At 46.6% G+C, this 54,916-nt stretch overlaps 1 protein-coding gene across 1 annotated transcript; it reads left to right on the plus strand.

Annotated features, from left to right (window-relative positions):
• Positions 1 to 8,816: 8,816 nt before the first annotated feature.
• Positions 8,817 to 44,856, plus strand: APPL1 (adaptor protein, phosphotyrosine interacting with PH domain and leucine zipper 1). Its single transcript, XM_073569817.1, has 22 exons — positions 8,817 to 9,025; positions 10,608 to 10,706; positions 12,188 to 12,247; positions 13,059 to 13,130; positions 13,794 to 13,881; positions 13,967 to 14,008; positions 14,510 to 14,568; positions 15,973 to 16,119; positions 16,205 to 16,287; positions 16,793 to 16,951; positions 17,151 to 17,339; positions 26,382 to 26,424; positions 27,466 to 27,522; positions 35,055 to 35,143; positions 36,888 to 37,070; positions 37,250 to 37,296; positions 38,145 to 38,319; positions 38,404 to 38,440; positions 40,153 to 40,299; positions 41,323 to 41,373; positions 41,455 to 41,544; positions 41,793 to 44,856. Exons 1-22 carry the CDS (start codon positions 8,867 to 8,869, stop codon positions 41,940 to 41,942), a joined length of 2,226 nt encoding a protein of 741 aa, XP_073425918.1. The 5' UTR covers positions 8,817 to 8,866; the 3' UTR covers positions 41,943 to 44,856.
• The last annotated feature ends 10,060 nt before the right edge of the window (positions 44,857 to 54,916 follow it).

Raw genomic sequence — 54,916 nt, forward strand, 5'->3', positions numbered from 1 at the left:
AACGATACTTTCCAAGATTTTGTCGATACATTTTTGATTATCTATCTGGATGATATTTTGATCTTCTCCAAGGATTGGGATTCTCATGTGGAACATATTCGGACTGTGTTCCGGATCTTGAGGGAGAATTCCCTGTATGTCAAAGGATCTAAATGCCTTTTTGGAGAACAGAGGATTTCTTTTTTGGGATTTATTTTGTCCCCGTCAACTATTGAAATGGACCCGGCCAAGGTACAGGCCATTTACGATTGGGTTCAGCCAACTTCTTTGAAGGCCCTCCATAAGTTTTTGGGTTTTGCTAATTTTTATCGGAAATTTATAGCAAAATTTTCTAGTATTGCCAAGCCATTGACTGATCTGACTAAGAAGGGTGCTGATGTGTTGAATTGGTCTCCGGAGGCTGTTTCTTCCTTTCAGGAGCTGAAGCGAAGATTCACCTCCGCCCCGGTTTTGCGGCAACCTGATGTCTCACTTCCGTTCCAGGTAGAGGTGGATGCTTCTGAGATTGGTGCAGGAGCTGTTTTGTCCCAAAAGGATCCTGTAACATCTAAAATGAATCCCTTGTGCTTTCTTTTCCCGAAAGTTCTCTCCATCTGAACGTAACTATGATGTGGGGAATCGGGAACTGTTAGCCATGAAATGGGCATTTGAGGAGTGGAGACATTGGTTGGAGGGAGCTAAGCATCAAGTCGTGGTCCTCACTGACCACAAGAATTTGATTTACCTAGAGTCGGCTAAGCGCTTGAACCCTAGACAGGCTAGGTGGGCCTTGTTTTTTACACGTTTTGATTTTGTGGTTTCTTTTCTTCCTGGAACTAAGAATGTCAAGGCTGACGCCCTCCCTAGGAGCTTCTTTGCTGATTCTCCTGTGGTGACCAAGCCTGCTACCATCTTAGGCGAAGGGGTAGTTCTTTCTGCCATCTCGCCCGATTTGAGACGTGCTCTGGAAGAGTTCCAGGAGGACAAACCTGAGCGTTGTCCCAGTGGAAAGTTGTATGTTCCTGACCAGTGGAAGAAGAGAGTGATGTCTGAAGTTCATTGCTCTGCTTTGGCTGGTCATCCAGGTATTTTTGGTACTAGAGATCTGGTGAGTCGGTCTTTTTGGTGGCCCTCCTTGTCTCGTGATGTCAGGAATTTTGTGCAGTCCTGTGGGACGTGCTCCCTCTAAATCGTGTTCTCGCTCTAGTGGGTTGTTGATGCCTTTGCCTGTCCCCAAGAGGCCATGGACCCATATTTCAATGGATTTCATCTCTGATATGCCTGTCTCTCAAAGGATGACTGTTATTTGGGTGATTTGTGATAGGTTCTCTAAGATGGTTCATCTTGTACCACTCCCTAAGTTGCCGTCTTCCTCTGAATTGGTGCCCCTGTTTTTACAACAGGTGGTTCGCTTGCACGGGATTCCTGAGAACATTGTATCTGACAGAGGAGTCCAGTTTGTGTCTAGATTTTGGAGAACTTTCTGTTCCAAGCTGGGAATTCAGTTGTCCTTCTCCTCTGCTTTTCACCCTCAGACCAATGGGCAGACAGAGAGAACAAACCAGACCTTGGAGTCATATTTGAGATGTTTTATTTCTGCTGATCAGGATGATTGGGTTTCATTTTTGCCCTTGGCCGAATTTGCTTTAAATAATAGAGCTAGTTCTGCCACTTTGATGTCACCTTTTTTTTGTAACTTTGGGTTTCATCCTCGATTTTCTTCAGGGCAGGTGGAGCCCTCTGCCTGCCCAGGTGTTGACACTGTGGTGGAGAGAATGCACCAGATCTGGGACCAAGTGGTGGATAAGTTATCTCTCTCCCAGGAAAAGGCCCAGCGGTTTTCCAACCGACATAGGACCATTGGTCCCCAGTTTAAGGTTGGTGATATGGTGTGGTTATCATCAAAAAATATTGCTATTAAGGTGGCTTCTCCTAAGTTTAAGCCTAGATTTATTGGACCTTACAAGATTTTGGAGATTAGTAATCCGGTCTCTTTTCGTTTGGCTCTTCCTGTCACATTTAAAATCCATAATGTGTTCCATAAATCTTTGTTGAAGAGGTTTGTTGAACCTGTTGTTCCGGAGGTTGCACCTCCAGACCCTGTATTGGTTGAAGGTAACATGGAATATGAGGTAGAGAAAGTACTGGATTCCCGTCTGGCTAGACGGAGACTCCAGTATTTGGTTAAGTGGAAGGGTTATGGTCAGGAGGATAATTCCTGGGTCTCTGCCTCTGATATTCATGCCAAAAGATTGGTGCGTGCCTTTCATCGGGCTCACCCTGATCGCCCTGGTGGCGTGGTTGAGGGTTCGGTGACCCCTCCTCAAGGGGGAGGTACTGTTGTGAGTTCATTTTCCCCTTCACTACTGAGGCCCGAGGAACTCCCTCTTCTGGTGAAGAAAGGTAGTGAGCCTGATTGTCAAACACCTGGGGCTGATGATGATGACTGGCTGAGTGGAGTTAATGACTGGATATAAGGCTGCCGACGCCCTTCTGGCCTGCGGGTGATTTCTCTGTGGACTTCTAGGAAACCAGTCTGATTCCTGCTCATCTAAAGCTAAGATTTCTGCTTTGCCTTTTTGCATTAGTGTTTTGTTTTCCTTGCTTTTCTGGATTCTGCCATTCCCTGCTGGGGTGAGCTGAATCTCCTTTTGCCTGTTGCTCTGTCTTCAGAATATTCCTGAGTACTGACATAGCCTTTTTTGAAGCCTAGCGTCTTCAGGGCTTTTTTTACTGTCAGTTTGTTGGCTCTTATTTTCATAGGGTTTTTCACGGATTGCAGACAGCAGCCTTCATGTCCTTTCCTATCTAAGCTAGCGTGGGCCCCATCTTTGCTCAGTCTATCTTTCTGTCTGTGTTTTGTTCTTTCTTCTTGCTTCACCGTCATTATATGTGGGGGGCTGCCTTTTGCTTTGGGGTCTGCTCTGGGGCAGTTTAGATTTCCCTTTCTGTCTTTAGGCTATGTAGTCCTCCGGCTGTGATCGAGGGGCCTAGGGCATCGTAGGAGCCCCCCACGGCTACTGCTAGTTGTGTTGATAGGTTCAGGGGTCTGCAATCCGATAGCTACCAACTTCTCTGGTTTTCTGGACTTAGCTAGCATTTCTATTTTTGCCTCCTACGGTGACTCAATCATAACAGATTTACATAATTGGCAGTTGGCTTTCAAGCCTATACAGCTTGGAGTAGGACAACATGTATAAAAAGGATGATGTGATCAAAATACTCATTTGCCTAATAATTCTGCACACAGTGTATAAGGATTGGTGGCAGCAGTGAGGCTTGCATGGATATGTGTGGGTGCCCTATAAGGATGGGTGGCAGAGGTGAGGCTGGCATGGCTATGTGTGGGTGCCCTATAAGGATGGGTGGCAGAGGTGAGGCTGGCATGGCTATGTGTGGGTGCCCTATAAGGATGGGTGGCAGCAGTGAGACTGGCATGGCTGTGTGGGTGCCCTATAAGGATGGGTGGCAGCAGTGAGGCTGGCATGGCTGTGTGGGTGCCCTATAAGGATGGGTGGCAGCAGTGAGGCTGGCATGGCTATGGGTGCCCTATAAGGATGGTTGGCAGCAGTGAGGCTGGCATGGCTATGGGTGCCCTATAAGGATGGTTGGCAGCAGTGAGGCTGGCATGGCTATGTGTGGGCGCCCTATAAGGATGGGTGGCAGTGTGAGGCTAGCATGGCTGTGTGTGGGTGCCCTATAAGGATGGGTGGCAGCAGTGAGGCTGGCATGGCTGTGTGTGGGTGCCCTATAAGGATGGGTGGCAGCAGTGAGGCTGGCATGGCTATGTGTGGGCGCCCTATAAGGATGGGTGGCAGTGTGAGGCTGGCATGGCTATGGGTGCCCTATAAGGATGGGTGGCAGCAGTGAGGCTGGCATGGCTATGGGTGCCCTATAAGGATGGTTGGCAGCAGTGAGGCTGGCATGGCTGTGTGTGGGTGCCCTATAAGGATGGTTGGCAGCAGTGAGGCTGGCATGGCTGTGTGTGGGTGCCCTATAAGGATGGTTGGCAGCAGTGAGGCTGGCATGGCTGTGTGTGGGTGCCCTATAAGGATGGGTGGCAGCAGTGAAGCTGGCATGGCTATGTGTGGGTGCCCTATAAGGATGAGTGGCAGCAGTGAGGCTGGCATGGCTGTGTGTGGGTGCCCTATAAGGATGGTTGGCAGCAGTGAGGCTGGCATGGCTGTGTGTGGGTGCCCTATAAGGATGGTTGGCAGCAGTGAGGCTGGCATGGCTGTGTGTGGGTGCCCTATAAGGATGGGTGGCAGCAGTGAGGCTGGCATGGCTGTGTGTGGGTGCCCTATAAGGATGGGTGGCAGCAGTGAGGCTGGCATGGCTGTGTGTAGGTGCCCTATAAGGATGGGTGGCAGCAGTGAGGCTGGCATGGCTATGGGTGCCCTATAAGGATGGTTGGCAGCAGTGAGGCTGGCATGGCTGTGTGTGGGTGCCCTATAAGGATGGGTGGCAGCAGTGAGGCTGGCATGGCTATGGGTGGCCTATAAGGATGGGTGGCAGAGGTGAGGCTGGCATGGCTGTGTGTGGGTGCCCTATAAGGATGGTTGGCAGCAGTGAGGCTGGCATGGCTGTGTGTGGGTGCCCTATAAGGATGGTTGGCAGCAGTGAGGCTGGCATGGCTGTGTGTGGGTGCCCTATAAGGATGGGTGGCAGCAGTGAAGCTGGCATGGCTATGTGGGTGCCCTATAAGGATGAGTGGCAGCAGTGAGGCTGGCATGGCTGTGTGTGGGTGCCCTATAAGGATGGTTGGCAGCAGTGAGGCTGGCATGGCTGTGTGTAGGTGCCCTATAAGGATGGGTGGCAGCAGTGAGGCTGGCATGGCTATGTGTGGGTGCCCTATAAGGATGGTTGGCAGCAGTGAGGCTGGCATGGCTGTGTGTGGGTGCCCTATAAGGATGGTTGGCAGCAGTGAGGCTGGCATGGCTGTGTGTGGGTGCCCTATAAGGATGGTTGGCAGCAGTGAGGCTGGCATGGCTGTGTGTGGGTGCCCTATAAGGATGGGTGGCAGCAGTGAGGCTGGCATGGCTATGTGTGGGTGCCCTATAAGGATGGGTGGCAGTGTGAGGCTGGCATGGCTGTGTAGGTGCCCTATAAGGATGGTTGGCAGCAGTGAGGCTGGCATGGCTGTGTGGGCGCCCTTTAAGGATGGGTGTCAGCAGTGAGACTGGCATGGCTGTGTGGGTGCCCTATAAGGATGGGTGGCAGTGTGAGGCTGGCATGGCTGTGTGTGGGTGCCCTATAAGGATGGGTGGCAGTGTGAGGCTGGCATGGCTGGGTGTGGGTGCCCTATAAGGATGGGTGGCAGCAGTGAGGCTGGCATGGCTGTGTAGGTGCCCTATAAGGATGGTTGGCAGCAGTGAGGCTGGCATGGCTATGGGTGCCCTATAAGGATGGGTGGCAGAGGTGAGGCTGGCATGGCTGTGTGTAGGTGCCCTATAAGGATGGGTGGCAGTGTGAGGCTGGCATGGCTGTGTGTGGGTGCCCTATAAGGATGGGTGGCAGCAGTGAGGCTGGCATGGCTGTGTAGGTGCCCTATAAGGATGGGTGGCAGTAGTGAGGCTGGCATGGCTGTGTGTAGGTGCCCTATAAGGATGGGTGGCAGCAGTGAGGCTGGCATGGCTGTGTGTAGGTGCCCTATAAGGATGGGTGGCAGTAGTGAGGCTGGCATGGCTATGTGGGTGCCCTATAAGGATGGGTGGCAGTAGTGAGGCTGGCATGGCTGTGTGTAGGTGCCCTATAAGGATGGGTGGCAGCAGTGAGGCTGGCATGGCTGTGTGTGGGTGCCCTATAAGGATGGGTGGCAGAGGTGAGGCTGGCATGGCTGTGTGTGGGTGCCCTATAAGGATGGGTGGCAGTAGTGAGGCTGGCATGGCTATGTGGGTGCCCTATAAGGATGGGTGGCAGAGGTGAGGCTGGCATGGCTGTGTGTGGGTGCCCTATAAGGATGGGTGGCAGAGGTGAGGCTGGCATGGCTGTGTGTGGGTGCCCTATAAGGATGGGTGGCAGATGTGAGGCTGGCATGGCTGTGTGTGGGTGCCCTATAAGGATGGGTGGCAGAGGTGAGGCTGGCATGGCTGTGTGTGGGTGCCCTATAAGGATGGGTGGCAGTAGTGAGGCTGGCATGGCTGTGTGTGGGTGCCCTATAAGGATGGGTGGCAGCAGTGAGGCTGGCATGGCTGTGTGTGGGTGCCCTATAAGGATGGGTGGCAGCAGTGAGGCTAGCATGGCTGTGTGTAGGTGCCCTGTAAGGATGGGTGGCAGAGGTGAGGCTGGCATGGCTGTGTGTGGGTGCCCTATAATGATGGGTGGCAGAGGTGAGGCTGGCATGGCTGTGTGTGGGTGCCCTATAAGGATGGGTGGCAGTAGTGAGGCTGGCATGGCTGTGTGTGGGTGCCCTATAAGGATGGGTGGCAGAGGTGAGGCTGGCATGGCTGTGTGTGGGTGCCCTATAAGGATGGGTGGCAGAGGTGAGGCTGGCATGGCTGTGTGTGGGTGCCCTATAAGGATGGGTGGCAGAGGTGAGGCTGGCATGGCTGTGTGTGGGTGCCCTATAAGGATGGGTGGCAGAGGTGAGGCTGGCATGGCTGTGTGTGGGTGCCCTATAAGGATGGGTGGCAGAGGTGAGGCTGGCATGGCTGTGTGTGGGTGCCCTATAAGGATGGGTGGCAGCAGTGAGGCTGGCATGGCTGTGTGTGGGTGCCCTATAAGGATGGGTGGCAGTAGTGAGGCTGGCATGGCTGTGTGTGGGTGCCCTATAAGGATGGGTGGCAGCAGTGAGGCTGGCATGGCTGTGTGTGGGTGCCCTATAAGGATGGGTGGCAGCAGTGAGGCTGGCATGGCTGTGTGTGGGTGCCCTATAAGGATGGGTGGCAGAGGTGAGGCTGGCATGGCTGTGTGTGGGTGCCCTATAAGGATGGGTGGCAGTAGTGAGGCTGGCATGGCTGTGTGTGGGTGCCCTATAAGGATGGGTGGCAGTAGTGAGGCTGGCATGGCTGTGTGTGGGTGCCCTATAAGGATGGGTGGCAGCAGTGAGGCTGGCATGGCTGTGTGTGGGTGCCCTATAAGGATGGGTGGCAGCAGTGAGGCTGGCATGGCTGTGTGTGGGTGCCCTATAAGGATGGGTGGCAGCAGTGAGGCTGGCATGGCTGTGTGTGGGTGCCCTATAAGGATGGGTGGCAGCAGTGAGGCTGGCATGGCTGTGTGTAGGTGCCCTATAAGGATGGGTGGCAGTAGTGAGGCTGGCATGGCTGTGTGTGGGTGCCCTATAAGGATGGGTGGCAGCAGTGAGGCTGGCATGGCTGTGTGTGGGTGCCCTATAAGGATGGGTGGCAGAGGTGAGGCTGGCATGGCTGTGTGTGGGTGCCCTATAAGGATGGGTGGCAGTAGTGAGGCTGGCATGGCTGTGTGTGGGTGCCCTATAAGGATGGGTGGCAGTAGTGAGGCTGGCATGGCTGTGTGTGGGTGCCCTAAAAGGATGGGTGGCAGCAGTGAGGCTGGCATGGCTGTGTGTGGTTGCCCTATAAGGATGGGTGGCAGCAGTGAGGCTGGCATGGCTGTGTGTGGGTGCCCTATAAGGATGGGTGGCAGCAGTGAGGCTGGCATGGCTGTGTGTGGGTGCCCTATAAGGATGGGTGGCAGCAGTGAGGCTGGCATGGCTGTGTGTGGGTGCCCTATAAGGATGGGTGGCAGCAGTGAGGCTGGCATGGCTGTGTGTGGGTGCCCTATAAGGATGGGTGGCAGCAGTGAGGCTGGCATGGCTGTGTGTGGGTGCCCTATAAGGATGGGTGGCAGCAGTGAGGCTGGCATGGCTGTGTGTGGGTGCCCTATAAGGATGGGTGGCAGCAGTGAGGCTGGCATGGCTGTGTGTGGGTGCCCTATAAGGATGGGTGGCAGTGTGAGGCTGGCATGGCTGTGTAGGTGCCCTATAAGGATGGGTGGCAGTAGTGAGGCTGGCATGGCTGTGTGTGGGTGCCCTATAAGGATGGGTGGCAGTAGTGAGGCTGGCATGGCTGTGTGTAGGTGCCCTATAAGGATGGGTGGCAGCAGTGAGGCTGGCATGGCTGTGTGTAGGTGCCCTATAAGGATGGGTGGCAGCAGTGAGGCTGGCATGGCTGTGTGTAGGTGCCCTATAAGGATGGGTGGCAGTAGTGAGGCTGGCATGGCTGTGTGTGGGTGCCCTATAAGGATGGGTGGCAGTAGTGAGGCTGGCATGGCTGTGTGTGGGTGCCCTATAAGGATGGGTGGCAGCAGTGAGGCTGGCATGGCTGTGTGTAGGTGCCCTATAAGGATGGGTGGCAGCAGTGAGGCTGGCATGGCTGTGTGTAGGTGCCCTATAAGGATGGGTGGCAGCAGTGAGGCTGGCATGGCTGTGTGTAGGTGCCCTATAAGGATGGGTGGCAGCAGTGAGGCTGGCATGGCTGTGTGTGGGTGCCCTATAAGGATGGGTGGCAGCAGTGAGGCTGGCATGGCTGTGTGTAGGTGCCCTATAAGGATGGGTGGCAGCAGTGAGGCTGGCATGGCTGTGTGTGGGTGCCCTATAAGGATGGTTGGCAGCAGTGAGGCTGGCATGGCTGTGTGTGGGTGCCCTATAAGGATGGGTGGCAGCAGTGAGGCTGGCATGGCTGTGTGTAGGTGCCCTATAAGGATGGGTGGCAGCAGTGAGGCTGGCATGGCTGTGTGTAGGTGCCCTGGTGGGTGGTGGAAGCCTCCGATGTGTTAACGTTCCGTCCTATCACTGTCATTCCTCCTCCCATTCCCGGCCACGGGCATCACGATAACTTCCTATCTTCCCGCCCCCATGGCAACGCAGTGACTGATGCCTCAATAGTCCATTGAAATGAAAGCATTCTTCAGTGACGGCTTCTGCTAGCCAATGAGCTTGTTCGGAGGCGGGACATCCGCTGTGTGCGCTCCTGGATGTAGACCAGCTGCTGTCGCTCCGGTTGTGGTGTCTCGTGTTCTCCGTTCCTCCCTCGCCATGCTCGGTACCGATAAACTTCCCATCGAGGAGACGCTGGAGGACAGTCCTCAGGTCAGGGCTCTGCCTGGAAGAGGGACACTTGCAGTAATCGGGGGGGTATCGTGAATTTGACGTCATGTGATGACGTCAGCTTCTGTCTGCCGCGCTGTGTCAGCAGCACGGGCCGCCTCACCCCCTTTCATGGGCATCAAATGCCGGAATTGTAATTTAGGGGCAACTTTTCTCCTGGAACCGCTCAGAATGATGATTGACAGCTGAGGCAGTGACGGTGGGATGTCTCCGGATCTGTCACCTGCCTCATCAGGGGGAATGCGGCCATGTGACTGCTGCTCCTCTGTTACTCCTCCTGGAAATGCAGAATATGACATCTGGGTGTGACCAGTCTGCTTCCTGTGGAGAGGGTGTGACCCTGTGTGGTGCAGGGACCTGTCCTCAGTACAGTTTTCATACTTTCCTCTTGGATTGTGCTTTGCCCCCCGCTCGCCCCTCTTACCCAGGCTTCAGCTTACGCACACAAGTCTGACACTTTCCCCTAGGATTTAAAAATACTTGATTGAATCAGTCTTGTTCTCCGCACGCTGTAGGTTGTCAGAGCGGGCGTCACTGAGCACCTGGCCGCGCGTCAGGGCAGGCAGCACAGTGGTTAGCACCTGCAGTTTTGCAGTAATGGGGTCCTGGGTTCAAATCCCACCAAGAACAATATCTGCAAAGAGTTTGTATGTTCTCCCCGTGTTTGCGTGGGTTTCCCCCGGGTTCTCCGGTTTCCTCCCACATTCCAAAGACATACTGATAGGGTATTTAGATTGAGAGCCCCAATGGGGACAGCGATGAAAACATGTAAACCGCTATAGAATATGATGGTGCTATATAAGCAAAGCATAATAAATAATAATAGTAGTAATAATAATAGGCTTGGTGGTGCCTATCATCAAGACACCTCCATCTTTCGCTGTTAGCATCATCAATCCCTCACCATCCTTCGCTGTAGGCATCACTGAGCTCCTACAGTTCTTCACTTTTTAGCGAGTCTCATTCTTCCTCCTCCTGACATGCTGCTGACCCTTAGGCCCCAAAAGATCCAGTTTAGTTACATCTCTCCACAAAACAGAATCCCGAATCTCCTGTGGCTTATTTATGACTTGACAGTATATTGCAGGTGACTTTTCTTGCGCTTTAGGGTCATCGGGGGGGGGGGCACATCTCGGAGTTTTGGCACAAAGACCTTTACTAGGAACCTCAGCACCTGCTGCATAGAAATCTAAAGAATGGGGCAAGAATCTTCAGGATCGCTGCCTACGCATTATGTTTGCAGCAGGTTCAAAATAATCGGTGACCTCTGACCCCAATAGGCGCCCCTACTTCCCGAGCAGTCAGAGCAGAGCCTCTGGATCTGACTCCCTCCGTATTTTCCCAGTAGTCGCAGCAGAGCCTCTGGATCTGACTCCCTCCGTATTTTCCCAGTAGTCGCAGCAGAGCCTCTGGATCTGACTCCCTCCGTATTTTCCCAGCAGTCGCGGCTCCCACCGCACTGATCTCGGCCCCTCTTCCTGTAATTGTATGACTTTCGACATGGAATGTCTACCATGATCTAATATTTTCCAACTGCTCACACCGGACCTGTCCTTGTTTTCAGACCCGATCTCTCCTAGGAGTGTTCGAGGAGGATGCCGCCGCCATCTCCAGTTACTGCAGCCAGCTTTATCATGCCATGCGCAGGATTTATGATGCCCAGGTAGTGACAAGTACACAACTTTATGTATTGTTACGAAAGGGAACTTGTACATGAGAAACTGAGCAGGAGGATATCTAGATTTATGGGAAAAGATTCAGTATTACTTCTATTTTTTCAGTGAAATTCCTGGAGTTTCTGGGCTTGGAGTCCAGTGGGCAGAGCTATCAGTGATTGACAGCTCTCCCTGTAAGCACACCTATACTGAGAAGTTTGACAATCATTAGGTAGTAAGTAGGACCGCCCACTGGACTCTTCATCTGTGACATAATCTCAGTGCTTAAATTTTGTTCACCTTTTTAGCCGCTGGGAACAATTGTTTGCTTTCTTCTCTAGTTCTTACTGGCAGAATACCACAATGACTGAAGCCTGGGAGGAACGAAGCATTAACGTCACTGTTTTGAATTATTTTGTCAATTTTTTTTTCAGTTGCTTGTTTTAAAGGGAATCCGTCAGCATTTTTTTTTACTATGGAATCTGAGAGCAGCATAATGTAAGGGCAGAGAGCCTGATTCCGATGTTTCACTTACTGGGCTGCTTGGTGCAGTTTTGATAGAATCCTTGTTTAATCTGATGTAGATGTAGCAGTGCTTTGAATGCTGAGCTGTGTATAACTTCGCCTACACCACTGATTGGTACAGTGCACACAGGAAGCAGCCAATCAGTGGTGAGGGCGGGGTTTCACAGATTAGCCTGACTTGCCTGCACGTGACACCTATATTTGCAGTGATAATCTCCTGCTGATAGATAACACACTGATTGTAGTGAAACTGCAGCACCCAGCCTAATAAGTAACACATCCCTGGAATCCCTACATTATGCTGCTCTCAGATTACATAGCATAAACCTGCTGATGGATTCCCGTTAAATTGCTGAAATATATCAATCATGTATAAATTCATAAGATGGATATTACAGCTGCTTCCATCTCACTGTGTCTAGAAATTGAGGACGTGTGTTTTTTTTTCTTTTTATTGCTGTAATATTCTGAAATCGCAGCGCAGAATGCAACATATGAACACGAGCCTATCCCCTAACCAGGCAAAGCGTTTAGGAAATTAATGGGTATATGATAAGTGAGGGGCTGACCGCTGAAACCCCCACACGGCAAGAGAAAGGGGCTCTGAAAGGTCTGATCAGAAAGGTGTGACGGTCGCACAGGTGCCCCCCACGCTCCGGCCATTCCCTATGGGACTGCATTTAAAGCTCAGCTTTTTCCAGCGGCCCCATAGAGCGTGAACGGAGCGGAAGTGCGCATGCTCGACGCCCGCTACAGTCAGATTGGGCGCTGCAGAGTCCCATGCTTGGGATCGGTGTGAGGGGTGGTCCCCGCAGACGGACCCCCACTAATTACCAATAGGTGATAACTTCTAAATATGGGAATAGCCCTTTAATTACATTATGACGTTTTCTATATCTAGAGGAAAAAATATGATTATTATTATTTTATTTTTAATGATCGCTTTGTTGTTTTGTGTCACCAGAATGAACTTAGTGCCGCCACTCACCTGACATCCAAACTATTGAAAGAGTACGAGAAGCAGGTATGTGGACCGCTGTAATACCATATGTCTGACTTTAGTTGGTTGTCCCAAAGTGAAAATATATCACCTATTCTTTGAATAAGCCTTGGAGCCCCCCGATATCAGGTGAACTGGGGTCCCTGTGTCCCCCTGTATGTGCAGTTCTCTCAGCTTGCACTCCGTCAGATCCCTTCTCACATCTTTAGGGGTTGTCATCTGGATTATTAAGTTTTGATCATTGGTTTCCTCTTGATCCCTTACAGTTTTGGCTGTTCCTCGGGGGCGGGGTTATCAACCTTGTTATCCTATTGCATACCGAGCAGTGGGGGGCAGCTCCTGCTGCAGCTGGTTGCCTTACAGCCAAAAACTGGTCTTATGTGAAGTTTGCAAAAAGAGACTACTGAAACTCCACTGACTGGTGGATTTTTGATGAGTAGCCGACGTCACATATCCTCCACATGTGAACATGGCCATATTGTGCCGTCACTTTCTACAGGAATGCAGACAATCCTTCATATCGCGCCTTGATTGCACTTTTAACCTCTTATGGGTGAAGATAAGCCTAAGTGCGTGCTAGGTGTTATATTGTCAGTGCAAAGTACAGAGCATAGACAGCAGCGTCGTCACTTCTGAACAGTCCCCCCCCCCCCCCCTCCCCCCAAGTGCATTTTGCACAAAAAAATACTGATTAAAATATTTAAAATTAAAAGCATTCATTTTTCCTGTTTCTTTACTGTAAACAAGGGATCACCATGATATGTTATTGGTTGTAGAACTTTCCGCAGCTGCACCTGCCTGCACATTATATACCATGTATGTTTTTTATTGGCAGCGCTTTCCACTAGGGGGCGACGACGAGGTGATGACTTCAACTTTACAGCAGTTTTCAAAAGTCATCGATGAAGTAAGTATCCCCCCGAGCTGTAGAGGTTATTAGTACCATTTTGGGGTACATACAGATCTCGCTGATCGCTTTTTATTGCATTTTTACTGGTAAGTAAAAAAAAAAAAAAAAAAAAAATCCCGTGTTTTTTAATTTTTTTTTGTTCACTCTAAAGTTTAAATAATATTTATAGATCGGACTAGTGGACGTGGCAATATCATATATGTTTTCTTTTAATATTATTTTTTTAAGTGGGGGATTTAAAATTTGTATTTTAGTTTTTTTTAAACTTTTTTTTTTTATCTAGAGGACTTGAATGTGCAATTGTTTGGTCGCTTGTACCATACACACTTCATCAATGCAGGATGTAGTGAAAATCGCTGTCGCCTATTATGGCTTCGCAGGAGTACCTGGATGACCTTGGTTTGCAATGGCAATCCTTTGGAACCCCCTCACTTGTTTCATAGGGAGTGGATATATGCCGGAGCGGGCAGCGTAACGGGATTGTGCAACTTATAATGCTGTTGTCAAAGATTGACTGTGGTATTTAAGTGGTTAAACAGAAGCGATCAGAGCACCTGGTGCCGGCTGTACAGTACAACCGGCACATGCCCTGCGTAGAGCTAGCTCTGCTCCTGGCTACATAATCCAGGAGCGTAACTTTCTCATCTCTTCTGCCCACAGCTGAGCTCGTGCCACGCCGTCTTATCCACGCAGCTGGCGGACGCCATGATGTTTCCCATTAGCCAGTTTAAAGAGAGGGATTTAAAAGGTAAATGCCACCTGTATCCGGAGCCCACCCCGTCCCGCCTGTATTATGCCTTGATTTATGTTTTCTTCTCTGTCTTACATTACAGAAATCCTGACTCTGAAGGAGATTTTCCAGATCTCCAGCAATGGTATGCAGGTGTCATATGTGCATTACTCCCAGATCCCCGGGACTCGGGACGTGTTACATACTCTGCTGGGCGTGTAGTATTTTACATTGCTGGGCGGAATGATGAGGGTTAGACTCCGCAGCTTTCATTCCTTTTTGCAAATGAAGCCTAGATGATCTCATTGGGTGGGGACATTTCTGACAAGTACATGCAATATACGGCGGGCTCGGCTGTCCTCTGAGCATATAGATATATAATCAACAAGTTATGGCTCTTAATAAGGAGAGAATATAAACTATAAAAAGTGCAAAAACTAAAATTCGCCGGGTCATAGCGGGGTTATATGGAGCTTCTGAACATGGTCTTGCAGCTGGCAGGGAATGAAGCACTCAAAGACCCCCTGCCTGCTGAAAACCCCTTTTTCTGTTTTGGGAACAGTCCTGATTTCCATCTATATTAATGTATATTATTTTTCTATATTATAGTCAGTGATGAGTGATCCGTGTATTCTTTTTCTCTTAGATCACGATGTAGCAATCAATAGATACAGCCGGCTGTCTAAAAAGCGAGAGAATGAAAGGGTAATTGTGATATTTTTTTTTTTTTTTCTTCCTTTTTCCTATACTCATTTATTTCTAACATGTACAGGTGATAAAACAAGATCCACCATCCACAACAGCTCACCTCCTTCCCCTACTGTTCAATGACTGATAACCCCTCTATATACAGTAGATAACACAGGATCCACCAATCACAATAGGTGATGTCACAGCTCACCGCCTCCTCCTTTATAATGACTGATAACACCTATATATACAGTAGATAACACAGGATCCACCAATCACAATACGAGATATCACAGCTCATCTCTTCCTCCTGTACAATGACGATATCACCTCTATATACAGTAGATAACACAGGATCTACCATTCACAATAGGTGATGTCACAGCTCACCTCCTCCTCCTGTACAATGACTGATGACACCTCTATATCTAATATATAAAGCTCAGGTGTGTGTATGTATGTGTGTATGTCCGGGATAGGCATCCGCACCGTCGCAGCTACAGCCACAAAATTTGGCACAGGCACACGTCTGGACCCCGAGAGCGTCCTAAGCTATGTTGTGAGGTGAAATTTTAACCCCGCGTGTTCCAATTCACCAAACAATTTTGCCCCAATGTACATAATGGGGAAAAAGTGTGTGTATATCAAGCCCCGCCCCTCATTATGATGTCACAATGGTTGCCATGGCGACACTGATGTCATCATAGGTTGCAAGCCCCGCCGCTCATTAGGATGTCATAATGGTTGACTATGGGATGGAGGATATGTGATGGGTATATGGGCACTGGACTATGGGATGAAGGATGTGTGATGGGTATATGGGCACGGGCTTATGGGATCGTGGATATGTATGATGGGTATATGGGCACTGGACTATGAGATGAAGGATGTGTGATGGGTATATGGGCACGGGACTATGGGATGGAGGATATGTATGATGGGTATATGGGCACGGGACTATGGGATGGAGGATTATTATAATTTCTTATAACTAACCACAGTTAGATACTATGCCCGGGCAGCGCCGGGCTCTTCAGCTAGTACAGTATATAACACAGGATCCACTATTCACAATAGGTGGTCACAGCTCACCTCTTCCTCCTGTACAATGACTGATTACACCTCTATATACAGTATATAACACAGGATTCACAATGTGATGTCACAGCTCACCTCTTCCTCCTGTACAATGACTGATATCATCTCTATATACAGTAGATGACACAGGGTCGACCATTCACAATAGGTGATATCACAGCTTACCTCCTCCTCCTAATTTTGAACTCTTTCGTTATCCAATAAAGTTGAGATTTTTTTTTTTTTTTATAATATGCGGCTGTTATTGTGTTTTGGCATTGTTCACATGAATTTCTTGCCTTGCAGTTATGAAATGAGCCGACATCTGACTTTTATTTGTAGACCAAGTTTGAGGCCACAGAAGACGTGTACACGGCCAGGAAGAAGCAGCACCAGACCATGATGCATTATTTCTGTGCCCTGAACACCATCCAATACAAAAAGAAAATTGCAATCTTAGAGCCGCTTTTAGGCTACATGCAGGCGCAGGTAACATCACCGGAGATTTGGGCCGGTAGAAAAAAAATCCATGTAAATCTATCCGTTCAATTGTTTCATCGTTATTTTTTTCTAGATTAGTTTTTTTAAGATGGGCTCGGAGAACCTCAATGGTCAGCTGGAGGAATTCATGGCCAACATTTCCACAAGCGTGCAGAAGTGAGTTTGAGAAGCGGATCAGTCGCACAAAAGTAGATTATCGGCTAAAATCTGCTTTTTTTTGGCCCAGGTCACTGTCTTTGATGCTGGTTAGCCCACATATTTCCCGGCAGATGATAGCTGTAAATCGGCCATCATGTGCCTTTAACCACTGAAGGTGGAGCAGTGCAGCTGTAAACCTGTTAAATCCCAGAGTCAATCACTGACAGCGGCATTTAACACACGCAGGCCAGAAACGCGTCATTCCAACCGCCCATCAGCGCACTGTGACGTGAGCACAAGGCGCCGATGGGATGTCGTGACAGCCGGTAAAAGGTGATAAAAATATGAAAAAAAAACCCACCTCTTTTGCACCATAAAAAAATACACATATTTGGTATTGACGCGTTCGTTCATTTTGCCCCATTTAAAAAAGAAAAAAAGAATGCACATATTCCATATCATTGCGTTCATAAAAGTCAAAAGAGGTAAAGGAGTTTTCTCATCAGTGGCGTTTCCGTTTTAGTGTACGTAGGGAGATGGACGGTGACGTGGAGACGATGCATCAAACCATCCAAGACATGGAGGTGGCGAGTGAGCCCTTGTACTTACCGGATCCGGATCCAAAGAAGCTTCCCGTCAACCGCAACTTAACCCGGAAAGCCGGCTACCTCAACATACGCAAGTATGAGAAGACGACCGGGTCCTCTGCGTCATTGCTATAAGCCCAACCTATACGTGCCCCATATTGTGGCGGTCTGACTGTACTGTTAGCGGCGCTGTATGTTGCCCATGTGTTTGGTGGCGGAGCCATTAAGCATGCCCGCGTACCTTGACAACTGCTGCCCGCACGGCTAAGTCTCCGGTTCTCTTCCTGTTTGCAGTAAGACAGGGCTGGTGTCCTCCACTTGGGAGCGACAATACTTCTTCACTCAGGGAGGAAATCTGATGAGTCAGGCGAGGGGAGACGTGGCCGGCGGTCTGGTGATGGACATAGACAACTGCTCCGTGATGGCCGTGGACTCAGAAGATCGAAGATATTGCTTCCAAATCACATCCTTCGACGGCAAAAAGTTGGTATCAATATGCGGGTCTCGCACATCTGGGTGGTCTCACTCTGACCATGGTCACAACTCTATCAATGAAGGGGGCTTGTTTTTTTTCCGTGGCACCTTTTTTGGGTTAGGCCTGTTTTACACATCAGTTTTTTTTGGTCAGTCAAAATCCGCTAAAATGGCGGATAACGGATCCGTTCCTGTAGTGACCACAATGTTTGGCACCGGACCGTTATTTTAACGGATCCGTCAAAGGAAGAATTTTAAAGGAACCGCTGGGGTGGGGGGGGGGGGGAGAGAATTTTTCAGCCGCCAGAACAGAGCTTAGGGTTAAATTTGCGGCTGAGTGAAGTCTATCGGGCATGCACAGTGAGAAATGCGGATCTGACCGCCCGAAAAAACGTTGCATGGTCCGTTCGGGCATGCCGGCGGATGTCAAAATTTTGGCGGATCCGCAAAAAGACGGATCCAACGGATGGCCATCCATCAAGATCCGCCGGTAATGCAACTCAATGGGGAAAAAAACGGATCCGCCAAGGAAAATGGCGGATCCGGTTTTTTTGCAAAACCTCGGATTTTGACTGACTGGACACAAATGGATGTGTGAAACAGGCCTAACATATAACTTTTTCATCAGCATAGCTTGGTGTGAGGGCTTATGATTTGCAGGTTGAATTTGTACATTTTTGGGGGCACATATGAGGTTTTGATGGCTTTTTATTCCATTTTTTGGAACGGGGTAAGAACAAAAAACAGCAATTCTACTACTGTAAATTTTCCATTTTATTTTTTTTTTAAGGGGTTGGCTTTCTTTGAGAAGTATAAATGATATGTTAGTATGATTACTGTGATACTGTATTTATTCTTTTTTTATTGATTTTGCTCAATTAAAACACTTAAAAAAATATATATATTTATATATATTTCTACACTCAAAGACCCCTAAAAAATTTTTTGCCTTCAACAGAGTTGTGTGAGAGCGGGACAAGTTGTAGTTTTATTGTCTGCCTTAAGATATATAGGATTTATTTATTATTCCATATTTTTGAGAGGTGAGACACCAAATTCTGCCATTGTGTTTTGTTTTTTTTTTCCCAGAGTTCATCTTGTGGGTTAAGTATTATGGTAATACAGTTGTGGCCAAAAGTATTGACACCCCTGCAATTCTGTCAGATAATACTCAGTTTCTTCCTGAAAATGATTGCAAACACAAATTCTTTGGTATTATTATCTTCATTTAATTTATCTTAAATTAAAAAACACAAAAGAGAATGAAGCAAAAAGCAAAACATTGATCATTTCACACAAAACTCCAAAAATGGGCCAGACAAAAGTATTGGCACCCTCAGCCTAATACTTGGTTGCACAACCTTTAGCCAAAATAACTGCGACCAACCGCTTCCGGTAACCATCAATGAGTTTCTTACAATGCTCTGCTGGAATTTTAGACCATTCTTCTTTGGCAAACTGCTCCAGGTCCCTGATATTTGAAGGGTGCCTTCTCCAAACTGCCAGTTTTAGATCTCTCCACAGGTGTTCTATGGGATTCAGGTCTGGACTCATTGCTGGCCACCTCAGAAGTCTCCAGTGCTTTCTCTCAAACCATTTTCTAGTGCTTTTTGAAGTGTGTTTTGGGTCATTGTCCTGCTGGAAGACCCATGACCTCTGAGGGAGACCCAGCTTTCTCACACTGGGCCCTACATTATGCTGTAAAATTTGTTGGTAGTCTTCAGACTTCATTATACCATGCACACGGTCAAGCAGTCCAGTGCCAGAGGCAGCAAAGCAACCCCAAAATATCAGGGAACCTCCGCCATGTTTGACTGTAGGGACCGTGTTTTTTTTTTCTTTGAATGCCTCTTTTTTTCTCCTGTAAACTCTGTGTTGATGCCTTTGCCCAAAAAGCTCTACTTTTGTCTTATCTGACCAGAGAACATTCTTCCAAAACGTTTTAGGCTTTTTCAGGTAAGTTTTGGCACACTCCAGCCTGGCTTTTTTATGTCTCAGGGTAAGAAGTGGGGTCTTCCTGGGTCTCCTACCATACGGTCCCTTTTCATTCAGATGCTGACAGATAGTACGGGTTGACACTGTTGTACCCTCGGACTGCAGGGCAGCTTGAACTTGTTTGGATGTTAGTCGAGGGTCTTTATCCAACATCCGCACAATCTTGCGTTGAAATCTCTTGTCAATTTTTCTTTTCTGTCCACATCTAGGGAGGTTAGCCACAGTGCCATGGGCTTTAAACTTGATGACACAGGAACATTCAGGTCTTTGGAGATGGACTTGTAGCCTTGAGATTGCTCATGCTTCCTCACAGTTTGGTTTCTCAAGTCCTCAGACCGTTCTTTGGTCTTCTTTCTTTTCTCCATGCTCAATGTGGTACACACAAGGACACAGGACAGAGGTTGAGTCAACTTTAATCCATGTCAACTGGCTGCAGGTGTGATTTAGTTATTGCCAACACCTGTTAGGTGCCACAGGTAAGTTACAGGTGCTGTTAATTACACAAATTAGAGAAGCATCACATCACATGATTTTTCGAACAGTGCCAATACTTTTGTCCACCCTCTTTTTTATGTTTGGTGTGGAATTATATCCAATTTGGCTTTAGGACAATTCTTTTTTTGTTTTTTTCATTTAAGACAAATTAAATGAAGATAATAATACCAAAGAATTTGTGTTTGCAATCATTTTCAGGAAGAAACTTGAGTATTATCTGACAGAATTGCAGGGGTGTCAATACTTTTGGCCACAACTGTAGGTAGAGTTGTTATGAATGCAGAAATACCAATAATGTGCTTTTTTTTTTTTTCTCCTACGCCTCATTGGGGGACACAGACAGTGGGTGTTATGCTGCTGCCACTAGGAGGACACTAGGTAACACAGAAAAAAGTTAACTTCTCCCCTGCAGTATACACCCTCTCGCTGGCTGGGAATTCCCCAGTTCTTGCTTAGTGTTGATAGGAGGCACTTGGGTCTGGCTTCAGACCCCACCGTTTTTATTTTATTTTTGAATTTTCTGTAAATGTTTATTTTTTAATTAACGGAGTGAAGGGGGCGACGGTTCCTTTCAACGGCCCGCTCTCCCCCGAACCAACAACCGGCAAGCACGTGGAGTATACCTCCCTGTACACTTTCCTGAGACGATTGGGGCTGATTCTTCTGGCGATGGATCCTTTACGGTCACGGTACCCCACACGGGTACGAGGGCGAGCGCAGGAACGCATGGAGAAGACTTGAGCAGCGCTTTTGGATGCCCTGAATCATCCCCCTGCCCATAGGGTGGATCGATTGAGCAATACCCCTGTAACAACTCCTCTGGCTCTGCTACATCGCCCGGGAGCTTTTTTAACTCAGGATCTGAGATGGGATGAAACCTGCAGGCTCCTGGACAGCGCAGATGGCGCGAGCACTGGATTGGAGGTACGTGGTCGGGTCCTGGTCCCTGGGAGAAGTGCTGACCGAGTCTCAGCGGCGGTATACCGGCGCCCCGCCCCCCCCTTGACCCGGCGCTCGCCGCGGGTAGGCCCAAAAATGTAGTCTCCGGCTTTTCGGCCTACTTGGCCGCAATTTACATAGTGCCGCCCCCCACGTCTTTTGTCGCCTTTCACTCTGCACGAGAGGCGCCCTGCTAGTCTCAGGGGGCATGTCCTTAACTCCTTCTCTGCCACAGATGGACAACACCTGGTGACGCTACAGGGCCACCGATATTCCTCCCAGGGACAGAGCATCAGGACCACGGGTAAGCTGCATCTGCCTCAGAGCAAAGCTTAACCCCTTCTCTGCACATTTCCTGCAGCCCAGGCTCTGCTTGTAACCCTTTCAGGGGCACTATATTGGGGACTACTTAGTAGCACACTGCGCTCTTTACCGCTTATACCACAAGTCTGCCTTGCCCAGTGCCCAGACTATTATGTTATGCACGGATTGCGACCCGGCTTGCGCTAAAACGCCATTCGCCGCTGCTGCAAGGTGTTTCTGCGTTTAGTTCCCCTGAGTGGGCTGCGTCCTTGTCACGGTCTGTGGAGTCATTGACCAAGGCCATAGACTTCCTCCGGGAGTCTTCTGTAAGTCAGAACGCGTCTTTACCGCCCGAGGAGGGCTTTGGCGACGGCCGGGAACCGTCCACCAGCAGGGGCCTTGCTCGTTCAAGGGATCCTCGGTCTTTAGAAAGCGGGCCCAAGTTGTGTCCCCTAGTCACGCTGCATCGGCAAGTTCTGCCTCTCTCCCTCTCTTAATGTTTCGCAGAGAACATGACTCTACACTGTGTTCCAAATTATTATGCAAAAAATGTTTCCTCCTATTTTCTCTAAATTGCCTATATGAATTGCAGTCATTGTTATTTTCCAGTCATCTAATATTCTAGTATAATTGCAATGTTTTTGAACAAACTGCCTATGAAAACAGTATATTTTTAACAATAAGAAACTCACAATGCATGTTCCAAATTATTATGCACAGCAGAGTTTTCAACCTTTTTATTTTTATTTTGAACAAAAAAATGGTGAATTGTGAAATGATAAGCATTATCAGCTTATTACAAAATGAAATAAATCAAACAGTTTTCAAGTCAAAACTTTATTCTAGGTGATGTTACATTTGCACATAGGACCCCTTGTTGGAAAGAAGCTTCTGAACTCTCTCGTCCATTGTCAGTTTTTGGATGGTTTGTGCTTCAATTGTTTTGCATGTGGACAGAGCTGTTGCTTAGATGTGAACTGCCTCCCGCCATCATAGACGCTCCTTTTGATGATGCTCCAGAGGTTCTCCATGGAGTTGAGGTCAGGGGAAGATGGTGGCCACACCATAAGTTTGTCTTCTTTTATGCCCATAGCAGCCAGAGATGCAGATGTGTTATTTGCAGCATGAGACGGTGCATTATCAGGCATGAAAATGATCTTGCTGCGGAAAGCACGGTTCTTCCTCTTGAACCATGGCAGGAAGTGCTGTTTTAGAAACTCCACATAGATTATGGAGTTCATCTTTACCCCTTCAGGGATCCTAAAGGGGCCGACAATCTCTCTCCCCATGATTCCAGCCCAAAACATTACTCCACCTCCTCCTTGTTGGCACCTTAGCCGTGTTTTCATGGGGTGTCCATCAACCAGCCATCCTCCACTCCATCCATCTGGACCATCGAGCGTTGCACGGCACTCATCGGTGAACAGAACAGTTTGGAAGTCAGTCTTCATGTCTCGTTTGGCCCACTGGAGTCGTTTCTGCTTGTGTGCAGTGGATAGAGGTGGTCGACAGGATGGCTTACGCACAGCTGCAAACCTCTGAAGGACCCTGCATCTTGTTCGTGGGACGTTGGAGGCACCAGCAGCTTCAAAAACTTGTCTGCTGCTATGACAAGGCATTTTTGCAGCTGCTCTTTTAACCTGACGCAATTGCCTGTTGGAAAGAGGCCTCAATTTTTCCTTATCAGCACGCACACGTGTGTGCTGGGAATCGGCTACATACTTCTTGATTGTGCGATGATCACGATGAAGTGTCTTGGCAATGATGATTGTAGTCATGCCTTGACCGAAATACTCCACAATTTGTTGCTTCTCAGCAGCCGACACATCCTTTTTCTTTCCCATTTTGGCAAAAAATGTAGGCTGCTTAATAATGTGGAACAGCCTTCTTAAGTAGTCTTGCCTTTATTTGGACACACCTGCCAAACTAATTTGCACAGGTATCTGCAATTCTGGCTCCTGTACATTCTTCCCCTCTTCCCTTGCTCCCGAGGGCTGTCAAGAAAATTAGAGCAGAGGGAGTACCAGTGATCCTAGTTGCGCCAGGTTTGTCACGTCGGCCATGGTACGCAGAACTAGTACAACTAGTCGCCGACATTCCCTGGCGACTTCCAGATCGCATGGATCTACTCTCACAGGGCCCAATTTACCACCAGAACTCCAGGGTGGCCGTTGAATCCTGGATTTTAGCACAGGCTGTTTTTTCTCCCGATGCGATCTCCACCATGATTCATGTTAGGGTGCCCGTATCCATGCACACTTATCTCCGTACCTGAGAACCTTCTTCTCATGGTGCAAGGACCATGGTCAATCCCCACTGGTGTTTTCTATTCCTTTCATGTTGGAATTCCTACAATCCAGATTAAGGTCAGGCCTCGCGCTTACCTCGCTCAAGGGCCGGATTTCAGCCTTGTCAGTGCTATTCCAACGTTAAATTGCCAGGAAACTTCAGGTGAAGACATTCATTCAGGGAGTCTCCCATGTGGCGCCCTCCTATATTAATAAGGCCCATTGGAATGATGGGTCTTTAACTTGGTTCTCGGAGCCTTACAGAAGGCTCCTTTCGAACCACTGCAGGACGTACCACTAGCTATTCTCTCTTGGAAGGTGGTCTTTCTAGCGGCAATTACGTCAATCAGACAAGTTTCAGAATTGGCAGCCCTGTCCTGCCGTCCTCCGTTCCTGAATTTTCGTCAGGACAAGGCAGTTCTCAGGACGTCCACATCTTTCCTGCCAAAAGTCGTGTCTTCCTTTCATCTCAATGAAATAATTGTTTTGCCTTCCTTTTGTCTGGCACCAGTCCATTGCATGGACAGGGCCCTCAACACCCTGGATGTGGTTAGGGCTCTGACACGGTATTATTATTACCTTTATGCATTATTTGCAGTATACATTTTTTACTTTTTAGTTCAGGATATTTGTGTTTTTTGCTTTTTGTTTTCTCTGGTTAATGGTCATGTGTTGATATGCACTTACATTGTGCATACACATTAACTTACTTTTCTCAGTTCAGATTTGTTTTTTATTCATTTCATTGTGCATTCAGTGCATATATGGGTGTGACCGCCCTCTTTCTGAGCTGGGAAAGCCATCCAGTCTGGCCTACACTGTTACTAGTGGTTCAGCCGCTCGACCCTTGTTCACATTCACGCCACTTGGCAGGTGAAAAGGTTTTAAATACTAGAGTAGGGACTGTCCCACAAGGGTTGCCGTGACGTGGCGGGATGGCTTGTACATTATTTTGATCATAATTATGTTTACTAAATACCCTTATTATTATTATTATTATTATTACCTTTATGCATTATTTGCAGTATACATTTTTTACTTTTTAGTTCAGGATATTTGTGTTTTTTGCTTTTTGTTTTCTCTGAATTTTCGTCAGGACAAGGCAGTTCTCAGGACGTCCACATCTTTCCTGCCAAAAGTCGTGTCTTCCTTTCATCTCAATGAAATAATTGTTTTGCCTTCCTTTTGTCTGGCACCAGTCCATTGCATGGACAGGGCCCTCAACACCCTGGATGTGGTTAGGGCTCTGACACGGTACATCTTGCGTACGGCTCCCTTCCATAAGTCAGATCCCCTGTTCGTACTTCCACAGGGGCATAGGGAGGGTTTAGCCGCTTCAAAAACCACGCTAGCCAGGTGGATTTGCTTGGCTATTAAAGAATCCTACCGTGTCAGGGACACACCTGTCCCAGCAGGGATTAAGGTGCATTCTACCCACTCAATGGGCGCCTCTTCGGCCATTCGGCACCAGGCGTCGGCAGAACAAGTCTGCAACACTGCAACTTAGTCTGGCCTGCATACCTTTACAAGACATTGCTAAATTCATTCTCAGGTGTCAGGAACACCGCACTGCACTTGCTCACTGTGCCAGTGCGGGTGTCCTGAGTACAAAGACAGTACTCACAGATACCTGTGGAGCAGTGCAGCAGCGGTGACGATGCGTGCTTCAGAGTATCAGGACCTGAAGCACATGACTGCTGGGGGCGTGGCCTAAGCTCCACAGATCTAGGAGCTGCAGGGAAACTCCTAGAAAGGTAACTACGGGGCAATGTTACCAAGGGGCATAGACAGAGACAGAAACCAGACGAAGCCAGGGTCAAAGCACCAGATAGCAATACAGTACCACGGGGTTTAGACAGAAAGGATAGTCAGGACGTAGCAATAGGTCAGAAAACCAGAACGGGCAATAGACGGTACAATAGGGACAAACTGTAACGGAGTAACGATAGCCAAGCCAGGAGGTCAGAACCGGAGAAGACAGTAGTACCAAAGCGAGAGACGGAGTACAGAGTGAGGGGACAGGCCGGGTCATACACGGGAAGCAAACAAGCAACGCAGAATACACGCACACCAGGGGTCAGCCACACCAGAACAACAGTATAGCTGACAGAGAACCCTGGTAAAGAGTGAGTATAAATACCCCTCCCAGATCCAGAAAGAGGCCACGAACACTTAACCCTGTGAGTGCAGGGCAAGAACCCTGTTCAAACCATGACATCAGGCCTCTGCGGATGCAGCTCTTGGTTGACGCATCCTGCTATCGGCAGTACCACAGTGTTGAGTCAGTGGTACATGGGGTATTAGCAGTTGTATGCTCCCCACCCAGGGACTGCTTTAGGACGTCCCACTGTCTGTGTCCCCCAATGAGGCGCAGGAGAAATAGGGATTTTTGTGTACTCACCGTAAAATCCTTTTCTCCGAGCCAATCATTGGGGGACACAGCTCCCACCCTGTTTAGCCTCACTGTAGCATTCTTAGGTTTTGACAGAGTTATGGTTATTGTCATTTGTTTAATGCTCCTACTGCTTTTTCACTGAACTGGGGAATTTCCCAGCCAGCGAGAGGGTGTATACTGCAGGGGAGGAGTAAACTTTTTTTCTGTGTTACTTAGTGTCCTCCTAGCGGCAAGCAGCATAACACCCACTGTCTGTGTTCCCCAATGATTGGCTTGGAGAAAAGGATTTTACGGTGAGTACACAAAAATCCCTATTTTTTATATATTGATACTTTTAATGGGAAATTTTTTTAATGTTTTTTTTTTTTAACATTACTTTAGTAACACTAGGACTTAAGCTTCAGTGTTCTCGATTTGCTTACATAATACACTTCAAAACTTTTGTATTACAGTGTACTATGCCTTTCAGAACAATGCTTACAGGCCTTCTATTAGTTTGTGCCTTAAGAAGAGCCTAATAGGAGTAAGATGGCAGACAGGGGGTACAATATTGGGCCTTCTTTCGTTTTTTTTTTTTTAAAGATATTTGAGAATAATATTTGTGCTTTTTTTTTTTTTTTTTTTTTTTTTTTTCAGATCTGTAATTCTACAAGCAGAGAGCAGGAAGGACAGCGAGGAGGTACCGACATCTGCATCCTTGTTTTTTCGGCATTCACATAGAGAATAACCTGAAACATACAGACAGCATTACTGAAACACCTCTTTTAATTTAGTGAATTCCATTTTTAATCTAGTCCAGTAGTGTAACATTCAGCCCCTCACTGACGTCTGCCTTTACTAACGTGCGACACAATGGGTTTTTAAAAAATAAAACAAAAACACATATCAGTGGGAGCTTCATGGCTGAGCTGCTACATGCAGCCTTACATCACCAAGCGCAGTGCTGACCGTCGGATGCAGTGGTGTAAAGCCGCCACCACTGGACTCTGGAGGAAACGTTTTCTGTGCATTGACGGATCACACTTCTCTATCCAGCTTATGGTGTAGACCAGACTGGGTTTGGAGATTCCAGGAGAACATTACCCGCCTGACTGCATTGTGCCCGCTGTACAGTTTGGTGGAGGAGGGGTTATGCTATGAGCTTTATCAGGGGTCGGCATTGGGCCCTTTGTTCCAATGAAGAAAACTTAATACTTCAGCACAAGACATTGTGGGCACCTGTAGCTTCCAGCTTTGTGGGAACAGTTTGGGGAAGACCCTTTTCTGTCCCCCCATGACTGCACCCAGTGCACAAGGTCCATACAGACATGGATGGGTAAATTAGGTGGAAGAACATGACCGGCAGCGTAGAGCCTGGACCTCAGCCCAATCCTACACTGGAGATCCTCCTAACATCAGGGTCTGACCTCACAAATGCGCTTCTGGATGAAGGGGCAAAAATTTTCAAAGACGCCTCCAAAATCTCGCAGAAGAGCGGGAGCCATTACAACTGCAAATGGGAGACCAACTCAATATTAATGTCTATGGATGGAGAATAGGAGGTCAGAGAGGCTCCTGTAGGTGCAATGTGCCGATGTTCCAGTACTTTTGTCTGTATCCGGCATCTTGCTGGGGGTGATGTTGAGCTTTTATTGTAATCGAAAAGCTTTAATGTGTATGTACAGTATATGCCATGCTGCTTCTCCATGACTGTGACCCCATGTTCCTTCTTATGTTGCAGTGGATAACTACAATTAATAACATTTCCAAGCGTATATATCTTACGGAGAATCCCGAGGTGAGTGTCCATGTGCTAGTGATGCCTACTTCTCAATATCAATTGGCTGTATCTAAAACTTTCCTTTATCTGATGTTAATGGCATATATGAAATGGAGCAGCATGAAATAAAGTTTTTAAAAAGATGGAAAACTAAAAGTTCAAGGTCCCCCCCCCCCTTGGCGCCATTAAAAATAAAACTTAAGAAATGTTAAAAAATACACATATTTGGTATATCTCTGCGTTTGTAAAAGTCCGACCTATCAAAAAATAAATGAAATTCGTCCGATCGAGAAATGACGTAACAAAAAAACTCCAGAACATTAAAAAAAAAGTGTGTGTGTGTGTATATATATATATATATATATATATATATATATATATATATAATATGTGTGTATATATATATGTATATATATATATATATATATATATATATATAATTTTTTTTTTTTTTTATGTCATCGCAACATTGCAATAAGAGGTGATCAAAACGTTGTGCCAAAATGGTATCAGTAAAAACATCAGCTCAGGGATCAAAAACTTAAGCCCTAACCCAGCACCAGATCCTGGAAAATGAAAACATTACAGGTCTCGGAAAAGGGCAAAAAAAAAAAAGCTAAAAAAAAAAATTTTTTTACAAATTTCTGATTTTTTTTTCACTTAAATAAAAAATAAAAACTATATATCTTTGGTATCTATGTACTCGTACTGACCTAGGGAATCCTATTCAGTTAGTTTTACTATATAGTGAACATGTTAAATAAAAACCCATAAAACAATTGTGCAATTGCACTTTTTTCTTTTTTTTTACAATTTTCAATGCATTTGAAAACTTTTTCCAGCTTTTTAAAGTGCGTGACATGATAAAATGAATGGTGTCTTTCAAAAGTACAACTCGTCTCGCTTAAAACAAGCCCCCATATGGCTATATGGCTGGAAAAATAAAAAAGTTATGGCCCTGGGAAGAAGGGGAGGAAAAAAAAGGCAAATCGCTGGGCGGTGAAGGGGGGTTAAACAATTGGCTGGGGTCTTTGGTCTGAGACCCCAACCAGTCTACAGGTGATTTCTCCTACGCCTCATTGGGGGACACAGACAGTGGGTGTTATGCTGCTGCCACTAGGAGGACACTAAGTAACACAGAAAAAAAGTTAGCTCCTCCCCTGCAGTATACACCCTCTCGCTGGCTGGGAATTCCTCAGTTCTTGCTTAGTGTCTGTAGGAGGCACCGTTTTTATTTTATTTTTGAATTTTCTGTAAATGTTTATTTTTTAATGGAGTGAAGGGGCGACGGTTCCTTTCAACGGCCCGCTCTCCCCCGAACCAACAACCGGAAAGCACACAGAGTATACCTCCCCGTACACTTTCCTGCGACGACTGGGGCTGATTCTTCTGGCGATGGATCCTTTACGGTCCCGGTACCCCACACGGATACGAGGGCGAGCGCATGGAAAGCACGGAGGAGACTTGAGCAGCGCTTTCGGATGCCCTGAATCCGCCCCATAGCTCTTCGTCCCCCTGCCCATAGGGTGGACCGATTGAGCAATACCCCTGTAACAACCTCTCCGGCTCGGCTACATTGCCCGGGAGCTTTTTTTTTTTTTACCTCAGAATCTGAAGATGGGATGAAACACACTGCAGGCTCCTGGACAGCACAGACGGCGCGAGCACCGGATTGGAGGTATAGGGTCGGGTCCTGGTCCCTGGGAAAAGCGCTGACTGAGTCTCAGCGGCATACCAGCGTCCCGTCGCGGCCCCCCGCTCTCCCCTTCACCCGGCGCTCGCCGAGGGCAGGCCCAAAAATTTAGTCCCTGGCTTTTCGGCCTACAAGGCCGCAATTTACATAGCGCCGCCCACCCTGTGCTCGCCGCGGGCAGGCCCAAAAATTTAGTCCCCGTCTTTTCGACCACCTAGGCCACAATTTACATAGCGCTGCCCACCGTTGGCGCTGCCGCCCACGTCTTTGGTGCCTCTCCCTCTGTAGGAGATGTGCCCTGCTAGTCTCGGGGCCATATCCTTAACCCCTTCTGTACACCTCGGTTTCTGGGACGGCTGCAGGGGTGCGCGTACAGATGACAACACCTGGTGACGCTACAGGGCCACCGATATTCCTCCCAGGGACACAGTATCAGGACCGCAGGTAAGCTGCATCTTCCTCAGGGCAAAGCTTAACCCTTCGCTGCACATTCCCTGCAGCTGCAGCCCAGGTTCTGCTTGTAACCCTTTCACGGGCACTATGTCTCAGTCTAAGGAAGCAAAAAGGGGGCTAATGAGAAGCGCACTGCGTTCTTTGCCGCTGGTACCTCTTGCAAGACTGCCTTGCCTAGTACCCAGACTAATCCGCTATACACGGATTGCGACCCAGCTTGTGCTAAAACGCCATCCGCTGCAAGGTGCTCCCTGCGTTTAGTCTCTGTGTGGGCCGCGTCCTTGTCACGGTCTGTGGAGTCACTGACCAAGACTATAGACTCCTCCGGGAATCCTCTTTATGTCAGAACGCGTCTTTACTTCCCGAGGAGGGCTTTGGCGACAGCTGGGAACCGTCCGCCTGCAGGGACAGTGCTCGTTCAAGGGATCCTCAGGTCTATAGAAAGCAGACCTATGACGCGTCCCCTAGTCACGCTCGCGATTCATCATCTGCGAGTTCTGTCTCTCGCTCTCCCTTTCCTAATGTTCGCAGAGAACATGTCTCTGAATTTGAGTCTGACACGTCAGTCCCTCAGAATTTCCCAAATGTCCATGAATCGCTTGATTCTCTGACAGTCAGTCAACAACTTTCATAGGCGGTTCACAGGGCACAAGCCTATCAAGGCTGAATACTCCCTTTACTCCATATCTGCTGAAGAATTGGTTACAGTCCCCCTCGGTGGATTCTCCTGTATTGTGCCTTGCTCCTAAAACGCTTCGATCCGTTTCTGAGTGCTCTTCAGTCAGAAACCCCTCCGATCGTCAAATTGGCTATCTCGCCAGTTCAGTTTTTTGGAGCTTCAGGAGCGGCTTTTTTCCCATCTTTTGTGGCGACTTGAGTGGCTAAGGCATGGCCACTTGGTCAGAAGTCATAATTACTGCCTTCCAAGCAGATATTTCACGCAGGGAATTTTGCAGTAGATGCCTCTTTAGATGCCGTTAATTGCGCTGCTAAGGCAACCGCTAATGCAGTCTTCATCAGAGAGCCCTATGGCTACGTGACTGGCGGGCAGATTCCACCTCCAAGAGATTAAAGACTTCTCTGCCGTATCAAACTGGTCACCTGTTTGGTCAAGAAACTTGACCAGCTCTTTTCTGACACTTCCGGGGGGGTAAGAGTAAGTTTCTTCCCCAACATGGGGCTGCTCCAGCTGGTCCTCCACAACCTTATCTTCCGGATCAGTCCCCGCGTGGAGACAGAGGTTCCCAGGTCTCTCACAAACCTAACCGCTCTTGGAATCCCAGGCCGACAGCATGTCGATCTAAGGAAGCAGATCTCATAGATCCTCTACTCTATGACTTGTTGTGGTATCCGGCCGACACCAACAAAGTAGGCGGCCGTCTGCTGTCATTCAGAATGGTTCAGCAGCTTTTATTAAAACCTTTATTTGTAGTTCCAAAGAAAGAAGGAACGATGCGGTCCATACTGGACCTCACGCTGTTAAATCAGTTTGTCAAAGTACGGCGATTCCGAATGGAATTCCTCCGGTCGGTGTCGCTTCCATGCAAAAGGGGAGAGCCCCTATCATCCAGCAGTTCCTGCGTTTTGCAATTCGAGAAGAACACTCCAGTTCGTTGTCTTACCCTTCGGTCTTGCCACCGCCCCCAGGGCCTATACCAAGGACATGGCGGATGTCATGGCCATTCCCAACATTCGGGGAGTGGTGGTACTGCCATATCTGGACGACCTGTTAATCGAAGGTCCATCCTTTCCAGCCTGCGAGAAATCCGTGGATATCACAGTAAATACACCTTCTCGCCTGGGTCTGAAGATTAACTTTGAAAAGTCTTCCCCAACACCTGTCCAGCAGATTTCCCTTTTGGGAATGGTCTTGGAAACTTCCCGTGGGTTGGAAATTCTCCCTCCAGAGAAGGCCCGAGCTTTGCAACAGGCTGCACGGACTCTTTCCCGTCTGGTCTCTTATTCTATTCGTTTCAGCATGAGAGTTCACGGAAAGGTGGTGGCAGCAATGGAAGCGATGCCATTCGCGCAATTCCATATCCGCCTTTTACAACAAGCCTTGCTGTTGTCTTGGGACAAAAACCCGTCTTCCCTGGACAGTCGGTGCCTTCTGTCTCTGCAGATCAAAAAAGCCCTCAAGTGGTGGACATTGAAATCCTCCCTGAGTCAAGGGAGGTCTTTTCTCCAAGTACGATGGTTGGTGGTGTCCACCGACGCAAGTCTTCTGGGGTGCGGTGTTTTGTCACCACACGGCACAGGGTCGTTGGTCAATTCAGGAGTCACGTTTCCCCATCAACGTCTTGGAGATACGAGCAATCAAATTCCCCTATTGAGTTTCCACTTTCTCCTCGCAGGTCTCCCCATCAGGATCCAATCCGACAACGCCACAGCTGTAGCGTATATCAACCGTCAAGGGGGTACTCGGAGCAGGATGGCCATGCACGAAGTGAGTCTCACATCCTCCATTGGGCCTAGACCAACCGTTCGCCCATCTCAGCGATCCTCATCCCGGACATAGAGAATTGGGCGGCAGACTTTCTCAGTCGCCAAGCCCTTGCCTCGGGAGAGTGGTTTGTTCATCTGGAAGGTTTTCAGCAGATTTGCCGTTGTTGGGGCACTCCGAATGTGGATCTCATGGCTTGAAGCCTAAACAACAGGATTCCTCTATCCGTTGCCCGATTGCCATCAGAGCGGACACCCTAGTTCTGCCGTGGCACCAGTTTCGGCTCCCGTACATCTTTCCCCCTCTCCCCTTGCTCCCGAGGGTCATCAAGAAGATCAGAGCAGAGGACGTATCAGTGATCCTAGCCGTGCCAGATTGGCCGGGCATGGTAGGCAGAACTAGTACAACTAGTCGCCCACGTCCCTTGGCGACTTCCAGATCGCATGGATCTACTCTCTCTGGGTCCGATTTACCACCGGAACTCCAGGGCCCTGTATTTGACGGCATGGCCGTTGAATCCTGGTTTTTAGCACAGGCTGGATTTTCTCACGTCGTGATTTCCACCATAATTAGTGCTAGGAAGTTCGTGTCCATGCGCATTTATCACCGCACCTGGAAAACCTTTTCGTGGTGCAAGGATCATGGTCGATCCCCTCTAATGTTTTCCATTCCTGCCATATTGGAATTCCTTCAGTCAGGTTTAAGGTCAGGCTCGCGCTTAGCTCACTCAAGGGCCATATTTCAGCCTTGTCAGTGCTATTCCAATGCAAAGTTGCCACAAAACTTCAAGTCAAGACGTTTATTCAGGGCGTTTCCCATGTAGCGCCTCCCTATGATGGGCCATTCGAATCATGGGACCTTAACTTGGTTCTCGGGGCCTACAGGAGGCTCCTTTCGAACCGTTGCAGGTCGTATCACTACCTATTCTCTCTTGGAAAGTGGTCTTTCTAGTGGCAAGTACGTCAGTCAGACGAGTTTCGGAATTGGCGGCCCTGTCCTGCCGTTATCAGTTCCTGAAGTTTCATCAGCACAAGGCAGTTCTCAGGACGTCCTCGTCCATCCTGCCCAAAGTCGTATCCTCTTTCCATCTCTATCTGGAAATTGCTATGCCTCCTTTTGTCCGGCACCAGTCCATCGCATTGAGAAGGCCCTCCACACCCTCGATGTGGTTAGGGCTCTGAGATGGTACAGCTCGCGGACGGCTCCCTTCCGCAAGTCAGATGCCCTGTTAATACTTCCAGAGGGGCATAGGAAGGGTCTAGGCGCTTAAAAAAACAAAACAAAAAAAAAACACGCTAGCCAGGTGGATTTGCTTGGCTGTTCAGGAATCCTACAGTGTCCAGGACACACCTGTCCCAGCAAGGATTAAGGCGCATTCTATCCGCTCAGTGGGCTCCTCCTTAGACCATTCGCCTCCATGCGTCGGCAGAACTGGTCTTCAACGCAGCGACTTAGTCCAGCCTACATGCCTTTACAAAACATTTCCAAATTCATTCTCAGGCCTGTCCACAAGACTGCGATTTGGTCCAGCCTGCATACCTTTACAAACATTGACTAATTTCATTCTCAGGCCTCTGAGGATGCAGCTCTTGGCAGACGCATCCTGCAATTGGCAGTACCACAGTGTTGACTCAGTGGTACATGCGGTATTAGCAGATGTATGCTCCCAACCCAGGGACTGCTTTAGGACGTCCCACTGTCTGTGTCCCCCAATGAGGCGTAGGAGAAATAGGGATTTTTGTGTACTCACCGTAAAATCCTTTTCTCCGAGCCAATCATTGAGGGACACAGCACCCACCCTGTTTGGCCTATTGGCTCACTGTAGCATTATTAGGTTTTGACAGAGTTATGATTATTGTCATTTGTTTAATGCTCCTACTGCTTTTTTCACCGAACTGGGGAATTCCCAGCCAGCGAGAGGGTGTATACTGCAGGGGAGGAGTAAACTTTTTTTCTGTGTTACTTAGGGTCCTCCTAGTGGCAAGCAGCATAACACCCACTGTCTGTGTCCCCCAATGATTGGCTCGGAGAAAAGGATTTTACGGTGAGTACACAAAAATCCCTATTTAAAGATCTGCAATGTTTAAAGTTAACCCAGACAGTCATATAGCTGCCTGTATTCTCGTCCATGTTACTGCCACAATTCCCTTCCTGACCTTGTCTCTTGTCCTGGAGCAAGAACATGATATCTGCTCATGATGCTGTATGTTGGGGCGAGGAGTGCTGCCGGGTGTGTTAGGGCGAGGAGTGCTGCCGAGTATGTTGAGGCGAGGAGTGCTGCCGAGTATGTTGGGGCAAGGAGTGCTGCCGAGTATGTTGGGGCGAGGAGTGCTGCCGAGTATGTTGGGGCGACGAGTGCTGCCGGGTATGTTGGGGTGAGGAAAACAGATGTTATTTGTAGTGATAAGCGAATTTGTTCAGATTTTGGCCCCGAATCTGATTGTGACATATTCGGGTCATATGCGAACACTATTTGTGTTGAATGTTTGTCTTATGATCGGTTCTGAATATATTCGGTAATTTCTACTCCCATTGACTCTCTAATGACGTTTGGCTGTGTTCGAGGAATATTGCAAAAACAACATTCGATTCAGAACCGAATCCGAACAAATTCGCTCATCTCTAGTTATTTAATCACTTGAACCTTTGGGGACATACAGTGGGTATGGAAAGTATTCAGACTCCATTACATTTTTCACTCCTTTTTTCATTGCAGCCATTTGGTAAATTCCAAAAAGTTCACTTTTTTTTCTCATTAATGTGCACTCTGCAACCCATCGTGACTGAAAAAAAGCAGAAATGTAGAAAATTTTGCTAATTTATTAAAAAAGAAATATCACATGGTCATAAGTATTCAGACCCTTTGCTCAGACACTCATATGTAAGTCACATGCTGTCCATTTCCTTGTGTTTCTCCTTGAGATGGTTCTACTCCTTCATTCATGAATGTTTCCAACACAGGAAACTGCTGCAAGAGTGAACCAGTCTGCCATAGAAGCGGTGACTCCATCTCCGTCTTTCCAGCAACGCCATGAGAGCATGCGGCCGGCGTAAGTTAATCTTCAGAACGTTCAAGAGATTTTATTTTTTTTTCTCTTTCGGGCTAAATAAAAAAAAAAAAAAGTTGAACGGTCTTTGAAAAACTTTGACAAAAGTTTTGCATCACAAAAAGTTACATATTGACCTAGAATGGCTGCTGCATGAGATGGATATGAGGAGGATATATATATATATATATATATATATATATATATATATATATACGGGGAATAAGCAGATCAGACTCCGGCTGTTTCAGAATAGACAGCGCCTTTACCTGGCATTCACTTATGGAGCCCAAGTCCTCGGGATAAATCTTCTCTGGTAATTGGACACGAAGATTGTGGTGGTGTCCTGTGACCTCCTGACCATGCGGGATGAGTTATTTTTGTTTTTGTCTTTTTCTCTTTTGGCCCAAATTCAAGCAAAATGTCACTTTCAGCAAGACCACAAGTTTTTAAGGGTTTTTTTTTTTTTCCGCTTATTCATTTTTTTGGAGGGTAGATGGGGTCTGAACTGCTTTTTTTGGGCATATATTGATTTGAAGCCCCAAGTCTTAGGATGCAAATGTCTGTGTGTGATCATGTGGGTATACCTCTTATCCTGGATATTAGCTGGTCCTGCATATCTAAACCTTTTAAGGGGGTTAACTTGTTTTCACCGGACATCTTAACTGCAGGATTAGGTGATAATTGATTGACTACTGGGACCCCCACCCATGGATGAAAGCGGAAATTGTATGCTTTATACAAAATGACACCACGGCAGGTCGTATGCCCGACCACTACCCCATCTACTCTATATGGGACTGACAGAGGCGAGTGCAGCGCTGGGCAGCCCTATAGAGAATAACTGGAGAGCTGGTGAAGCATATGCAATGCCAGTCCAGTCTTTTGCCAATCGGTGCAGGTCCCAGCAGTTGGATGCCCACAGTTTAATGCTTTAAACCAGGGGCACAACTCCGGTCCTCAAGGGCCACCAACAGTGGATGTTTTCAGGGTTTCCTTAGCATTGCACAAGGTTCTGGTGATTAAATTAGCTTCGATGCAATACTGAGGAAATCCGGGAGACATGCTGGTTGGTGGCCCTTGAGGACCGCTGTTGGGCACCTCTGGTTTAAACATTTCCTTTTGTTTTGTTCACAGTATGTTGATTACTGGGTGTTATCGCCGCTCGATCACCATCAATCGGCTGTAATCTAATCCTCTTGCCACAGGGTAAATGGGTATTATACAGTGCCCATCAGTAGTCTTCTGTTCAGACCCACCTGGAACTAGGTACCTTCTTTGGCCAAGGCATATTTACGCATTTTGAACCCTTTAACGCTGAGGCCAATGTTCCTTTTTGTACACTGATTGCAGCAGATGTTTGCTATGTAACACAGCCGGCATCTGCCTGGTATCCTGCAGGCTCAGCTCCTGAGCCTGCTCCATTGTTGGGTAGCCAGCATGAGACATACTTTTACCCCCTGTATTGGTAAGGGGTTAAACATCTAACTGGCTTTTTATACTTACTGCTTTATTCCAAGATGGATTAGGAGGGCACAGCTGAGAGACTTGGCTGCATGCTCTTCCTGATTCTTTCCATTGCAAGGCAATCCTCTCTGCATAGTGAAGTTTAGCCATGAGCAGGCAGGACCGCCACTCCGATGTCTTAGCAAGCTGCTAAACTTTTTGTGTGCGTCTATGGAGTATCACTAGGACGCCCTCACTGCGGTTTAGTGCAGAATTGATTGTTTCACACTTTCCTTTACAGACAGTCTCGTCCTCGCACCACCCGTACAAACAGCACTGGCTCCGTGGGCTCCGACTCCTCCGCTTTGACTTCTCTGTCGTTGGACTCCATTGTGGCGCCAGACACTCCTATACAGTTTGATATCATTTCACCAGTCAGCGAAGACCAATCTGGACAACCCAGGACCCCCGGACAGTCTGGCAGGTACAAGCAGCACGATGCGGGTCATGGTTTTAGCTTTGGATATTATACTTCTTTTTTTTTTTTTTTTCCTTTTTTATATGACCCGAACATTAAATAGCACTTAATGTAGCATGCTCTGATTCATCGTAGAAGCTTGCAATCTAATGTAAAATGCTTTTTTTTTTTTTTTTTTTAAATAGACGAACAAACCCTTTTGGAGAATCTGGAGAAAAATCTGAATCCGAAGGTAATTTTTATGTGCCCTGCCTGGTGCCCCCTTGCCTGGTGCTCCCCTTGCCTGGTGCTCCCCTTGCCTGGTGCCGGTCACTAAGGATTTCCATACTCACATCCTGCCTATTCCGTCATGTATTTGCTGCAGGTTTTATCTTACAAATGCTGCACATCGCTAACTTAATAGGCAAATTTCAAATTAAATCCACAATGACAATGCTGCGTGTAAATGGGGTTTTAATAACCCACTTCACCATCCATGCACTGGATTTTGTAGCAGATTTGCAATGTAAAATCCTAGAATTCCTAGCTGATACTCAATATTTACTTTGCTTCGTCGTTAAGGCCTGTTTCACACTTCAGTTTTTCACAATCAGTAAACATCCGCCGATTTGCCAAAAAAACGGATCCGCCATTTTTCTTGGCGGATCCGTATTTTTTCCCATTGAGTTGCATTACCGGCGGATGGCCATCCGTTGGTTCCGGTTTTTTGCGGATCTGCTAAAGTTTTGATGTCCGCCGACATGCCCGAACGGAGCATGCAACGTTTTTTCGGGCAGCAGGATCCGCACTGCGCATGCCCGAAAGACTTCACTCAGCCTGAAATTTAACCCTAAACTCTGTTCTGGCGGCTGAAAAATTCTCTCTCTCTCTCTCTCTCTCTCTCTTTTCCCCCCCCCCCCCCCCAGCGGTTCCTTTAAAATTCCTCCTTTGACGGATCCGTTAAAATAACAGTCCTTAGTGGATTTTTACTGAAGACAAAAACTGATGTAGGAAGCATGTCACCCCAGTATCGGCATCGGGAGACCTTTTGCAGTTGTGAGTAGATCAGGTTCCGTTATTTTCATGTTTCTTCGTCTTCAGATTCAATCCTTCACCAGTTATTTATCGTCCGTTTCCTGGGATCCATGGAAGTGAAAGCGGACGACTGTCCGGAGGTCGTATATGAAACCATGCGCCAAATCTTAGCGGCCCGCGCGATTCACAACATCTTCCGCATGACGGAGTCGCATCTCCTCGTAACTTGTGACTGTTTAAAGTAAGTGACTTCCATTCGTGACTCGTGAAGCTTCGGGTGATGATTTACCGCACGTCCTAAACCTTTACCCTCTTGTCATTATAGGCTAATTGATCCTCAAACACAAGTGACAAGATTGAGGGTGAGTGCTTGAAAAACCTCCAAAATGTCACTAATAAAACTGATCTCCGCACTGGAGAGATGGCGACTTCAGCAGTGTGTCCACTAGAGGGCAGTATAACAATGCACTTTACTCCCCAGTGTTTCATGATCTCTGGGCTCCGCTCATATTTCTGAGTTGCATCCATCATCCGCCAACATGAGATTTTTTTTTTTTTTTTTTTTTATGGATTTATTGTAAAATTATTTATACTGCACCCTACGAATAGGTGAGGATCCTGCATCGGAGGTTTACACTGTATTCTGCTTTACAAGCAATATAGCAGCAGCTTAGTATTCTATATGAATACGTAATATTTCATCATTTGGGTTCCTCCATGTAAAATTAAAGGGAATCTGTCACCTATTTTTTGGCATATAAGATGCGGCCACCACCATCAGGGGCTTATCTACAGCATTCTGTAATGCTGTAGATAAGCTCCCGATGTAACCTGAGAGATAAGAAAAACAAGTTAGATTATACTCCCCTGGGGGTCCGTTCCGATGGGTGTTGCGTGGTCCGGGTCCGGTGCCTCCCATCTTCTAGTGATGACGTCCTCCTTCTTACTTCTGGCGCAGGCGCACTGCTCTGCCCTGTTGAGGGCAGAGCAGAGTACTGCAGTGCGCAGGCATCGGGAAAGGTCAGAGAGGTCCGGCGCCTGCGCACTGCAGTACTCTGCTCTGCCCTCAATAGGGCAGAGCAGTGCGCCTGCGCCAGAGCCGCGACTGGAAGCAATGAAGAGGACGTCATCGCTAGAAGATGGGAGGCGCCGGACCGTGACACCAATCAGACCGGACCCCCGGGTGAGTATAATGTAACTCGTTTTTCTTCTCTTTCAGGTTACATCGGGGGCTTATCTACAGCATTACAGAATGCTGTATATAAGCCCCTGATGGTGGTGGCCACATCTTATATGCCAAAAAATAGGTGACAGGTTCCCTTTAAAGGTACAGCCTCTTGCCATAACGATTTATGGGCCCCTGTGTTATGGATCTGTACAATGTGACTCTGTAAGGCCTCTTTCACACATCAGTTTTTTGCCATCAGTCACAATCCGTCGTTTTTTTAAAAAAAAAACTGATCCAGCAATTGATGGCGCTGGATCCATTTTTTTCTCATAGACTTGTATTAGCGACGGATTGTGACGGATGGCCACACGTTTCATCTGTTGTCCAACGGATCAGACGGAAAATCTTTGTCAGTCGGCCGGAGACGATGGACAAAGGAACATTTTTTGTGTACGACGAAAAATCGGACAGCGACGGATCCAGCGCCATCTGTCGTTGGCTATAATGGAAGCCCTGAAATCACAGAATCCAGCGACGGATTCCGTCTTTTAAAACTGAGCATGCCCGGAATAATTTCTCTTTCTTTATTTTAACCCCTACGGCTGCTTTTTCCATTCTGGCACAAAAAATTCTCTCTCTCCAGAATTCTATTCCTTTTAAAATTCCTACAGCTGCTTTGATGGATCCGTCAAAAAATGGATCCGGTGCATCAGTTTTTTACAATCTGCACAGGATCCGTTTTTTGAACACTTTGACGGATTGTGACTGATTCTAAAAGACTGATGTGTGAAAGAGGCCTAAGGGTGCACAACCTCTGCCGCTGTGGCTCGCATCTACTTCATGTATTAGTAAAGATCCATTATAATTGGCTTTGCTGTTTGTTTTTTTTTGTTTTTTTTCTTCCAGTTTCCGCTACCAAATGTGGTTTTATACGCCACCCATCAGGAGAACAAGCGTCTCTTTGGCTTCGTGCTGAGAACGGCTGGGGGGCGGACGGAGGGCAGACCCGTCTCTGTGTGCTACATTTTTGAGTCAAACAATGAAGGCGAGAAGGTAAATCTAATATATCATTAGGTCTATGAATCATCTGTGCCATGAAAGTGTCCATTCCTTGCACTAGTAGATCTGACAGTCAGCGGGAAGTGCTCCACCAATCAGTGCTGGTGTATCCACCCTAGATGCGCAATATAGGATCTGATTACTTGGTGCAATAAGACAGGCCAACATGTGAAATGTAGTTCAGAGCGGATCCATGCATTGGACTAGCAATGCTCTGAACAGGAAGTGTTGTCATAGTCGTTGGGCTTCATGCAGAGCCTGGGATGTGGTTGCTGAGCTGCACACGGTGCCAGTAATGGGGTCGTTGGGCTGCACACAGGGTCAGGGATGCGGTCGCTGGGCTGCACGGTGATGCGGTCGCTGGGCTGCACGCAGGGTCAGGGATGCGGTCGCTGGTCTGTACGCAGGGTCAGGGATGTGGTCGCTGGGCTGCACGCAGGGTCAGGGATGTGGTCGCTGGGCTGCACGCAGGGTCAGGGATGTGGTCGCTGGTCTGTACGCAGGGTCAGGGATGGGGTCACTGGTCTGCATGCAGGGTCAGGGATGTGGTCGCTGGGCTGCACGCAGGGTCAGGGATGTGGTCGCTGGGCTGCACGCAGGGTCAGGGATGTGGTCGCTGGGCTGCACGCAGGGTCAGGGATGTGGTCGCTGGGCTGCACGCAGGGTCAGGGATGGGGTCGCTGGTCTGTACGCAGGGTCAGGGATGTGGTCGCTGGGCTGCACGCAGGGTCAGGGATGTGGTCGCTGGGCTCCGTAAGCATGTTATTAGAATGCTGTACTGTGGAGCCGTGGCGAACCGCTGTAGGGAACAGCAGGACCCTATTCTTGTCAAGCGGACTGACTGCAGTTTCTGCACCAGAAGTGATCAATCCCTCCCATGTTCTAGCGATTTGTCCTAATTTTATAAACATTCAGAAGTGAAATTTTGTTGAATGCAGGCTATGTACAGCGGTTTATATCACACATGCCGTTCTCCTGTTGCTCCTCCTGGTCCTAATCTACTTGCTTTATCCCCAGATTTGTGACTCGGTTGGCCTGGCAAAGCAGATTGCCCTTCATGCCGAGCTAGTAAGTGATCGTCCGTTCTTCGCTATCCTTGTATATCGTTTCTTTTTACAAACCCATCATGGTCTTACTGTTGTCTTCAAGGATCGGAGGGCTTCGGAAAAGCAAAAGGAGATTGAGAAAGTGAAGGAAAAGCAAGAAAAAGAAATCAACAAACAGAAACAGATAGAAAAGGTAAATGGGAAGTATTTGGGGGCTTCATTGAAGGAGTCCGGTGCGCGTCAGTCGTGTTGTCCAGAAAATCCGGAAATGGTGCTAACCTCGTCTTTGAAACGTTTGGTGTCACAGAACCCATAAAATGACGATGTTTCTGGGGAATAAAATATTGGCTGTCACCTTGAAGGGACAAGATTTATCTGATATTAATGGAAGGATTGACACGAGTATTCAAAAAAGTAGAAAATAATAATTTATTATTTCAGGACTTGGAGGAGCAGAGTCGGTTGATAGCAGCTTCCAGTAGACCCAACCAGACGGGCGCAGAAGGACATATTGTTGTTCTTGGTGCCAACCAATCGGAGGATGGTGACCACAGCGAGGAATCGAAAAAGAAAGGGGAGTCGGAGGCATGAGACATGACGCAGGCAGAGACTTGTCGCCATAATGCTCCTGCTCATTTGCGTGGCACGTGAGACAGAAGTTTTGTACCTCTTGTGGTTTGGACGCCGTCAATCATGTCTGCAGCAGTGCGTAACTCCGGCCATGGATCACGGACTGGGGATTTCATTTGGGTGGAATCTAATTTTTTTTATTTTTAAGAAATCCTAAGAAACAGACATCAGATTTGGGGTTTGAGTGGTTTGGGCTTTTTTTTTTTTTTGTCTTGGTTAGAATTATTTTTCAGAAATTGACCTCATTCTGCTTTTCTAATCCTCCGCTGTTGGTCGGTGTTTCTTATTGTTTGTTTACTGAGCAAGTTATCGCGTCCTAAAAGGGTTTTTTTCCCGGGACGTTGGTAGCATATCGTATCTATAGCAGACGTCATAGCCTTTAACGAACAAAGCATTGACCATAACCCTTTATGTACTAGAAAAACTTAATCTCAGACATTTATGGCTTATCCTCTGCATATGCCAGAGACCTGCCAGATGTGGGACCTCTGGAGAACTGGGGGCATGCTTTGTGCCAGTGTGGAAAAAGTTAGCAATTACGCAAATGGATAGGTGGCCGGGCATGGCTACTATTTCTATTCATTTTTACAATTATGGGAACTGCTGGGAGCACGTGTGCATGGGCCGCAAATGGATAGGTGGCCGGACATGGCAACTATTTCTATTCATTTTTATAGTTGTGGGAACTGCTGGGGGCACGTGCGCAGGGGCCTCAAATGGATAGGTGGCCGGACATGGCAACTATTTCTATTCATTTTTATAGTTGTGGGAACTGCTGGGGGCACGTGCGCAGGGGCCTCAAATGGATAGGTGGCCGGGCATGGCAACTATTTCTATTCATTTTTATAGTTGTGGGAACCGCTGGGGGCACATGCGCAGGGGCCTCAAATTGATAGGTGGCCGGGCATGGCAACTATTTCTATTCATTTTTATAGTCGTGGGAACCGCTGGGGGCACATGCGCATGGGCCGCAAATGGATAGATGGCCGGGCATGGCAACTATTTCTGTTCATTTTTATAGTTGTGGGAACCGCTGGGGCACGTGCGCAGGGGCCTCAAATGGATAAAACATGTTTGTGGCACAAGAATTGGCCCAATATTGAGATAGATGCAGGTGAATGAAGATGTGGACAGTCATGCTTCCTGAATGGACAGTTGGCTGAGGCTGCAGTCATAAAGGGACATTAAACCTAAAGGTTTTCTATATTTCCAAGGTAGTTGAGATGGCACGCCACCCTTGGACACACGACTCCCTCTTGGAAACACTTTTTCCATCTCCAGTGCTTAGAACCTGAAAAAAATAAAGCCACAGACTCGTGTGATCGATATCAGGTGCTAGCTTTACTTTTTGTAAACTTAGGGGCTGATGATGGCAAAAAAAAACCCACTTGAAATATTGTCAATTTTTTTTTTCCCGCAAACATTTTTCAACTTTTGCCTTTTTGACGCCAATTCAAAAACTTTGAAAAAGTGGGCAGAGCTTCACCGTGAGAGGACAAGGGCCCTATAGTGGCGTACATTATGGCAAAACAATACGCTAGTCACGAACAGGTGTACACTTCTTATGGTTATGCATGGCAGCTGAGTGATGCGCCACAGTCGTGTGGCGTCTTATTCTTTGGAAATGGCCAGTTTAGGGTGCACACAATACCCTGTGCCATGTATACTAATCCTTCAGTCTTTGGCACTGAGTGGTCTTGCGTGAGTTCAGCTCCGCTCATGGTATCCGGTTCCCTTGTATGATATTTGGGTGCGTCCATATGGGTTGGTTTGGAAATGCTGCTGATTTTTGCAGAAAATTTGCACCCGATTGCATTAAAAGCTGTGCTGAGGCTTCACCGGCGTCTCCCCGCGGTGCAGATTGTCAAATTTGTAGCAAGTCCATTTCTTTTGTCGATTTTTTTTTTTCTTTTTTTTTTTTTTTTTTGACACCGGATTTCATCCTTTTCTATATAATGTTGAATCCACGGTGAAATCCACCGCAAATCAGCAGCAGAATTCACTTTTTTCTGCATGCAGATTTTACTCTGATTTTTTTTTTTTCTATCTCGTATAACCATACCCTGTCAGTGGCCTCATCTCCACCTTTTCTAGAACGGCCGTTCACGTCACACATTGTCCCCGGCGCGCGTTTTTCTTACATAGACATATTTATCATGAGCCAAATTTCCTGTTACTACTTCTGTGATTTGGATGATGAACCTATGAATTAATTTCTATGTGAATGTAACGGTTTGCACTAATCTTTGTAAATAGTTTTAATAACTAATTTAAAGGGGCCCTCCACGATTAAAAAAATATAAATATATTTTATTCCCCAGAAACTGCGCCACTCTTATTCATAGGCTGTGTCTGGTATTGCGGTATTGTCCCAGCTGTAATATCACACAGGTGTTGCTGTTTTTGGGGAAGAAAATCATCCTGGACGACTCTTTTAAGTCACGTTTGACGTTCATGTGGAAAGGTTTATATTTTCGGAACCGTTGGTGACGTATAGATTTGGGGGATATTTGCTTTCTCGTTTGGTTACTGCGGTGGTAAGAGTCGTTTATAATATTTGTAAACTAATCAGCGTATTTGTACACGTCCATGTACGTCACCGAGGACGAGGAGGACGTATTTAAAGGGTTTGTCCAAAAATAAAATAGTCACTCGGCTTCTTTTGACTTTTAATTCGAAAGTGTTGTCAGAAAATGATTTAGGTCTTATGTTAAATGTGATTTAAAAAGAGTTTTGATGTAATTTTATTTTTCATATTACGATCTCTCTGTAAAAAAATTGCAATTTTTATATTGACCACTAGGCCTACTATTGGAGTCCCCTACTTCCTGTTCTTAACATGGACATTAGCAGCAATAAACTTACTCAGACCCTATTTATTGGTATAGAAGTGTTATCTGCTCATGCGCAAGTCAGGGGAAGATGTGAGCTGTGATATCACCTATGGTGAATGGTGGATCCTGTATTATCTACTATATATGGTGGGGGTATCAGTCATTGCAATCCTTACTGTGATGATCATGAGACTTCTGAAAAATTATCTGTACAGAACAGGAAGTTTGAGTCTAGTATAAGGGCTAGTGGCCAGTGTGAAACAGTTCTATGTGTGTGTATATACAGTACAGACCAAAAGTTTGGACACACCTTCTCATTCAAAGAGTTTTCTTTATTTTCATGACTATGAAAATTGTAGATTCACTCTGAAGGCATCAAAACTATGAATTAACACATGTGGAATTATATAATTAACAAAAAAGTGTGAAACAACTGAAAATACTGTATGTCTTATATTCTAGGTTCTTCAAAGTAGCCACCTTTTGCTTTGATTACTGCTTTGCATACTCTTGGCATTCTCTTGATGAGCTTCAAGAGGTAGTCACCGGAAATGGTTTTCACTTCACAGGTGTGCCCTGTCAGGTTTAATAAGTGGAATTTCTTGCCTTATAAATGGGGTTGGGACCATCAGTTGTGTTGTGCAGAAGTCTGGTGGATACACAGCTGATAGTCCTACTGAATAGACAGAATTTGTATTATGGCAAGAAAAAAGCAGCTGAGTAAAGAAAAACGAGTGGCCATCATTACTTTAAGAAATGAAGGTCAGTCAGTCTGAAAAATTGGGAAAACTTTGAAAGTGTCCCCAAGTTCAGTGGCAAAAACTATCAAGCGCTACAAAGAAACTGGCTCACATGAGGACCGGCCCAGGAAAGGAAGACCAAGAGTCACCTCTGCTGCGGAGGATAAGTTCATCCGAGTCACCAGCCTCAGAAATCGCAGGTTAACAGCAGCTCTGAACAGAGACCAGGTCAATGCCACACAGAGTTCTAGCAGCAGACACATCTCTACAACAACTGTTAAGAGGAGACTTTGTGCAGCAGGCCTTCGTGGTAAAATAGCTGCTAGGAAACCATTGCTAAGGACAGGCAACAAGCAGAAGAGACTTGTTTGGGCTAAAGAACACAAGGAATGGACATTAGACCAGTGGAAATCTGTGCTTTGGTCTGATGAGTCCAAATTTGGGATCTTTGGTTCCAACCACTGTGTCTTTGTGCGATGCAGAAAAGGTGAACGGATGAACTCTACATGCCTGGTTCCCACCGTGAAGCATGGAGGAGGAGGGGTGATGGTGTGGGGGTGCTTTGTTGGTGGCACTGTTGGGGATTTATTCAAAATTGAAGGCATACTGAAGCAGCATGGCTACCACAGCATCTTCCAGCGGCATGCTATTCCATCCGGTTTGTGTTTAGTTGGACCATCATTTATTTTTCAACAGGACAATGACCCCAAACACACCTCCAGGCTGTGTAAGGGCTATTTGACCAAGAAGGAGAGTGATGGGGTGCTACGCCAGATGACCTGGCCTCCACAGTCACCAGACCTGAACCCAATCGAGATGGTTTGGGGTGAGCTGGACCGCAGAGTGAAGGCAAAAGGGCCAACAAGTGCTAAGCATCTCTGGGAACTCCTTCAAGACTGTTGGAGGACCATTTCTGGTGACTACCACTTGAAGCTCATCAAGAGAATGCCAAGAGTGTGCAAAGCAGTAATCAAAGCAAAAGGTGGCTAATTTGAAGAACCGAGAATATAAGACATATTTTCAGTTGTTTTCACACTTTTTTGTTAATTATATAATTCCACATGTGGTAATTCATAGTTTTGATGCCTTCAGAGTGAATCTACAATTTCCATAGTCATGAAAATAAAGAAAACTTTTTGAATGAGAAGGTGTGTCCAAACTTTTGGTCTGTGCTGTGTGTGTATATGTGTGTGTGTGTGTATATATATATATATATATATATATATATATATATATATATATATATATAATACATATATATTATACACATATATATATTTATTATACACACATATACAGTGGGTACGGAAAGCATTCAGACCCATTTAAATTTTTCACTAGTTGTTTCATTGTAGCCATTTGGTAAATTCAAAAAAGTTCATTTTTTTTCTCATTAATGTACACTCTGCACCCCTTCTTGATGGGGGGAAAAAAGCAAGTGTAGAAATTTTTTGCAACTTTATTAAAAACTGAAATCTCATATGGTCATAAGTATTCAGACCCTTTGCTCAGACACTCATAAGTAAGTCACATGCTGTCCATTTCCTTGTGATCCTCATTGAGATGGCTCTACTCCTTCATTGGAGTCCAGCTGTGTTTAATTAAACTGATAGGACTTGATTTTTAAAGGCGCACACCTGTCTATATAAGACCTCACAGCTCACAGTGCATGTCAGGCCAAATGAGAATCATAAGGTCAAAGGAACTGGCCAAGGAGCTCAGAGACAGAATTGTGGCAAGGCACAGATCTGGCCAAGGTTACAAAAGAATTTCTGCAGTACTCAAGGTTCCTAAGAGCACAGTGGCCTCCATAATCCTTAAATGGAAGAAGTTTGGGACCACCAGAAGTCTTCCTCGACCTGGCCGTCCAGCCAAACTGAACAATCCTGGGAGAACGTTGATGAGAGAGGTAAAGAACCCCAAGATCACTGTGGCTGAGCTCCACAGATGCAGTAGGGAGATGGGAAAAAGTTCCACAAAGTCAACTATCACTGCAGCCATCCACCAGTCGGGCCTTTATGGCAGAGTGGCCCAACAGAAGCCTCTCCTCAGTGCCAGATATATGAAAGCCTGCATAGAGTTTGCTAAAAAAAAAAAAAAAAACACATGGACTCCCATACTATGAGAAATAAGATTCTCTGGTCTGATGAGGTGAAGATAGAACTTTTTAGTGATAATTCTAAGCGGTATGTGTGGAGAAGACCAGGCACTGCTCATCACCTGCCCAATACAATCCCAACAGTGAAACGTGGTGGCAGCATCATGCTATGGGGGTGTTTTTCAGCTGCAGGGACAGGACGACTGGTTGAAATTGAAGGAAACATGAATATGGCCAAGTACAGATGAAAACCTATTCCAGAGTGGTCTGGACCTCAGACTTGGCCTAAGGTTTCACCTTCCAACAATACAATGACCCTAAGCACACAGCTAAAATAACAAAGGAGTGGCTTCAGAACAACTCTGACCATTCTTGACTAGCCCAGTCAGAGCCCTGACCTTAACCCTATTGAGCATCTCTGGAGAGACCTGAAAATGGCTGTCCACCAACGTTCACCATCCAACCTGACGGAACTGGAGAGGATCTGCAAGGAAGAATGGCAGAGGGTCCCCAAATCCATGTGTGAAACATTTTTCATCATTCCCAAGAAGACTCATGGCTGTGCTAGCTCAAAAGGTGTGTCTACTCAATAATGAGCAAAAGTGTCTGAATACTTATGACCATGTGATATTTCAGTTTTTCTTTTTTAATAAATTTGCAAAAATTTCTACATTTTTTTTTTTCAGTCAAGATGGGGTGCAGAGTGTACATTAATGAGAAAAAAATGAACTTTTTTGAATTTACCAAATGGCTGCAATGAAACAAAGAGTGAAAAAATATAGGGGTCTGAATACTACTAATGCTACTGTACTTCTGGGGTGAGAGCAATTACAGAATGCAAAATTTGCCAAAAAGAGAACAGAGAAATGGTCTGTGGTCACCCCCTGCAGAACCACACTTTTATAGGGGATGTCTTGCTAATTGCTGATCATTTCTACCTGTTGTCTGTTCATTTGCAGAACAGCAGAAGAAACTGATTCACAATCGGTGTTGCATCATAGCTGGACAGTCTGATTTCACAGAAGTTTGATTGACTGGAAGTTTCATTGTGTTAAGTGTTCCCTTCATTTTTTGAGGTGTGTGTGTATTTGTGTGTATATATATATATATATATATATATATATATATATATATATATATATATATATATATCATAAAAACCCGTTTTAAACAAGATTTTATTTTCTGATGACACTTTCCCTTTAATATGTAACATGGATCCATTTACATTATCCAATCTGCAGGCATCATGTTAAAGATCAAGAGGAATTGAGTAGATTAAAAGATTCAGCATAGCTTTATTGCATTACCGTACATCCTTGCACTCTGTGGAAATTAGGAGTCCGGTGGGCGGAGTTATTCTATGATCGACAGTGATTTTTACAAATCTCTGCATTTTAAAGATTTTGACTATTAACCAAAAGTTCCTTTCACCCAAAAATATTCCTATATTTTTAAAGAATGTTTTGGGTTTTTTTGCTCTAAACTATTGCTCTCCCAAGTTGTGGCTCTCACGGCATGCTAGAAGTTGCAGTTTTGCAAGAATTGGAGAGACCGAGGATGGAGACCCTTCATCTGGACTCCAGGCACAGTATGGAGTGGAGATCCTTCTGCCTTACTGTTTGCTCCAGTAACAGATTAGAGGAGGGATAGACATAAAAAGAGAATAAAACAAAAAAGTAGAGACCTTTTCCATAGGAACAAATCCGATTCCACTTTCAGCGACTCTTGGAAAGTAAAGCAGTGATCTGAGCGATTGCCTTGTGCCGCTGCTCCACTTTTTCTTTGCAGCAATTTTCGTAAATCTCTCCTATTAAATATATATATATATATATATATATATATATATATATATATATATATATATATATATAATTATTTTTTTTTTTTTTTTTTTTTTTTAGTGCCTCTACTTGTCCATAATTAATAATACAGGTCACATGACTGCAGACTTCTGAATCTTCAGAACCCTTGGACCACACACTGTTGGGATTTTCCAGTGCCGGCAGTGCGAGCGGAAAGTCACGTGACTGCAAGTATGTTATTTGCACACTTCCTGCCACACTCCGACTAGTCGTGCACAGCCTCACTCCATACAAGTGAATTGAGCATGTCTAGTCTGAATGTGCATGCATATAGGCACTGGTGAATTCACACATGGTGGGACACGCGTGCGCTGTGAAGATTCAAAACTTTAATTCCAAGCCTGAACAACCCCCTTTTTTTTAAGATGCTCTTTTTTTTTTTTTTTTTTTTTTTTTTTCTTTAGGGAGTTTTTGCATTTTATCATTTGCTGGAAAGCCTTATATTTTGGATCTTGAGGTGCACGTTAGAAAATATTTTGGCTAATCTTATATATCACAGACTATGAATTCCTGACATTGAGGCACGAGACAGTGCTTCATGCCTCATATTCACAGAGGACTGTCTGTATGCTCGCGCCATGCTTCGAGATCTCCTTTCCATGCACTGAATAGCTGGAGTTGGGTAATCCACAGTAATAAAATACACGTAGTGTAACGGTTACATGGTGTTTAACCGCCACGGACACTTCTAGACGTTTCCGTCCTCCACGCTGGGTGTTCTGAGAGTTCAACCATGCCTTGTGATTTACATGTTTGCGATTTGTATATAACACTACATAGTTCAGACTTTTCCAGACTCTGGTCGATCTTTTTTGGAGAATCTGTGTACTGTATGTATCTGTTATATGTGATAACGGCACAAGAAAACATTTTACTAAACCGACTGTGTGGATTTATTTGTTTAAAATTCCATATTCTTTGGTTTACAGAAGCTTCTTCCTTCTTCTCTTACCTCTACGTATCTAGATTGCCGGCTTAAAATATACAAAGAGAATAGAAAATAATTAATAATTTTTCCATACTCTGTGCATAGCGGTTTATACCATACTAGATGGAGGCCCGATGCGAGGGCGGTAATGTCACGATGGGGGCAGGCTTTGCAGCGTTGAGAATCCCCCCCCATGTGCTCACCCTCCTATCCGCTCTTTCTCCATGTGCTGACTTCTCCCGTCTGTGCTCTCTTCTTTGGTCTGTCTACCCCATGTGCTATCCCCCTTGTCTGCTGTCTCTCTCCTTCCTATGCTCTGTTGTCTCATGTGCTGTCCCGTTTGAGCTGTCTCCCCCCTGTGCTCTGTCTCCCTCACCCCTGTGTCTGACTGTGTACAGAACAGACCACAGCTCCTGGGAAGGGGAGGAAGCAAAAGACAATCCTAATATTACAGCAGAGGATCACAGAGGATTCATTTTGTGAGGTAAAATATTTCACTGACTGTTTTTAAACAATATTTTACCTCACAAAATGAATCCTCTGTGATCCCCAGCCATAATGTCAGTGTTGTCTTTTGCTTCCTCCCCTGCCCAGGAGATGTGGTATGCTCCGTACACGGTCAGACACAGACAATTTTTAAAATGAACTTTCGTTCCTGGGAAAACCCCTTTAATGTGACCGGCTTCCTCTGCCATATCGCGCATCTGCTGCCGGGATCAGCTGAATGATTCACTGCGCCTGCGTGGAATTCGCACAGGCGCAGTGCGACGGTGTTCCGCTGGTGGTACCGCGCAATAGGTTGGCACCAGCAGTAGTTTCCATATTGAGACACCCATCACTTGAGTCCCAATATGGCAGTCGGTGAACTTCCTCTGCTTGGAATTCTGGGATACGGTGACATCTGGATAGAACAGGAAATGAAAACATTACAAGGCAATTATATAAATAATGTGTTATGAATTGCTGCCTGCAAAATAAACCAAGAAAAAAAAAAGGTAAGGGTGGATATATCTGTGTGTCAGGGCCACAATGTCCTATGCCTCCTCGTACGTGGCACGTTTGCACTAGGTTAGCTGTTGCATCTCTTCCCGAGCCAACACCTTACCATAGTAACCTTGCTCACAACTCCTGAGCAGAGTAAGGAAATCAAAAGGGTCGTTCCATTTTGGTTTTGGCTCTGAAACTCCCGTTCCACGTCCAGCAGCATGAGGATGCCTCTGCTATTCCTTGGCACCCATTCAGATGAATCCTCCATAGATGGTGGCGCTTTGGAGCAACTAATAAGGCTGTGCGCACATGCAATTTTTAAAGCAGAAACTTCCCAAATCTTCCTCTAAATCTAAAAGCCTCTCAATAAGGGCTCAGTCAGACGGCCGTATAAATCTGACCGAAGTCGGAACGCAGTGCACGGACTGGCCGGCGGCTCTCCCCACCTGAGTTTGACAGCTGCATAGAAATACATGAAGCTGTCACGTTCCAGTCCGGAGAGCTGCCGGCCAGTCCGTGCACCGCTTTCCAGTTTTATATGGTCGTCTGACGGCGCACTAACTTTGAGATTCTGCTCAGTTCCTGATTTGAAAATTCAACAAAAAGACTTCACATACCCAAAGGTTCCGTCACACCACCGTATTTTCAATCTCAGCGATGTCAGAGGAAAAGAAATCTGACCTCCTACGAAGAGCAGTAGGACCAGTTTTATTCAGTTGGGCTGGTCAGATGGCAGTATTTTCACGGGCTGTGCCTCCGTTACCCTCTACTATTCCCCAGACGGATGGACCCTCATAAGTTATCCTTATATAACAAGCTCATGCCTTCATATCCTGCATTTCAGTGAGTCACATACAGTATATTGTGACCTTGTGATAAAGACCCGGGACGGGTCGAAACGTCATCTGTTTGTCGCTAATCTGTTTCAACTGGTTCTTGCCTTTTTGATGTGTACCAATCAATAAAGTATCTGGGATCTATCGATTTAAAGTGCGGTGGATATTCCTTCCAGTATTTTCACTAGGACAGCATGTGCTATTTTCTTCCAGAATTTGGATGCGACTTGCCTATTGAAGTGTATGGGGGCAAAGAAAAAAACAGATCCCATACGGAGCATCCAGTTTTTAGGGATATATTGAAATGATTAAAATAGGCAATTGTATTGGTCTTGTAAATTTGTATTATTAACCTCTGATGTATAAAAACTATGCCATGTGGATGGAAAAATCAGCAGCTTATATTTTATCTGGATGAAAATCAGCCGCTCTTATTTATTTTTTATTTTTTTATCTGCTCATATGAACTTATCCCAGTAGAGGGCACATAGACAGGGGTTATTCTAATGGGAAAAATCTTTTAATTTAACATTAGTCCTCTCTAAATATGTAATTGTGTAGTAAAACGGCAGCACTTTTAAATTCGGCGATCTGACCGTGTGACATTAAGACTAGTGATGAGCGAACGTGCTTGGCTGAGGGATTATCCGCGCATGCTTGAGTGCTAATCGAGCATTTTCAGGGTGATGTAGGGAAGGTCAGAAAGGAGCGCCAGCAGTGTGTCGATTAGGGTAAACTGCAGCTCCAGCCGGGCACCTCAGGAGAGGAAAAAGATTAGAGCAGTGCAATAAACCTGGTCAAAAAGGGGCGCAAAAAATGGAAAGGGGGAGTTAAAAAGCTTCTTTATTATCCACAATGCGTTTCAACAGAATAATCCGTCTTCATCAGGTGGCAGTACAAATCACAGGGGGAAGGGGAAGTATTTAAAGGAACAATAGCCAATGAGAATGGCTATTAATTAAAAACCACAATCACATTATAAATAAAATAAAAGTTATAAAAACCAAGTATAAACAAAAAATCAAACAACAATTACAATAGACAATAATATTATCAAAAGCAATAAAAATGGCAGCGTAGGCGGTTCCTCAGAATGGTTTCTCAATAGTGAGATTTAACCCCTCGGGTGTTAAGGTCCCTAATTTAAAGATCCAGAAACTTTCCCTCCTGACTAGATTCTCATAACGGTTGATGACGTCATCCTCGATATGTTCTATAATCGTCAATTTCAACGCACCAGGATCCTTATTATGTGTGAGTAAAAAATGCTTGGACAGGCTGTGTAACAAATACCCATTTTTTATATTCTGGCGGTGTTTATTCAATCTATTATGCATTGATTGAATAGTTCTACCAACATATTGCAACCTGCAGTCGATTAAATATATAACAAAGTTTGACTGACAGTTGACCCGACTGCTAATTTTAAAGGAAGAACCGGTGGTGTTAGATTTGAATTGTTGCACGCCATTGCAAATGGAAGTGCAACAGAGGCACTTGGGGCCCTACAAGCAAAACAGCCTGGATTCAGTGGTTCCTGTGCGATTGGTGAGGGTGGCTGCCTCATGTAGGTATTGCTTGGGGCCACAAGGTTGCGGAGTGTACGGTTCTTCCTAAAAATAGTCATGGGTTGTGCCGGTAAGTGTTTCGACAGAATGGGGTCCCCTTTCAAAATGAACCAGTATTTTTTAACTAGATCATGGACATGAGCGTGGGACCTGTTAATGGTAGTAATCAGGCCCCATTGAGCAAAATTGGCGGACTCAGCCAATTTTTGGACTTAACGGTTAATGTTGACCAAGACGGTAGAGTTTCAACATCAACCCGTTTCAAAAGAGTTGATGTTAACAGCTACCTCAATTTTACCAGCGGCCATCTCCCTAAATGGATCTCGAATATTCCCTATGGGCAATATTGGAGAGTTCATAAAAATTGCACTAAGGACAGTGATTTTGTAAAAGAGGCTAAAATCCTTGAAAACCGTTTTATCGACAAGGGTTACCCTAAAAAACTTTTGAAGGACGACTTTACCAGGGCCAATAACTCCACCCAGAAGGATTGTATCGTTAAAATCAGGAATAGAACTATTGCCCCAAAAAAGAAGGCTGAGTCCGCCAATTTTGCTCAGTGGGGCCTGATTACTACCTTTAACAGGTCCCACACTAGTGTCTGTGATCTAGTTAAAAAATACTGGTTTAGGGGAGTGTGCCCAGCATCCGAGGAGGAAAGACACAGGATTGAGAGCTCCTCAAAGGAAAACTCATGAGTTTTATATGACTTTTGCCTGATTTCTGTTCACCTCCTGCCAGAGTTGTGGCATGGGAGGCAGGGGGAGCAGACCCCTGCATTGTGGGAGAGGAGTGGTGGCAGAGGAGCCGGTGCTGGAGGTCTGACCTGCAGACAGAGGCATCCATTAGGAGCCTGGGGGCAGCGTGAGAGAAGGCAGAGACCCGGCGGGACATAGCTGAGCTTACCCTGGAGTCGGTTGGAGGAGGGTGCATTGGAGAGAGCCTGCTCTCGGGGACCATCGCTTACTGCCTAGGGACGGTGGAGTGGAGGCAAGAAGATATCCTCCCCGCTCTCCCACTCCGGTCACGCTTCACGGCATATATCTTTTAACGCCATACTCTCCCTGCTGAGCCCTGTG

The sequence above is a fragment of the Dendrobates tinctorius genome, unplaced genomic scaffold (genome assembly GCF_039654945.1).
Source record: "Dendrobates tinctorius isolate UK_male_01 unplaced genomic scaffold, ASM3965494v1 ptg000027l, whole genome shotgun sequence".
NCBI lineage: Eukaryota > Metazoa > Chordata > Amphibia > Anura > Dendrobatidae > Dendrobates > Dendrobates tinctorius.

Excerpts from the sequence above, each read along its gene's own strand:
- APPL1 (XM_073569817.1), top strand. The coding sequence starts at position 8,867 with ATGAGCTTGTTCGGAGGCGGGACATCCGCTGTGTGCGCTCCTGGATGT. Across the intron at positions 13,882-13,966 it reads TAAAGAGAGGGATTTAAAAG|AAATCCTGACTCTGAAGGAG; the intron begins GTAAATGCCACC and ends CTTACATTACAG. Across the intron at positions 16,288-16,792 it reads ATTTCCACAAGCGTGCAGAA|TGTACGTAGGGAGATGGACG; the intron begins GTGAGTTTGAGA and ends TTTCCGTTTTAG.